The 66,736-nt window shown below is 37.8% G+C and overlaps 2 protein-coding genes and 2 long non-coding RNA genes across 9 annotated transcripts; all 4 read left to right on the top strand.

The window, feature by feature from the left end:
• Positions 1-18,042: 18,042 nt before the first annotated feature.
• LOC110891696 (protein LIKE COV 3) lies at positions 18,043-30,815 on the top strand. Its single transcript, XM_022139319.1, has 6 exons — positions 18,043-18,301; positions 19,465-19,517; positions 20,343-20,452; positions 20,584-20,751; positions 30,021-30,245; positions 30,549-30,815. The coding sequence occupies exons 1-6, from the start codon at positions 18,152-18,154 to the stop codon at positions 30,653-30,655; spliced, it is 813 nt and encodes a 270-aa protein (XP_021995011.1). The 5' UTR covers positions 18,043-18,151; the 3' UTR covers positions 30,656-30,815.
• Positions 30,816-35,324: 4,509 nt separating this feature from the next.
• Positions 35,325-36,757, top strand: LOC110891697. Its single transcript, XR_002565489.1, has 3 exons — positions 35,325-35,441; positions 35,919-35,972; positions 36,493-36,757. It is a non-coding gene; the product is annotated as an uncharacterized LOC110891697 (long non-coding RNA).
• Positions 36,758-41,336: 4,579 nt separating this feature from the next.
• Positions 41,337-42,769, top strand: LOC110891698. The gene is made up of 3 exons (XR_002565490.1): positions 41,337-41,453; positions 41,931-41,984; positions 42,505-42,769. It is a non-coding gene; the product is annotated as an uncharacterized LOC110891698 (long non-coding RNA).
• Positions 42,770-43,839: 1,070 nt separating this feature from the next.
• LOC110889405 (splicing factor U2af large subunit B) lies at positions 43,840-53,176 on the top strand. Of its 6 annotated transcripts, XM_035979545.1 has the most exons (14): positions 45,752-45,975; positions 46,465-46,587; positions 47,589-47,665; positions 47,733-47,770; positions 47,936-48,027; positions 48,230-48,300; positions 48,848-48,892; positions 49,001-49,060; positions 50,022-50,082; positions 50,565-50,677; positions 50,767-51,213; positions 51,815-51,959; positions 52,175-52,242; positions 52,887-53,172. In XM_035979545.1, exons 6-14 carry the CDS (start codon positions 48,265-48,267, stop codon positions 53,022-53,024), a joined length of 1,113 nt encoding a protein of 370 aa, XP_035835438.1. In that variant the 5' UTR covers positions 45,752-45,975; positions 46,465-46,587; positions 47,589-47,665; positions 47,733-47,770; positions 47,936-48,027; positions 48,230-48,264; the 3' UTR covers positions 53,025-53,172. The 6 variants fall into 6 exon arrangements, 4 of the variants coding, with proteins under 4 accessions (XP_021992610.1, XP_021992611.1, XP_035835438.1 ...); XM_022136918.2 differs by lacking the exons at positions 47,733-47,770; positions 47,936-48,027 and adding an exon at positions 43,840-44,102 and having other exon boundaries at positions 45,692-45,975; positions 52,887-53,176; XR_004871961.1 differs by lacking the exons at positions 47,733-47,770; positions 47,936-48,027 and adding an exon at positions 43,844-44,102 and having other exon boundaries at positions 45,692-45,975; positions 47,592-47,665; positions 52,058-52,242; positions 52,887-53,143.
• Positions 53,177-66,736: the final 13,560 nt, after the last annotated feature.

Raw genomic sequence — 66,736 nt, 5'->3', positions numbered from 1 at the left:
GTCTTGGTACATTTTATCACCCAGGATGGACTGAGTATTTGGAACTATGGGCTTTTCCTGGAGAACAACATCTCGTAGTCCCCCATTAAATCGGAACCCATATTCGTCCATTCAGCCTAAGGAATCCATCCTTGCTAAGAGTCAACTGCTCCTCAGTTACTCCCAGCTTTTTCATTAGGCATAATTAGCTTCCAATACAGCCTCACGCTGCGCAGCTAATATCCTTTCCATTAAATTATTTTTAACTTCAATGCTCTTGGCATTGATGTTCGAATGGGTTTTACCCTTTCTTCCTGCTCAATGCATCGACAGTCATAATCATTCAGGGTTTCCATCCAACGGCGCTGTCTCATGTTCAACTCTTTCTGGTTGAACAGGTGCCGAAGGCTTTTGTGATCTGAATAAATCACAAATTTAATACCGTAAAGGTAGTGCCTCCACAACTTAAGTGCAAATACAACGGCACCCAACTCCAAGTCATGGGTGGTGTAATTCTTTTCATGCACCTTTAATTGCCTTGAAGCATAGGCAATCACCTTGCCCTTCTGCATAAGCACACACCCCATGCCTGTATGTGATGCATCGCAGTAAACTACGAATTCATCTGTACCCTCGGGTAAGGTCAACACAGGTGCGTTGCTTAGCTTCTGCTTCAGTATTTCAAAGGACTCTTGCTGCTTCGGGCCCCAAATGTACTTTTCTTTCTTCTTGGTCAAGGAAGTCAAGGGCGCAGCAATCCTTGAAAAATTCTCAATAAATCTCCGGTAATATCCTGCTAATCCCAGGAAACTACGGATTTCGGTAGGCGTCTTTGGCTCTTGCCAGTTCATGACTGCCTCCACCTTAGCGGGATCTACTTGGATACCACGCTCACTCACAACGTGTCCTAAAAACTGAACTTCTCGTAGCCAGAATTCACATTTCGAGAATTTGGCGTAGAGTTTCTCACGCTGTAGTAATTCGAGAATGCAACGGAGATGCTTCTCGTGGTCAGCTTGATTCTTGGAATAGATAAGGATATCGTCGATGAAGACTATGACGAATTTATCTAAATACGGCTTGCACACGCGATTCATGAGGTCCATGAACGCAGCCGGTGCATTTGTGAGCCCAAAAGGCATCACTAGGAACTCGTAATGACCATAGCGAGTCCTAAATGCAGTCTTGTGTACATCTTCATCTCTGACCCTTAGTTGATGATAACCCGACCTTAAGTCGATCTTGGAAAAGTAGCTTGCTCCTTGCAGCTGATCGAATAGATCATCGATCCTTGGTAAAGGATATCTATTCTTTATGGTGACTTTGTTCAGCTCACGGTAATCAATGCACAACCGCATTGATCCGTCCTTCTTCTTTACAAATAGGACAGGAGCTCCCCAGGGAGATGAACTAGGTCTGATAAAACCTTTCGCCAGCAGTTCATCCAACTGGGTCCTCAGTTCTTTCATTTCCGTTGGCGCTAATCTGTAAGGTGCTCTTGCTATCGGAGCTGCTCCAGGAATGATGTCAATTCTGAACTCCACTTGTCTATCTGGTGGCAAACCAGGTAGTTCTTCTGGAAAAACCTCGGGGTGTTCAGAAATGACAGGAAGATCTTCGATCTTCGGCTTTGGTTCTTCTATTATTACCTGAGCCATGTAAATTACACAGCCTCTGTTCAAACACCTTGAAGCTTTCAGCATAGATACGTCTTCGGGCAATCCGTAATGCGTATCTCCTCGAATGGTAAGAGATTCACCACTCGAAGTCTTTAAAACTATTTGCCTCTTGCCGCAAATGATTTGGGCCTGGTTATGGGATAACCAGTCCATGCCTAGCACGATGTCAAAACCCGCAAGTTTGAAAGGAAGTAGAGATAAAGGAAAAGAATGGTTCCTAATGGATATTTCACATCCTTCTAGAACGGTAGAGACGGTTTCTATCGTGCCGTCTGCCAACTCTACTTCGTATTTTACGTCAAGGGTTTTGATTGGCATATTTAGTAGTTGGCAAAATTTCTGGTCTACAAAGGATTTGTCAGCGCCAGAATCGAACAGTACTCTTGCAAATATATTATTTACGAGAAAAGTACCTGTAAGCACATTGTCGTCCTTGACCGCTTCCTTTGCATCCAAGCGAAAGACTCTCGCGTTTGTCTTCTTAGTCTCTTCTGCCTTCTTGGCGTACTTCGGGCAATTACTCTTTATGTGCCCCTTTTCATTGCAATTAAAGCAGGTTGCGTCCTTTATCTTTTTGCACTCCACTGTCTTATGCTCCTTGGACTTGCATAGCCCACAGGGTGGAGTCCTTTGTTGCGACTGCGAACCAGACGCAAACCTACACTTCCCAGAGTGAGGTTTCTTGCAGACCTTGCAGTAGGGTCTTCCATCAGCTTGCCCCTCCTTCCTTGCCTCCGACCCTTTCTTGCCCTCACCGTTTCCACGGTGCTTTTTACCGGACTTTCGTGAGGTATCATCCTCACGCTTTCGCTTCTCAGCCTCCTTGCTCCTTTGTGCCCTCAGACGGACAGCATCAAGTGTAAGAGACAAGGAGAGGTCAGTAACTGACCTGAAGGTCGTCGGCCTAGAGGCCTTCACACTGGCCTTGATTGCCGGCTCTAAGCCCCCAATGAATCGGGCAATCCTTCTAGGTTCTGGTGTCACAAGATATGGCACCAGTCGTGACATAGTGTTAAAGCTTGTCAGGTAAGCTTGACAATCCAGGTTTGTCATCACTAGTGAGACAAAATCAGCCTCAATCTTCTCAACCTCGTGCTGAGGGCAGTAGTTCTCTTTTATGAGGGTAATAAACTCCCCCCATGTCATTTTGTACAAGGCAGACTTACCTGAAGCCTGCACCAGAGCTCTCCACCATGCCAGGGCCTCGCCCTTGAATGACTGGGACACAAACTTAACCACGTCCCTCTCAGCGCACCCGCTGATGTCCACAATCGTGTCCATCTCGTCCAGCCAGGTTATACAGTCAACCGCACCTTTCTCCCCTGTAAATTCACGGGGCTTGCATGATACAAAGTATTTATAGGTGCAACCCTTAGCACTGGACGCATCAGTATATTCTCTATCGCGGTGAACGCTGTGCTCAGTAGACGAATGCTTGTCGTCATCTTTCTTGGGTTCAGAGGGTGGTTTGGAGTGTGTCTTTGGTTTAGAGGGTGGTTTTGACACAGATCTGCCTTGAGACCCAGTATTTTGACGATCAATCGCTGCCTGGACAGCATTGTTGATCAGAGCCTTTAGCTGTGCGCCTGTCAAATGTACTGACGCATTGTCATAGTCATCTTCATTCGTGTGGCTGTTCTCTCCATTGGGATCCGCCATTGTAACTTGAATCTGTTATAGAAGATAACAAAATTTTAATTTAGGAGATTATTATAAAATTGTCTTTTATGACAATTTGTCAACCATGGTACAGAGACCATATCTGGTTAACTTATTATTTCATTATATATTAGGATCTGAATATCTCCTATTTCAACTATATGAATAGTATTGGCGGCATAAAGCCTAATCATGATGATGTTTTATAATGTTAGCCGAGATTTCAGAGAATCAAAGGCATAGAGAGTTGAACCGTAGTCCTTTTATCTCTTTCTGACAGAGAGTCATAGACTACCCCTGCCTTTTGTCTTATAAGACAATTATTATGGCCCATAGGCACTACACCTCTAATGGATGTCTTAATATGGTTGGCCCGTAGGCACTACATCACTAATGGATGTTTTAATAATTCTGGCCCGTAGGCACTGCATCACGAATGGATGTTTTAATAATACTGGCCCGTAGGCACTGCATCACTAATGGATGTTTTTATAATACTGGCCCGTAGGCATTGCATCGCTAAATGGATGTCTTTATAATACTGGCCCGTAGGCACTGCATCGCTAAATGGATGTCTTTATAATACTGGCCCGTAGGCATTGCATCGCTAAATGGATGTCTTTATAATACTGGCCCGTAGGCATTGCATCACTAAATGGATGTCTTTATAGTACTGGCCCGTAGGCATTGCATCACTAAATGGATGTCTTTATAATATCGATCACCTTCATTGGTGATTTAACCCACGATTTATATATCATTTAGTTGGGTTTGAAATCCTTTAAAGGATTGTTGTATAAGAATGACGTGCGTGATTATAACGAATCACATCTGCCATGAATGTTAACATGAGTACAGAGGTTAACAGGGAATCAGAATCTTTTCAGCTAGGTCGTACCATCTTGACTGATCTTAAAAGATCCCAAGCTAGGTTTCACCCCCTTAGGATTCTTTATTTAGGCAGATTAATGTAAAAGGAATGGTTTTGATTTATTTTTATATATATTAAAACAAAACTCATAACATACATTCCAAAATCTCAAATACAATTACATATTGCCCTAAACGGGTCTTTCAAATAATACATACCTCCATAGAGGTTTTTAAAATAAGTGACAAGTCCACGCAGGGACTAATATAAGATAGGTGTCCATGCAAGGACTAAAGATAAGTCCACGTAGGGACTGAAATACGATAAGTTGTCCACACAGGGACTTATTTTAAAGTAGAAATTACATTCGTACTACTATTAAGGGCTAGTGGTCACGTTTCTTCTTTTTGCCCTTTAGTAGGTTCGCCAAGCCCTTGAGAAATCCTCGGTGGCTTTTCTTTTCTTCCTCGAACTCTCTCTCCACACGATCTAGTCGATGGAGTATTTCTTCCTGTTCAGGAGGAAAAAATCGTGGTTGTGGCGCTTGATGCGGAACTGGAGGTCTGGGAGGTATTGGATACCCATGAGCTGAGTAATCCGGTGGTCCCATGTTTCCATGTGCTCCGTCAGGGTAGCGCGCATTATATCTTGCCGACACCACATATGGGTCGCGCTCATAGCCGTAGTTGTATTGGGCTTGTGATGGTTCAAACGGGTTGTAAGCCGTTGGACCTGTGTAAGCTGGTATGGGTTGGTCATACCCAAATGGTGGCGAATTTCGTGCAGTAGGTGCGGAGTTCGCCTCCTGTATAGGACTTGAAGGTCCTTCTTCTTGTAGCGGCGGATAGTGGCTGCTACTAGAATGTCGAGGAGTGCTGAAGTGGTTACCCCCTCCTCCTCGTGTAGACATACGAGCATTGGTCCTCCTACGCCTCGGCGGATCAGGTATTACTGGTTGTGCCGGTGGCGGAGGTGGTGGCGTAACTGCCTCAAAGCGTGAATCCTCAGATGGATCCTGTGGATGTCTCGGTTGCGATGTCTGATGAGATGGTGTGTTGTACCACTCATGTCGGTCAAACAAGGCCATAAAGCTGTCTGGGCCTTGGTACTGCGGACCATGATATGAAGATCCATCAGATACTTCTATCGGATGCGTGGGCGTACCACGAGCTGGTTCAGTTGGATCCTCATCTTCCTCCATGGGATCTTCAGAAAAATGGTCTTGTGGCCCTAGCGGAACAAAACCTGAAGGTTCCTGTATGTAGTCAGCCGGATTAAACTGAGCTACGTAGTATGGACTAGGGTCGTCGTAGTTTCGGTGCGATACCGAACGTTGTAGAGGTATGAAGGAAGGTTGTGGGTTGTTGGGATTATTTTCCGAATCTGGCCCAAAGGAGTGCCGGTAGGATGGCGTCGAGCTGTGCGACGTGGAATGCCTCGCTGGTTCGTAAAGATCTCTTCGTCGTTGTGGCTCTTCGCTTCGTGTCATCGAAGGATGTCTTGTACCAGATGGTCCAGCTTCTTGATCGTGATGTGTCACGATTTCTCCTCGGCCTCTTCGTCCCCTTCCTCTTCCTCGGAATATAACAGGTGGCATTTTCCTGCTCCACAACTTATTTAAATATTAAATCAAAAAAATAAAGACAAAAAGGGAGTAGTAATCCGAATTTGTCCTAAGTTCTTGTCTAGACTCAAGTATGTGCAATTGTGTCACTGAGATTAAACACAATAGGATAGTGTTTAATTCACTCAATGTTGGCTCTGATACCAACCTGTCACACCCCGATTTCCACGTGTCTCACCGGTGGGCCCGGTGGGGGATTACCGTGACGATGTTGGCAACAATATAGTCAAACCACACAATTATATAATGCACAGCGGAAGCATAATTTAAATATATAATTTCAACCTCTGATTGTAATATCAAAATGTATTACAGAAGTTGAATATCCACAGTGGATCGTAAATACAAATAAAGTATTGTTCCATTAGATACTGCAATCAAGCTTGCGAGGCTTATCCCGACGCTAGAGAGCTAATACCAGCCAATTACGTTTAGGTACCTGCACTTAATCTTTTTGGGGAAAATACGTCAGTTTACACTGGTAAATACATTCAACTGACACATTTGAAAATGTTTATTAAAATTGATTTGAATGCACAAGGCACAAACTCTTTTATAACTTGGGAAAATTCATAATGATCTTGTGAACGTTTTACATGTTCTTTTATGCGTTCAGTAGCCCGGGTCGTGCCGGGTTAAAGATTTATAGACACACCACGTTTGCGTAAAACCGTAGTACAGAAACCAACGGCTACGTCTTTTAGTTTTAGTGTCGACACTTTATACCGGGTGTACGCCTACACCGGGATGTCGATGGTCGTGGCCATTTCGTAAAATGATGCCGAGGATATCCGGGACAACGGTCATTAAACCCCCCAAAGGCTTATAAGCAACAAAACTGTTTAAATGAGCCAATCATATTTAATCAATTAACCACCTAAGCGATGGAAGTATATAATGCTCAATCAAGCGGTATTAGTATACCGTAACCCAAGCCCATATAGGGGAAATAAGTCAAAAGTATTTACCTTTGCAAGTATTAATCCTTAATTTAGATCAAGTCACCGATAGCTTTTACTGGGGCTCCTAATCTGGAACGAAGGTTTTAATTAACCTCTTAGAATCCTAACGGTCCTTGTATTAGCCGTAGCTTAAACCGGTTGATTCCGATATATAGATATGGTTAATTCGCACGAAAAGGCGAAAACCGAGAATGGAGTATGATTTGGACCCAACAAGTTCAGAGACTTGTTTTTATATGGGTCAATGGTTCATACTCTGGATTTTGGGGTTCAAATAGTATAATTTGACCCGTATCGGCTATTGCACGAAAACTAGTTCCATGAGCCGTACCGTGTGCGCAATTAGGCGAAACGGTTAACCATAAGAGTCGTACGCTTATTTCCTAAGTCAATATGCCTTAAAAGTATTTTGGTATCAGTAGGATACCTTTCGTAATGCCCGTAACGAGTTTAAGTCAATATTATGCCCCGTATGGGCTTTTCGGTCATTTTAAAGACTTTATAAGGGATTTTCGAGTTCTACAGGAAATCTGAGTTTCCCGAACAGCTTATAAAGCTTAAAATACTTTATTTATTAATTAAAACCAGTGGCAACTGGAATCGGGTCAAAAGACCTTGTAGAACTCCCGTTTTGGCCAAAAAGGGCATATTCGGTATTTACCGAACCGTAGCCATAACCACAGGTTATGAGCAAGGTAAAAATTATTAAAAATCTTTAAAATTCCCAAAATATTATTTTACCACAGTGGGTAAAAGTTTTGGTGACGAAAACTTGGGCTAAATGGGCGTTATGCTAATTGCGCCGTTAATTTACAAAACTTTCTTAAAAGTGCGCCTTTTAGCATAACTCTCATTCTAGACCTCGGATTGACGTGAAACTTTAGGGACATGCTTATAATTTATCAAGCAAGGTTTTGGTCCGTTCACGTGTCCGAAATACTCGTTTTAATTTTAGAAGGCCGTTACGGTCAACTTTTAGGCGAATGACGGAAATACGTAAAAGACTCGGATAACTCATGAACCGACCACAGAGGCGTATACCAACATGTGACCTGGTCCTAAGAGAGTCCTAAGGTATATTTATACCTCACTAAAACGGGTCAGAACTGAAGTCAAAGCAAAAGTCAAACTTATGCGACTTTCGGCTCCGAACCGGTTCTATATAGTAAATGATCGATTCAAACGAGCGCAAACAGGTTTATATACTTATTATCATGTTTTATGATTGTCAAAACAGGTTCCATAACATATATATCACAGATTATGCTTAAATTGCCAAAATAGCTTTCTGTTGACTTTTTAACCGCACGTTTGACTCGATAATTGACATAGTTAGAGTGGTGATCAGGGGGAACCCTTTTAGAGGTTTAATACCCACATAAATACCAACTCAAAACTACTTTTGGCTCGTCATAAGACTGAACCATTTGCAAGATATTGCAATGACAACCGTTAGTTACGACGGTTGTGTTTATAGGCTATAACTATGGAAATGTGAAACCAAAATGGTTATGAACACTTACAGAGGTTGTGTTCTTGCTTATGGAACTTCAGAGAAGTCTTGAGAGCTTGAGAGATGATCAGTAGAAGTGTTTTTGAGTGTGTGAATGTTATGAGCCAAAGAGGCCTATTTATAGTCACACAAGACCCTCAAGATCATCACACAACATGCTATAACTGATCATGGATCATGGGCAGGTGTCCCTAAGGGGTATGGGTTGTGTAGGGGTCACCCATGCTGCCATAATTGATCAAATGATCGTTCAAGAGCTCAAAAGTCAAGAAGTTACAACCATTCTGCATCTGGGCGTCGTACGCGACCCGTATGGACAATCCATGCAACTTGTACGCGGGTCGCCTGGGATCAGAAGATCAGACGCGTAATAGAGGTAGCTCGCGGCCCGCCTCAACTTATGTTAAAACCTAACGCGGGTCGCGTGGGGTTATATTTTCTGAATTTTCCAAATCTTTTATAATCATTACAGAATCGGGCCATTAATAACGAAATCTTTCGTAATGATTCACCTGGCCTTTCGGTTCTGAAGGGGTAACTTTGCGGTTTGGCCCTCGGTTATTTACCGATAGGGGCCTCATGTTAATTACCCGCATTATTAAGTCCCCGGTTTATTTATTAATTATTTTGGAAAGTCTTAACTTTCACTGTTGACGCTTTTAACCCTTCTTCTACGAATTCGATCGTAACTTTCTTGTTTCATATCGAAACTTCGCGAAATTCATATATATTATTTTAGTGAGGGTATAATACCGTTACAAAGTCTTGGGAACGTTAAAGGGTCACTCAGAGGTATTATTAAACATGTTGACGCAGTTAACCCCTGTAGTTTGTAATCTCTCACTTTCTTCCGCGTTTTATATTTGTACGATGTATAATTTATTCGTTTGAAGGTTTAAGCATTATTTAGGGATACTATACAGTATATTTACCCTTGTTGACATTTATAATCCTCGAATTTATATACTTTCAAGGTTTGTCAAAATTAGTCCTTTATTTATTATAGATGCCACGTGTAAACAAATGACACGTGTTAACACATCATTGGACACAAAATTTCGAGGTGTTACATTTTCCTACCATCATCTCCAAGTTCATGACTTGCAATTTAAACCTCGAATTTTACTTTAATTAGTAAACCTTGCACACATCTTAGTATCAATATCACAGGAATTACCTCCTATAATGAAATTTATACTAGGATTAACATTCAAAATCCTAGTGTTCATCATCAACATATAAAACCCATAACCTAGCTTCCATGAATTTGAGCATAATTTCACATATAGTTGTCTAGGTTTTACTCCTAGACACTATATCATCATTAATCTAACTAAATTACTGTCATGCATCAACAAATTTCAGATTGCTTAAATTCATGAGGATTTCAAGTAGAGAATTCTCATCAAATTTTACATACATCTTAATCCTCTTGCGATGAGGATCACAATTCTAAGCTCGGATTTCGTTTTGGTTAGGATTTGCACCTCCAATTGAAGGAAATTGTGGATTTTAGGGTTTTGGAGGATGGGGGTCGCCCCTTTCTTGCTCCTGGTCGACCAGACACACCAAAATGGTGTGTTTGGTGAGTTAGTCACAATTCAGCATTTAACTTTCGTTCTTTGGCAAGTTTAGTCCCCCAACTTGATTTATTCCTAAAGTTTATGTGTTTTATTCCTTTTGTGATTTATTTCAAGACCTGAATTTAACTAGGTTAAGTTCCTAGTTTGTAAATTCTTGTTTATTAACTCTTTGAACTTTCTAATATAAGAATTTATATTTTCGGGGTGTTACAAGTCCACCCCCTTAAAAAGGGTTTCGTCCCCGAAACCGAATTACGTACCAAATAATGTAGGGTGGAGACGTCGCATCTCCTCTTCGGATTCCCACGTAGTGTCTGACCCTTTTTTGTGCTCCCATTTGACCTTGACTTGATTTATCACCTTGTTCCTCAAACTTTTCTCTTTACGATCTAAAATCGCAATTGGTTTTACTGCATAGTTGAGGCTGTTATCCACCTCGATATCGTTCTAGTGGATATGAGCGGTTTCATCGGCCAAACATTTTCGGAGATGTGACACGTGGAATGTGTTATGTATCCCACTCAACTCTTCGGGTAGTTCAAGACGATATGCTACTTTACCAACCCGTTCAGTGACTCTAAATAGCCCAATAAATCTTGGGCTTAGTTTTCCCCTTTTTCTGAATCTAATAATACCCTTCCATGGGGAAACTTTTAGCATGACCATATCGCCAACCTGAAATTCAATTGGCCTATTTCTTTTATCCGCATATGCCTTTTGCCGGTCTTGAGCCGTTTTCAAGTGTGCCCGAACTATGTCGATTTTCGCATTTGTAGTTCGGATTATATCGGTAGGTGCTAGCCCCCGTGGACCCACTTCTCCCCAACATACCGGAGTCCGACATTTTCTGCCATATAATAGCTCATACGGGGCCATTTTAATACTCGTGTGATAGCTATTGTTATATGCAAATTCGACCAAAGGTAAATGGACGTCCCAACTACCTCCAAAGTCAATAATGCAAGCCCGCAGCATATCTCCCAACGTTTGTATTGTTCTTTCGCTCTGCCCATCCGTTTGTGGATGGTAAGCAGTGCTAAGGAACAATTTGGTTCCCATTTGTTCTTGGAATTCACGCCAGAATTTCGAAGTAAACCGAGTATCCCTGTCTGACACAATGGATATCGGTACCCCATGTCTTGCTATGATTTCATTGGTGTAAACTTCCGACATTTTCTCAGACGTATAAGTCTCATGAATCGGGATGAAGTGAGCACTTTTAGTTAACCTATCCACGACTACCCATATAGCATCAAAACCACGGCTTGTTTTAGGCAGTTTGGTCAATAGGTCCATCGTGATTTGCTCCCATTTCCAAACCGGGATTTCTAACGGTTGGAGTTTACCATATGGCTTTTGTTGTTCCGCCTTAACTTGTAGGCAAGTCAAACACTTTTCCACGTATTTCACGGTGTCCCGTTTCATTCCGGGCCACCAATAGTTTTGCTTCAAGTCATTATACATCTTGGTCGCTCCCGGATGAATGGAATAACGGGATTTATGAGCTTCATCAAGTAGAAGCTTCTTAATCTCACATGTGTTAGGGACCCAGATTCTATTAAAACGAGTCTTTAGACCGTGACTGCCTATCTCAAGGTCTTTAACTTGGCCGACAATTCTTTCCTTTTTCCAGTTTTCCGCCTTTACAGCTTCATCCTGCGCTTCTTGAATTCGTTCTAGTAAGCTTGAAGTCACAACAAGTTGCATTGATCTTACCCGTATCGGGGTATAATCTGCTTTGCGACTCAGCGCATCGGCCACTACATTGGCCTTCCCAGGGTGGTAATGTATTTCACAATCGAAATCTTTGACTGTTTCCAACCACCGCCTTTGTCTCATGTTTAATTCCTTCTGATCGAAGAAATATTTCAAGCTTTTATGGTCGGTAAAAATTGTAAATTTTACCCCGTACAAATAATGCCTCCATATCTTTAAAGCAAACACCACCGCCGCCAATTCCAAGTCGTGAACCGGGTACTTCTTTTCATGAACCTTCAATTGCCTCGAGGCGTAGGCGATGACCTTACCTCGTTGCATCAAAACACACCCGAGCCCTAAATAGGAAGCATCCGAGTAAACTTCCATGTCGTCAGTCCCTTCCGGTAATGTCAATACCGGAGCGTGGGTCAACCTTTCTTTGAGCGTTTGGAAAGCTTCCTCTTGCTTAACGCCCCATACAAACTTTTCCTCCTTGCAAGTCAATTTGGTCAATGGCAAGGCAATTTTGGAGAAATCCTGTATGAATTTCCGATAATACCCCGCAAGACCTAAAAAGCTTCGGATTTCTGAGGGGTTTCTTGAAGGGTTCCATTTTGACACCGCTTCCACCTTGGACGGATCCACTAGTACTCCATCGGTACTAATGATATGTCCAAGAAATTGCACCTCTCTTACAAAAAGCGCACTTAGAAAATTTTGCATATAGCTTTTCTCGTCTGAGGGTGTCTAATACTTCCCGCAGATGGCACACATGCTCAGCTTCATTCTTCGAATATACCAAAATGTCATCGATAAATACGATTACCGACTTATCTAGCATGGGTTTGCAAACCCGGTTCATGAGGTCCATGAAAGCCGCGGGTGCATTTGTCAATCCAAAGGGCATTACAAGGAACTCATAATGCCCGTACCGTGTACGAAAAGCCGTCTCCGGAACGTCTTCCTCCTTGACCTTCAATTGGTGATAACCAGATCGGAGATCAATTTTGGAGAACCAACTTGCTCCTTGTAATTGGTCAAATAAATCATCAATTCTTGGAAGTGGGTATCGATTCTTCACCGTGAGTTTGTTTAACTCTCGGTAATCGATACACATGCGCATACTGCCATCCTTCTTTTTCACGAATAAGACTGGTGCGCCCCACGGAGACACACTCGGTCGGATAAACCCCTTGTCAAGAAATTCCTGAATTTGAGACATCAATTCTTGTAACTCCGACGGTGCAGGTCGGTATGGCGCCTTGGCCACGGGTTTCGCGCCCGGAATCAACTCGATTCCGAACTCTACCTCCCGTTCTGGTGGTATCCCCGGTAGTTCTTCCGGAAACACATCTTCATAATCACGCACCACCGGTACATTCTCAATTTTGAGGGGTTCTTTTTCCGTTTCACTTGCATATACCATATAGGCCTTGCATCCATGTTTCATGAGTTTATGGGCTTCTAGCATTGTGCATATCACCGGGTTACCTCCTTTTTCACCATATATCGTAACTTGTTTTCCACTAGGAGACGTTAGTTTTATTTCCTTTCGGAAACAAACCACTTTCGCGTGGTAACGGGATAGCCAATCCATTCCCACTATCACTTGGAATTCTCCCATCGACATCGGAATCAAATCTATTGCGTATTCCTCGTCATCAATGTTCATCGTACAGTTTTCACATACATCGCAAACAATAAAGCTTTTGTTATTACCTATCTCTACTTCTAAAGGCATAGGTAATTTTGTTAGAACAAATGAAGGGTGCCGAATAAACCCATATGAAACAAAGGATTTATTCGCACCAGTATCAAATAACACACGTGCGGGAATTGAATTTACAGTGAATATACCTGAGACCACGTCAGGTTCGACCTTTGTTTCAGCAGCGGTCAATTGGAAAGATCTTGCTTTGGCTTTTGAGGCTTCACCTTTCGAGTCTTGCCCTTCTTTCTTTCCCACCAGTTCCGGGCACTCCGATCTTTTGTGACCCGTTCGGTAACAGTTGTAACAAACGGTCACTTTCTCCGGGCATGATATAGCCATATGTCCCGTTTTTCGACATATGGGACAGGGCTTATCTTTGAAGCGACATTCACCCTTATGATTCTTGCCACAGATTTTGCAACTGGGTGTACCGCCCTTTGTATCTGATTTCTTCGCTGTTTCATTCGTTCTTGCTTTCTTGGTAGGGCTTGGATTTACGTCTTGTGCCCTTCGTTCACCCCGCTCTATACTCTTTTTCAGCTCGATCTCCCTTTCCCGAGCGGCATTGACAATCTCGGTAAGGGTCTCGTACTTTGAAGGGGTTATGAACTCCCTATATTCTGCGCTTAGCATGTTATGGTAGTAATAAACCTTTTGCTCTTCATTCGTTATCAGATCGTCACAGAACTTCATCTTGTCCATAAACATCCCCGTGATCTTGTCTATGGATTCACCTTTGTGTCTGAGTTGCATGAACTCTTCCTTGATCTTGTTTATAACCGCTTTGGGACTATGGTGTTTAAGAAACGGCGTCTTAAACTCCTCCCATGTCATGGCCTTAGCCGCTTCGCTTCCAATCTCCTTCTTTTTATTATCCCACCAGTCTTTCGCTTGACCTCTTAATTGACCCGTACCATAAGCTACGTAGTCATTCTCATCGCAATGAGTTCTCTCGAATACTCCCTCGATATCGCCTATCCATCGTTGACACACAATGGGATCAACCTCCCCATTATATATGGGTGGTTTACAAGCCATGAATTCCTTGTATGAACAAGGCTTTCGTCCTCCTGATTTTTCCTTTGCTAAATTCGAATTATCTTCTAGCTTCTTGATTCTCTCTTCTACCACTGATAAAACCGTGTTTTGAATTTTATCAATGAAGTTTGTCAAACTGTTTTCGATCGCCTTTCCAACCTCTTCGGCAATCACTATCCTCATTTGTTCGGTGACTCTTGGCACCGTATCATCATCTCCATCCGCCATCTTTAATACTGAAATGTTTACACACATTGTTAAACATTTCATTTGTAACACATGTTTTACTTGTTTTCATTTAATCAAGTTCGTGACTTGACTCAATCATTCTTGTTTCACGCCTTTCTTGTGTTTGAGTGTGTTTACACACTCTTAATTCTATCGTTCTTGTTTCATGCTTTTCTTGTGTTTGAGTGTGTTTACACACTCTTTTCTATCGTTCTTGTTTCATGCTTTTCTTGTGTTTGAGTGTGTTTACACACTCTTTTCCATGCATACTTGTTCGTGATTTATTTCTATTTTATCAAAATTTACTTACACAATAATTCTTACCGGGTACTTGATCAAGCTTGAACCGAACACTTATAGACAACCTTGAGCTCTAATTACCAATTTGTAACACCTATTTTATAATACTAGAATTATGTCATATAGACATAATTTGATACTTAATATTTAGTATTTACAAAAAACTTTTAATATTTTAAACCATAACTAGACACAACAACATGTATATTTCTTACGAAACCGTAATCAAAAGGATAACTACAATTGTTTACATAGTTTTTAAAACTAAAGATCATGTGCGGAAGCGTTTGTTAGAGTGTTCGGTTCAGATGCTTGTGCTTGATCATCACCCTTCTGCTAGTTTACCTGAAAACCGAGCATTTTAATCCAATGTTAGTATTATGGTCCTTGACCAATAATATAAGAGAAAAGGAGTGTTAAAACCCATTAGAGAAATCACAACTATGAAATTCAGCATTTGGAACTGGGGGCCACCGTAATTTACGGTAGTCACTGTAAATTACGGTGGCACCTGGAAGTTTATTGTCTGCCGTAAAGCAGGAGATTCCCACCGTAGCATTTTATTGGCCACCGTAAGTTACGGTGTCACCGTAACTTACGGTAGACCCTGCACTTGCTTTCTTGCTTTGTGATCTCGGGCATCCTAGTTCCGTTTTGCAGGGAAATGACCTTGAACAGGTTTATCACCCACCCAAGGCTAATTACCCATGTTTGGAACTATTACTCGTTATCATGACTCGCTTTCCCATAAGGGATCGCTTACGTATTAATCTACATAATTAAATCCAAGACTTCGTGTTTGTCATCTATACTACTAGTCATGTTTACCAAATCAAGATCATAACTCCTATACTAGGAGTTTAAACTTCGCAACTAACATAGCATGTCAAATTTACAACTTACGCAATGATTATAACCATGCTTTAGGTAGTGATGTCTAACTTTACATTATTCACAATCTTGTTTCGACCCGTTTGGGTGCTGAAATTAAGCACCTTACGGACGTTCAAATTCATGTTTATTACTTGTTTAAGGCAATAGTCGAATTCGTGACATAATGGTAATTCTCGATCATCATGTTTTTAAATAATGGCATAAAGCTAACAATATATATAATGTAATGAAACGATAAATTTCATACCTTTAGAGCACGCCTTTTCCTCGTGAATTCCCTCCGGCTTGTCCGCTTGATGAACCGGACTCTTTGCCTAGAAAATTCAGTTTTTAACTTGTTTAGAATCCTTTTCATGACCATATTCACATCTATTATGAGACATGATCAAAATCTGCGTTTCTATCAAATTTAACATAAAAATCCTCACTTAGGCATTTCAACAAACACCTAACGGGTCAGATTTTCCTACCATCATCTCCAAGTTCATGACTTGCAATTTAAACCTCGAATTTCACTTTAATTAGTAAACCTTGCACACATCTTAGTATCAATATCACAGGAATTACCTCCTATAATGAAATTTATACTAGGATTAACATTCAAAATCCTAGTGTTCATCATCAATATATAAAACCCATAACCTAGCTTCCATGAATTTGAGCATAATTTCACATATATACTCCTAGACACTATATCATCATTAATCTAACTAAATTACTGTCATGCATCAACAAATTTCAGATTGCTTAAATTCATGAGGATTTCAAGTAGAGAATTCTCATCAAATTTTACATACCTCTTAATCCTCTTGCGATGAGGATCACAATTCTAAGCTCGGATTTCGTTTTGGTTAGGATTTGCACCTCCAATTGAAGGAAATTGTGGATTTTAGGGTTTTGGAGGATGGGGGTCGCCCCTTTCTTGCTCCTGGTCGACCAGACACACCAAAATGGTGTGTTTGGTGAGTTAGTCACAATTCAGCATTTAACTTTCGTTCTTTGGCAAGTTTAGTCCCCCCAACTTGATTTATTCCTAAAGTTTATGTGTTTTATTCCTTTTTGTGATTTATTTCAAGACCTGAATTTAACTAGGTTAAGTTCCTAGTTTGTAAATTCTTGTTTATTAACTCTTTGAACTTTCTAATATAAGAATTTATATTTTCGGGGTGTTACAATAGCATACATCCTCATTCTACAATACGTATCATGCTACTTGGTCAACAAGGATCATGTAAACATTTATTCTAAACATTATGACACATTTTGACCTATAATATCAACATAAATCGGATGATCATAAACACCCTACACTAACAATCATTCATCATTCAAATATCTTAGCACTTCATTATCATGCAAGAGTTCACATATTTCATCCATCATTTCAATCATTCAAAGCAAATAGCACCATTATGCACATAAACACCTAGTGAATATCTAAATCACTAACCGGTTGTGAAAAGCACCGAGTCAAGGAAGAAAGTGAGAAATGAAGTGTCCAAGTGATAATGATGAGCTTGACCGAGGCTCCTTGTTGTCGCCGATTGAATCCGAGAGAGAGAGAGAGAGAGAGAGAGAGATGAGCTTGCTTGTTGGGGTTTAAGTGAGAGAAAGTGAAGGAGTGTGTGTGTGGGAGTGAGTGTGGGAGAATGATGGAAGTGAGGAATGGTTGGCTTGGGCATGGATTTTATACTCGGTTTGGGTGGTGCACCCTACAATGGTTCCGAGTGGGCTCAAAGGGGTTTGCAGCCCCAACCGGCCCAACTATTTACTGTTCACTCGAGACCGGGTGGTCTCGAGTCGGGTCCTTGTGTTGTTGGGCTGGGTAGGTAGGTTGGCGGCCCGTAGTGTGCAAGGGAGGGGTCTCGGCTCACTAGTATACACACATACATATATTATACATACATACAACACATAACATAACGAGATAATCACAACTTTCATTTAATAATTCGTACGTGCACATTGCTAATACAAGAGGGTTACTCGGGAAAACCTAGAGTGTCACAGTGACGGAGGTGGTGATTGGTGGAAGAGACCAAATTTGAATTGACAAAAATGCCTTCATGTGTTTTCACATGACCAAATTTAACTGAAAAAACTAACTAGGTTAGGCCTAAAAGACAAAACGTGTATGATTTGAAAACATAAAGTATAAAACTCGTCAATTTTGAACATAAAGGACAACGTCTGAAAATAGGTATAAACATAAAGGACAATCCTTGAAATAAAGGGCCAGAACTGTTAACCCTAAAAGTTCAGGTATCATTTTTTACAAATAATCAATACTTGAGGGATGATTTCCGTAACTTACTTTCACACGTACCAAACATCCAAACAGAATGCAACAAGTTCGTTATTACTTGCAGTCTGCCATACTTTCGCGGGAAAAAAATAACTGAAACAGAAGAAATGGGATCGAGAGAGAAGAATGGTGATCTACAGCATTTGATTCCGTTACAAGGTTTACGCTTACCGGAACCTAACGGTGACTCCAGATCGTCGTCACCAGCCGATTCTCCTCCTGGAGCTCCCTCCACCGCACGACAGTCCGGCAAAGAGGTTCTTTCGATTCTCGATTAATTATTTCTCGTTTCCGCTAGAGATTTATTTATTTCATCGATTTTTTTACACAATTGTACCGGACTTTATATGTGTGTGTGTATATATATACAAATCAATTTGGTGTATCCATTCATGATTTGATGGAAGATGATAGGTTTGTGTTTTCAAATGTGTTGCGATCGGTATGTAGTAATGTCGCTGATGCAGCAATTCGTGCTGGCTTGTTGATCGTAATCGGAATTAAAACATTTAATTGATTGTAGATATGAAATTCCTATTGCAATTTTGATGAACAAGTGAACAATTATTGTGTCCTTACCTATATTTAGCTTCTATATAAGTGTGGCCCATCATAGGACAAAAGTGAAATTGTGATATGCACACATAATGTATATATGCGTGGGTCGTCAGGGGCAAAAGTGAAATTGCACTAATTTTAACGTTATTTTACTAATTTCGTGAAAATAACGTTAAAAGCGGCGGACGGCTAATCATGCATCATGTGGTGGCGTTGATAGCCGAAAGACAAGGGGGTACATGCACAAATCGGCCTTTGTCCTGATTGCCGAGTGTTATGTGCCTCTTGTCCAAGGTTTGATGCAAAACTGTTATCGAGTCGGGGGTCTCACTGTAAGCAGCTTCTCTATTCCTACGGAGTAGAAGTAAGATTGTCTACATCTTACGCTCCTTAAACCCTACCTTAGCTTTGTTATTGGTGGGATTTACTGAGTATAATGATGATGATGAGGTAAGATTGTCTTTTCTTTTGGTGAAACTAAATTTCATTTTTACCTTAATAAACTTGCATTGTTGTGTGAAGTATTGTTCCTTATGTTGTTAAAATTTTTGATAAATTAATTAAAAAAATAAGTGATCATATCGAGTGCTATGAGTAGAACTCCGAATTGGTGAATCGATAACAAAATCGTTTAAGTTTCGATTTAGAAGTACTAGATGTTTCGAGATTAGGGAGATTCACATGTAAGAGCTTTTGATTCAATGATATTATCTTCAAAACTAACAGGGATAACATATTAACATATGTTGTTTTGAAACTTTGGTTACATAGATTATCTTCTCAGAAATCAGTGGATCTTAATGTTGATTAAGGTTTCACAATGCACAAAGGTTAAGATATTTGTTCTTGTTGCTTGGTGCAGGCATTAGTCAAAGTTCTTCACAGCTGGGCATCAAAAAAGTTCATGAGTGGATGGTTAGTTCTTCTCATATTCTGTTGGTGAACATTGCAAGATTGTCATAGAAGTTGAAAGAGTTAAATTATGGTCCTTTCTCACCCTTTGCAATTGCAAGTATATATGTACGTGTGTGTGTGTTTAAATAGGGCTGCAAATGAACCGAATGGACACGAACAAGACCTTGTTTGTGTTTGTTTGTTAAGAAATATATGTGTTCACGAACACTTACTAGACGAGATTTTATGTTCGTGTTCGTTTGTTAAGGAAATGAATGTGTTCGTGTTCGTTCGTTTGTGTTTGCTTGTTAATTTTAGGCAACGAACGAAAACAAACGTGATGAACACAAATGGAAACAAACGAACATAAACAAGCGTTTATGAACAAAATATATAATACACTGGCACTTACTAAATATCTTATTTGTCGAAATTTTGAAGTTTCTAAAAAAATATAAAAAAACTAAAAACATTGATGAACTATCGAACACAAACGAACACGTTACCGAACATTCACAAACATAAATGAACAAACGCAGCCTCTGTCCATGTTTGTTCATTTAACAAGTTCATGTAACTAAACGAACAAAATTTCTTGTTCGTGTTCATTTGTTTAATAAACGAACGAACACAAACGAACTTCCCGTTGAATGGTTCACGAACTGTTCACAAAACGTTTGGTTCGTTTGCAGCCCTATGTCTAAAGCATTTGTAGTTCGTTTGCAGCCATATGTCTAAAGCATTTGTATCTGGAAATACTCCAACCTTTGACATTTACATAAAAGATGATAATATCTTCTTGGATTAGTACAATTCGTTTATCGCTAATACATAATTTTTTTGCAGTGTAATCTTATTTCCCATAGCTATCACATTTTATATAACTTGGTGGTTCATTCATTTTGTCGACGGATTCTTCTCCCCGTTCTATACTCTTCTCGGAATCAATATTTTTGGTTAGTGTCACTTAATGCATTTGAGGACAACATGGTTACATCGTCATGCATATTATTTAACAAAAACATATGATTATGATTCTGTTTATACAGATTATTACCCGCTCATCACTTGAATTGCTTCTTCGCAGGTCTGGGATTCGTGACCTCCATTACTTTCATATTTTTGGTTGGTGTGTTCATGTCTTCATGGTTAGGAACCAATCTTCTCAGTTTAGGAGAGCTTATTATACAAAAAATGCCGTTCATGAGTTATATCTACGCGGCTTCTAAACAAATTAGTGTTGCTATATCTCCAGGTTAGTCCTAGACCAAATCTTAGTATGTTCTAGTCGTCGTTTTTTTTCTTGCAAACCTTCTTGTGAAGTGAGTAAAGCACCGGTGGATTCGAAGATTTTTTTCCTATTAGTTGTTCCTATATTTGTAGATAGAATATGTCAAATGGGTCGGGTTGAAAGTTGCTGAAAAGGGAATGTGTCAAATGGGTCGGGTTGTTTTAAAGTTAATCCATTCCCCTAATTCTAAGATTTTTATACTCGTACTCTAATAATATGGTTTTGTAATCATATACAGGGGCGAAGGATAGTTGGTGCCCGTGGGTGCCCCCCCCCTCCCCCCCCAATGTTTCGGTTAGAAATGTATAAGTTCCGATTTTTCGTCCGAAAATTTTAAAATTATATAGGATCGCCCCCCGATTATTTTTCCTAAATTGTATATCTGGTGTGGAAAAAGTAGTTCAATAAAATAAACTAAATTACCCTAAATTAAGACTCAAGTAATAAAAATCTAGACTCTTTAACCTGACTAAACTACTCACCGGCAAGTGTACCGGTCGACTCTAGCACAGAAAAGTAAGTCCGGATGTCGAACCCACAAGGACTCTAATGAATTACGTTAACGACTAAACTTAGACTAGACACTGACACGACTAAACAAATATTGTGTTTGGGGGGGTTTTACTAAAATCCTAAAATTATGATTAAATTAAAATTAACTAAAGCACGCACGAAGAACTAAGGTTTTGATTCAGATGAGATTAAAGACTACCTAGACATGAATCCGGTGTGACAATGAATGGACTTCTAACGGTTTATTTGTTGTATGGAGCCGGGATCGTTGAATACTAAACCTTAAGGTATTTCAATGCTAAGACTTCCCGACCCTTCTCAGGAAGAAACCTAGGAAACCCTACAAGGCTGTTATGATTACCGACTGTTAGATTTCCTCTCAGTCCTCTAACGATTCTAAAAGTGCCCTAATATGACTATCTACCTCTCAGCGCGATAATCTAAGGCAGTTCTAGGTTCTGACTTGACTTACTAGACACAACTGCAATTAGGGAACTAACCTCGACTTCTCTCAAAATCTAATTTAGCTATATGTTGTACTGCGACCTAATAACTAACTCGAGCCTCTCAGCGACAAGTTAAGCAGAACACTTGATTTTGTTAAATTACCAAATATTACTTCTAAGGTTACTTACGCGTTTTCACCCTAAAGGATTAATGATCTATAACGTGATATAGACACTCACCTAAATCAAGAACCCTAATATAACCCTATTACGTGATAAAGACCGTCACCAAGGATCATATGAAGTAACAAGCAGTTATAAAACAATTGTCAAGTATGCATAAGCACCAAGTCAGAATATCTAAAACACTTTACTTTTAGAAATCAATCCATAGTCTAACAAATAAAAACCTTTAAAAGATCCAAAACATTAATCAACCATCATCTAGTCTAGGTAGTTACGAAGATCTAGCCAAGAACCATCATGTCTAATGAAAACAAATCAGTTTCAAAACAAGAATTCATGATTAAAGTAACAAAACGTGAAAATAGTGAAAAACGGGAGGTAAGACCCGAGTTATCTTCTTTCCTACGCTCCGTGCTTCGATCCTATGATTCTTGCAAGCTCGAACGCCTCGAAAACCTCCAAAATCTGCTCTCAAAATCGCCCTAGGGTTCTTGGTTCGTGTGTTGTTGTTTAATTATGATAAATAAGCTTTTTATACGTAACCCTAATAATCCAGCAATTCAGGTTCGTCAGTTACACCAGTCGCGTAGCGCGACTGGTTGGGTCTTCATGCTCGCGCTACGCGAAGCCTCCAAAGTCAGCGAAAGTCAAACACAACTCACTAGCGTAGCGCGACTGGTTGCTCTGTCATCCTAGCGCTACGCGACTGGGACTTTTTCACAGAATGTTGTTCCAAAAGCTAGTTCAACTTTCCAAAATCCTTGAAAATTATTCTAACACTTTTGTGTATTGATCCAGAACTTGACATTCGACATTTCAGCTCGGTTTTGCTCCAATTCCAGCATTTTTATGCATCAAGACCTGGAAAACGCAATAAAGATCAAAAGCACGCAATTCTAACCTAAACTAAACTAAAATTAACGATAAAATATACAAACTATACACGATAAAAGTATGTATTTTGCAATACATCAAATATCCCCACACTTACTCTTTTTTCGTCCCCGAAAAAGAATTATGCAACGGAATCATAAACAAACAAACACTCGGGCTGAAAATCATAGGTATACTTAAATTAAAACCAAGACTTGCGTTAGCTGCGATTGCGGATATATTGGTCCACTTTAAACCCGAATCCAATCCTAAACCCTTATCATGTGAATTTAATTTAAGTGCGGTCAATCCACCTAGGGTCTCACACTAGAATCAACAGTCCACCTACTCCCAACTCAAGCTTATAGGGCTAAAAGAACGATCATTTGACCAATTCCTAACCGTTTTATACCAAGATAAAGAGAGTTTGACATCAAATCTAATTTTTTTCTTTTTCTCTTTTTTTTTCTAGCTTGCTTCAATTTTTTTTCAGTTCATTTTCGTGAGACTAGACGATGCTTTCCCTAACCCAGCGGTATTCCGACTGTAGAGTCGCTATCCCCAATCACAGATTACATAGGTTTCGGTACTTTTATTCGGCAAGTCGATTTCACACATCCCAGAGGCATTCCGGCTGTAGAGTCGCTATCCCCAACCACAGATTACATAGGCCTGTGTTACTTTCATTTAGTTTCTAGCTCACTTTTATTTATTTTTTCAGCGAGATATGACAAAAAACTCTAACCATCTTAGCTTATAACGGCACCCCTTATACTATTTTTGCCAGTTTTAGTTTCCCATATTTCCCAGGCGAGAACCCACTAGCAGACCGACAATTAAGGTATATTAACTCAAAGGGATTTAAAACCAAAACCCGGGCCTATCCACATATCCCAAACTAGACGCAAGCTTGATTTATTATGATCTCATATTATTATTATTCAAACCCGAGCAATCATTTGTTTTTTTTTCTATCATTTTCCGTTAAAAATGCAAACTTCTTTTTATTTCGAAAGACATTTTCTGATTTTTCAATTTTTTTGTATTTTTTCAATTTTTTAATTTTTTTGGATTTTTTTTTAAATTAAGACTCGATTATTTACATGTATTCCCATCCCCACACTTAGAGATTGCATTGTCCCTAATGCAAGAACGAAAACACGACTCGACACTACCTAACAACTACTAAAACGAAAGACGAAATAAATAAATAAATACCAAAAATACACGGGAAACGACTTAGCTGATTAATAACAACGCGTATGCTCCAAATCTCTCGTCCCATCCTGCACGATCGTATAGCATTTTGGTCGCGATCGGCTTTGACTCTGACACTGGTACGCTTGATAAATGCCTTATATTCGAATAGCAGCTCCAAACTCACCCGGATGAAGATTGCGTACGGGTGGTACATATTCTAATCTGCATAACCAAAAACAAGCACAAACCAAAGCAATACCGACTCTAAAAAAAAACGACTCAAGAACCACTAATTTAGACTCATGGTACAAAATAAACGACTCAATAAACAAGTAAACATAAAGACTCAAAATCTACAAACTCTACAAGTGTGCTATCAACTTTTCTAGCACTCACGGAGGATCATGTAGACGCAGCTCACCTCCATACCATATCTCACGGACTGTAGCACCATCATACCTATTATTATCCAAATCTATCCGAACACCCGCATACCTGTCACAACCTCTCAAACCATCATCGGGCGGTTTAAACTTATACATTTCAACTCGAAAACTATCCCCACATTGAGCCTTGCTCAACGCTTCTCTCTTAGATTCTACACACTTCACCCTTTTTCCAAGATCATCTACTCTCCTATCGGGTGGATCCCCACACTTGGGTCCTATCGCTTCCTCCAAACTAGGACCGCTTACCACCTCTTTCTCACTTCTCTCATATTCCTCCAACAACCTACCCTTCTCTCCCTCCTCTAACTTAGACGAAATAATGACGGGAAAATCAGAACCCTCACCTATGAAAGCGTACTCTAAGTGGGATGGAAGAACCTTGAGTTCTAATGGGGCGGGTTTCTCTAATGGTGTACTCTCAACCGCACTTTTCACTTCACTCAACTCTAGCACTTCGGGGACCCACTCGTTCTCTTCTACTTCCTCACTCTCATTTGCAACCTCCTTTACCTTATCAACTACCTCATCTAACTTACTCTTAACTAAATTGGCTCCACTAATATAGTCAAAGCAATGGTCAACACAAGATAAGGAAGACTCTATGAAATAGACCGAATGACAAGGACTACAAAGATCATCAGAACCACTAGGATGTTCCATGGAGCGTGCTATCTCGAAACTAACTCTCTCCTCGCCGACTTGGAGTGTGATTTTTCCTTCGAAGACATCGATGATAGCCTTGGCGGTACACAAGAATGGGCGTCCTAGAATGATGGGAACCTTTTCGTCGGCTTCCATATCAAGAACGACAAAGTCTACGGGGAAGACGAACTTATCCACTTTGACTAAAAGGTTTTCGATAATGCCACGTGGATACTTTACGGATCTATCGGCTAGCGACAAAGACATGCGTGTAGGTGACAACTCTCCTAGACCTAACCTCTCATACAAAGAATATGGCATTAGGTTTATACTCGCTCCTAGATCGGCTAGGGCCCTACACTCGGTATCACTCCCAAACAAGCACGGGATGGTAAAAAGGCCCGGATCCGTCAATTTTTCCGGAACCTTGTTCAACACTACGGCGGAACATCCTCCACTAAGGGGGATGTTAGAAACCTCTCCTAACCTATCCTTGCGTTTTAGAAGGTCTTTTAAGAATTTTGCATATTTCGGCATTGATTGAAGAGCTTCTATAAAAGGAAGGTTGATCCTAAGCTGCTTAAAGATCTCTAAAAATTTCCCGTACTCTTTGGAATAAGTTTGATTTTTAAGGCGGGAAGGAAACGGAGCACGGGAAATATTAACAGTGGGTGATGGAACGACTTGAACGGGTTTCTTTCCTACACTCTTCTCACTCGAAGGACCCCCGGTGTGTGCGGTACTTGCTGGGATTAACCTAGGTTGCACTTTACCGGGCGTCTCCATTTCAATCTCCTCATCTACGGGGTCCTCATCTTCTTCCTCGACACTCTCGGGTCTCACTACCTCTCCTAGAGTCCTACCACTACGGGTCGAAATTGCCTTCACACTACCAGATGGGTTTGGCTTTGTGTTGCCCGAAAATTGGCCAGGAGGTCGTTCTTGCAACTGGCGTGCAATATCCCCAACTTGCCTTTGAAGGTCTAAGAAATTCGAATGATTATTCTTTAAGAGCGTAGCATGGTCCTCTAAGGTACGTTGGGTAGCCTGATCTCTAACCAATAATTGGGAAAGAAGGTCCTCTATCCTAGACAAACTACCATTTGACCCCTCATTCCTAGGTTGAACCTCTTGGTTTGACCCCTCACCTCTAAACTGCCCCCCTGAACCTGAACTAGCAAATTGACCTGTTTGACCCGACCCCCCACTAGAATAAAAACCTGGCCCCCTACTTTGGTATTGACCTGACGGAAAACCAGGGGGGTTACCTGAGGAGCGATAATTATTAGCACGCCAATTAGAGTTACTATTGTTGAACGGGTTAGTTGGACCCCTATTTTGACCTGCTAAATACTCGACCTGCTCTAGTGTGATGGTTGGGCAATCTATGGTGTCATGTCCCCCTCTACAAACCTCGCATCTATCTACCTTCTTCTTAATTTCTAGCAACTCTTTGGTGATATAGTCAAGCTGAGATATTACCTTTGAGTCTGAAACGACTTGATTCACTCCTCGAGAGGATGAGGAGGTAACCACAGGATTGGAATTCCTGCCGGTAGCACTATGATCTATATCAGCATGAGCGAAGCTCTCAAAGAGGTCGTTGCAGTCAGCCACAGTTTTCTTTCCCATTAGGTGGCCTCCTGCGGATGTGTCGAATCGGGCCTTGTACTCAGGGGTAAGACCATTATAAAACTTTTCTACTAAGGCCCAATCCGACAATCCATGTTGGGAACAGCGCGAGAGCAATGTTTGAAACCTCTCCCATGCTAAGTGATAAGGTTCGTCAGGCTCCATTCTGAAGGAATGGATCTGATCTCGAAGGCGGGATGCCTTCGCAGGTGGGAAATACTTAGCAAGGAAGGCATCTCTAAGTCCAGCCCAAGTGGTGTAAGTACCTGCCGGCTGCGAATCAAGCCAGGTGGCTGCGCGGCCAGCAAGCGAAAAGGGGAAGACTTGGAGATAGCGGGCATCAAGATTCACACCTTCGATACCGAAGGTGCTACACAGACGGGTGAGACGGTTGATATGTGCTGGCGCGTCTTCATCATCACGACCGTGAAACTGACAAGAGTTGTTAATGGCAGTCATGATGTATGAAGGAATTTGCCAAGACTTATCATTGGTGATTTCAGGGAGGGTGATGGGTGAGTTTGCGGTAAAACCCGCGGTGGAACGCTGGTGGACAGTTTGGTTTTCGGCCATTTGGTGAACTGGTGGTGGACTAGGGTGACGGGAGGGTGGTGGGGAATTGTGGGGTGATGACTTAGGGGTAAAGTCGAAGTTCGGTGGTTTAGATGGAAGTGTAGAGTCAGAAAGGGCTGAAGATGAAGTTGGGGGTTTTCGAACCTGAGGGATTGGTGTGGAGACGGAAGACTTGTCAATTGGTGGCTTCACTGGTCCCTGCGAACGCGTGTGGGGCATGAACTGCAAAACCAAGAACAAACAAGTAAAACGACTCCAATAAAAGACTCAAAGAAATACGAAAAAGATACTAAAAGTACTTGGACTCCTACGACTCACAAACACACAAAAAGCACGTAACGATATCAGTTGAAATCCAAACAAAGCAGTTAACGCAATTGCCAAGAATCCCCGGCAACGGCGCCAAAAACTTGATGTGGAAAAAGTAGTTCAATAAAATAAACTAAATTACCCTAAATTAAGACTCAAGTAATAAAAATCTAGACTCTTTAACCTGACTAAACTACTCACCGGCAAGTGTACCGGTCGACTCTAGCACAGAAAAGTAAGTCCGGATGTCGAACCCACAAGGACTCTAATGAATTACGTTAACGACTAAACTTAGACTAGACACTGACACGACTAAACAAATATTGTGTTTGGGGGGGTTTTACTAAAATCCTAAAATTATGATTAAATTAAAATTAACTAAAGCACGCACGAAGAACTAAGGTTTTGATTCAGATGAGATTAAAGACTACCTAGACATGAATCCGGTGTGACAATGAATGGACTTCTAACGGTTTATTTGTTGTATGGAGCCGGGATCGTTGAATACTAAACCTTAAGGTATTTCAATGCTAAGACTTCCCGACCCTTCTCAGGAAGAAACCTAGGAAACCCTACAAGGCTGTTATGATTACCGACTGTTAGATTTCCTCTCAGTCCTCTAACGATTCTAAAAGTGCCCTAATATGACTATCTACCTCTCAGCGCGATAATCTAAGGCAGTTCTAGGTTCTGACTTGACTTACTAGACACAACTGCAATTAGGGAACTAACCTCGACTTCTCTCAAAATCTAATTTAGCTATATGTTGTACTGCGACCTAATAACTAACTCGAGCCTCTCAGCGACAAGTTAAGCAGAACACTTGATTTTGTTAAATTACCAAATATTACTTCTAAGGTTACTTACGCGTTTTCACCCTAAAGGATTAATGATCTATAACGTGATATAGACACTCACCTAAATCAAGAACCCTAATATAACCCTATTACGTGATAAAGACCGTCACCAAGGATCATATGAAGTAACAAGCAGTTATAAAACAATTGTCAAGTATGCATAAGCACCAAGTCAGAATATCTAAAACACTTTACTTTTAGAAATCAATCCATAGTCTAACAAATAAAAACCTTTAAAAGATCCAAAACATTAATCAACCATCATCTAGTCTAGGTAGTTACGAAGATCTAGCCAAGAACCATCATGTCTAATGAAAACAAATCAGTTTCAAAACAAGAATTCATGATTAAAGTAACAAAACGTGAAAATAGTGAAAAACGGGAGGTAAGACCCGAGTTATCTTCTTTCCTACGCTCCGTGCTTCGATCCTATGATTCTTGCAAGCTCGAACGCCTCGAAAACCTCCAAAATCTGCTCTCAAAATCGCCCTAGGGTTCTTGGTTCGTGTGTTGTTGTTTAATTATGATAAATAAGCTTTTTATACGTAACCCTAATAATCCAGCAATTCAGGTTCGTCAGTTACACCAGTCGCGTAGCGCGACTGGTTGGGTCTTCATGCTCGCGCTACGCGAAGCCTCCAAAGTCAGCGAAAGTCAAACACAACTCACTAGCGTAGCGCGACTGGTTGCTCTGTCATCCTAGCGCTACGCGACTGGGACTTTTTCACAGAATGTTGTTCCAAAAGCTAGTTCAACTTTCCAAAATCCTTGAAAATTATTCTAACACTTTTGTGTATTGATCCAGAACTTGACATTCGACATTTCAGCTCGGTTTTGCTCCAATTCCAGCATTTTTATGCATCAAGACCTGGAAAACGCAATAAAGATCAAAAGCACGCAATTCTAACCTAAACTAAACTAAAATTAACGATAAAATATACAAACTATACACGATAAAAGTATGTATTTTGCAATACATCAATATCCTAAATATTTAGTTTGTTATACAATATTTAGTTTTTCTATGTGCAAGAACGGGTCCTTTGAATGAATGAAATTTTTTAGTTTTATTTAGAACTTTTATTATTTGACCCGACCTGAATCGAATAGCCGACCCGACCCGAAACATAACGATAGGAAAAAAAATTTGGGTCCCATCACTTTACGTCCCCTCGAAACTATTGGTCAAGCTCCGTCACTGGTTTTGTAATCATATATAATCAACTCATACATATTACTTGAATTAAAAAATAGAAGTTTACATAAAGGTGTTTGCAGTTAACCCCAACCATCTTGACCCATGCCAGAAAACATGTTTCAACTCAACCATTTACTATACCCAAAAATTTCTATACGAAAACTACATATATAACACTACTGAGCAAAAAGTTCGGGGGTTCGAGCGCCCCTTCTGTACTTCGCCCCTGCTTATCAGGCCGGTATTCTTTTGTTTTGGAACAAATCTCATATTTTGAGTCCAAACCTAGTTGATCATAATTCATAAATGTATCATATGGAACCATTTAACATAGCTTAAATTCTAACTTCATTAGGTCAAGGTTCAAATGCATTTAAGGAAGTTGCCATCATAAAGCATCCGAGTGCTGGAGAATACGCATTCGGATTCATAACGTCGACTCTTGTCCTTCGGAAGAATTTGGGTGGTGAGGAGCTTTGTTGCGTGTATGTGCCAACCAACCACCTTTATATGGGTGATATAGTTCTCGTCAATTCCAAAGATGTTATGAGGCCCGATATCTCTGTTCGAGAAGGTATAGGTAAGAGATTGATATGCTCATCTTAAAACTACAATGTAGACACTCTGAGGTGACCATTTAGGTTCATTTAGTCCATTTGCTTTAAGCGTCATACATAAAAATTTAGCTAAACGAAGAAGTGATCAAACGGGTCTACATTTTAAAGTTGGCAGAGAGAGTCTATTTTTAATGCATACAACCGTTTTGAACCATTTCCACGCTCCTTGTTTTGACGCATCATGCAACTTGCATGATGTATCCGCTTCTTATTGAAGCAATTTTGATGAAGAAAATACTGATTTAATAGTGATGTCGTTTTTACAGAGATTGTTATCTCAGGAGGCATGTCGATACCTAAGATATTAACGATGACCAACTCGCAAAACTCTCTTTCGTCAAGAGCTGGGAAGTATGTTATTCCACAAGTATGATGTCAATGCAAACTCTAGGAACATGCCTAACAACATATACCATTAAGTTGACAAGTTTTGATACTTTAAACCACTACTTGCTTTTAAAACTAGATTCTTAGGGATTCTTTTATGTGGATAACTTGTGTGATGAATTAATTTTAATTTTTGTATTGCTTTAGCTTAAAGAATACTGATCAAGTATTGTTTTGTGATATTATCTTCATTTATATAAAGATACATACTAATAATATATTCTTATTTAGTTAGTAAGTTGTATTGTAAATCAGTAAATACACTAGGAGTAAATTCTCATTGTTCTATTTTTACAAAATACTTTTATAAAATATATACAAATTATTCATACATAAGTATTGTTTTCATTCTTGTATTCGCCATTTAGCAATTTGTAGTTTTAAACTTTGGGTTGTATAAGTTTTATGTTCATTTTGTTGAGGTACACTTTTATGATTTTACATATCTTACTAAAGCAAGAAAATAAACCAAGCTTGCATTTACATGAATCCAAAACATTTTTACCCAACTTTTTTATGGATGATATTAGCAGTTGAAAATAGAGGGGCTATTATAGAAAATGTTTATAGTAGAAGGACTAATATGAATGTCAAAATGTAACTACCATAATCATTGTGCTTAAACGTAGTTAGGCTATAGGGTATGGTCATGATCCTTATGGACTCCATGATCCTCCACATTAGCGCCATGTCACTTGTTTTTAATTCATCATTCAAAACCACTACCCTATGGGTATGGTCATGACTCAAACCACTATTCTTTTATTTTAATTTATTTGTAAAAAAGGAAAAAGAAATATTAAAAAATGAAAGAAGGCTCATGGTTGTCATGGTTTAATCCATGCCAACCATGGTAGATGAAGCAAGGGGATGGTGTAGCAATTTATTAATGGTCCTACATGGCAATTAATGACCCAATCATGCTCCCCACACCCTTTAGCCTTATCAATGAGTAGGGGCATGAGTTGACAATCAGATTCTTCTTCTAATTTATCTCTTTGTTCTTTTTTCTTATTATATCCTTAACGTTGGTATCAAATATTGGTGCCTAATGTGTCAACAGTAGCGGATCTAGAAAAAACGTCAAGGGACAACGTTTCAAAAATTTCTTTTCTATAGATGCAGCGAAATCGAAAAAACGTCATTTTTTTTTTCAATTCTAGTCAAGCTATGTCGTCGCAACCTGAAATTTTGAAAATAAAACAAATGCAAAACCATCCCACTCAATTTGAAAAGTTGATTTTCCTCGACTTAATTGTGAAGATTTGGATGGTTAGATATACTACTTGGATCATTTTAGACTCCAATGATAATGAAACAACATGAGTTTTTAATCCGTACATTTGTGAAGGCCAAACTTTAATCACTAAAACCCTATCTTAGTGTGATGAGTTTACTTGGTATATATTTATAGGTTCACTCAATATTTATATATATATATATATATATATTCTATATTAAAGAAAAATTAAAATTTATTAGGTTCATGTGCACCTATCCCTTAGTATGTAGGTTCGTCCTTGATCGTACCAAACCATTATCCTACATATACATTATCCTACATATACTTATCCTACATAGGGAATAGTGCTTCCCTACCATTGGTTGAAATGGACGTCGCCCCTCTTCTATTGAACCAACCATTTTATTATTTTATATCCACTTTAAAATTATGATTTTGCCCTCAGTTTAAAATTACGTTTTTCTCCCAACTAAAAAACATAATAACCCTTTTGCCAGCATTTCAAAATTACGATTTTGCCATCGGTTCAAAAATTACGCTTTTACCCTTGGCTTTTTATTTTATACCCGCCTTAAAATTACGGTTTTTCCCCCAGTTTAAAATTACGTCCCCCCCCCCCCCCCCCCGTTCAAAATAAAATTATACTTTTGCCCCCAGCTCAAAATTACGATTTTCCCCTCGGTGCAAAATTACAATTTCACAATCAGTTTAAATTTACTTTTGCCCCTAACTAAAAATAAAATTATGATTTTCCCCTACCTCAAAATTACGATTTTACCCTCAGCTCAAATAATGATTTTCCCCCGGTTCAAAATAAAAATATAACTTTACACCCAGCTAAACCAAAAATACGATTTCACCCTCGGTAAAAAAAATTACGCTTTTACCCTCAGCCAAAATTACGTTTTCGCCCCAGTTCAAAATAAAATTTTGTTTTTCCCCTGGCTCAAATTTACGATTTTACACCAGTTTAGAATTACGTCTTTGCCCCCAGTTCAAAATAAAATTATGATTTTGCCCCCAGCTAAAATTTATGATTTTCCCCTCGGTTCAAAATTACGATATCACCCTCAATTCAAACTTGCGTTTTTTGCCCCCGGTGCAAAATAAAAATATGGTTTTCCCCTAGCTAAAAATTAGGATTTTACTCTCGGGAAAAAAAATTGATTTTGCCCCAAGTAAAAATAAAAATATGACTTTGCCACAGCTAAAAATCGTGTCAAGAAGCTGCTTAACACTCTTTTTACTTTTTCTTTCTAGCAAAACTATGGTACTGTTTTTTTAATTGATTGAGAATTATTCGGCAATCGCCTCGCAACGCGGACGGGGTAATACCTAGTTAAATCACAAAGCCCAATTTACCCCATCTCTAAAATTTGAGGGGTCTTCATATAGTTTTCCCCTCTTTCCTATTCTCTAAAATAAAATTTTCGTTATATTTTGAGATCCGGTATTCATTCATTTCCATTCAAATCATATATTTTGTGAGTGAACAAAAAGATAAAATAATAAAATATAAATAAATTTAATTAAATAAAGAAATATACAGAGAATGAGATGTCAAATAGTTTTATAAATTTGAAAATTAAAAGATAAATGTAAATTTGATTAAATTACCAGGGGAATGAAGATAAAATATGCAGTAAAGTGCAATTTGTGTCTCTGTGGTTTAGAGGTGGAGTTATGTTGAGTCCTTGCATGAAATTTTTGGAAGTCTTAGTCCCCACATTACGAAGAGTGCTTCATTTTGAGTCACTGGTGCTAACGAGATTAGTGTTTTTCGTTAAATACGAAATAACCAGGGGGTAAAATGGCCATTTCACCAAACTTTTCCCTCTTTCTTCATCAAAACAACTTATCCATTCCTCTTCATCTTGATTTATGTCCTCACCTAATCGGGTCCACATCCTCCTTCTCTGATCACCACCAAGTCTCGCGACTACCACCACACTCCTTCTCCGATCACCACCCCCAAAACATCCTTACACCCTTATATAAAAACCAAACCCCCATGCAAACCCAAATCCAACCTGTCCCCCGTCCCCTCCGTCAACACCACCACCACAACTTCTAACCACCATTGATCGTCTGCAAATACCCAGAACCCCAAAACATGACCGCACCACCCAAACAAACCCAACCCATTGCACCACCATGCACCCCCAAACTCGTTCCACCTCCACCGTCGTACGAACCCACCACCGATCCACCTCCACCGTCGTACAACAACAACCAACAACCACCCGATCCACCTCCACCACGGTACAACACCACATCCACTGTACATCCACATCCACCGTCGAGCACCCACAACACCACCACAGCCCGTCACAACCATGCCATTCCAAGCTCAGACAACAATGGATAACAACTGTTTTGGACGGTAATTAACTTAAACATTGTTATGTTGGTGAATACCCGTTGATTAGTGTTATATTTGATGAGTAGTGTAACTATTTTGGTTATTAGAGTTATTTTGGTTAATACCCATTGTTTACTTTACCTATTTTGGTTAATACCGTTGATTTGTTTAATTATTTGGTTATTGGAGCTATTTTATTTGATGAGTAGTGTAATTATTTTGGTTATTTGTAGCTGAAGTCAAAGTGGCGGATACCCTGACCCACCTGCTTGTACAATTTCGGGTGGTTTTGAGGTTTTGGAACAACATGACGTTGGATTGGACGTACGTGTACTATCTCATCTCCGTTTCCAATTAGATAATATAATTTTTGCTTAATGTTAATGTTACGACTTATGGTATATGTTAATATTAATGTTATGACTTTTGGTAGGTGTTTTTGTTGATTAACGTTAATGTTACGAAATGTTTCTGTAATACAATTATAGAAATGTTAATTTATATTTCATATTCGCAGACACTGCATTTTAAATACGATTTATATACTTTATAAAACCACAGGGTTGTATTTTGCTACATATTAAATACCATAAGGACACAAAATGAAAGTATTATATTAAATTTGACAAGTAAAGCTTGTTACGCCCAGGGACTCAAATAATATTAGGGTTTTAAACCATAGGGACGCTGGTTGATAAACGTAATATGGTCAATTGAGTTAATTTAACTAATAGAGTTAGATTGAGGGACTAAGAATGTAACAATTTTAATAACATGAATACTTGGCTTCCAAAAAATTCCTGCGAGGACTCATTGTGACTTTGCTGTAACACCCCAAAAATGTTCACATAAAAATAAGTAAAGATAAATAAGGAACTTAACATAGTTAATGAAATATGGCAAGATGGTAGTTAAATATGGGGAAAAGCTTAAAGTTAAAAACATCAACTAATTGAAGGGGGTAAAAGTGTAAGATTGTGAAACTTGATTATTAAAAATAATTAAGACCCAAAAACACACAGGAGTGTGTCTTGGGGGATCGATCAAGAGCAGGGCAAAAAGGGTGAAAACCCTAGCTTCATGAATCAAGCAATTGAAGGCTTAAATCAAAAGAAAATCTGATGCATGAGCTCAAATTTCGAATAGGAAGTTCCAATTTGTGAAGTAGTAAGCTTAATTTTCTGAAATTATGATTTGTAGTATGAGGGGTTCAACCCAATCTCGAATTCTTGTAACAATCATGAGGAATCTGAGTTAGAATTTCTTTTTAGAATGAGACTCATGTTGGATTCTAGGTAAATTGAAAGATATTTTTGTATGATACTAATTTATGAAGATGTGCTAGGAATATGATGATTTGATTAGATATAACTATATGAAATGTTGAAATTTGATGAAGTTGTAATACTTGAATCATAGGCAAGGCGATGTAGGATTAAAGAATGATATGAATTTGTTGATTGTTGATGGGTTATGAGGTGAACTAGTAGGAAATTATGCTTTAAAAACTTTCATATAGTGTCCTATTAATGCGAAACCCGCCAAGTGTTTGATAAAATGCTTAAAAGAATAATATGCTTAATTTGGAGGATGAATGAATGAAATTTAGTTGTACTAAATAAATGAATGAATGTGTTGTTATAGACGTGAAAGAAGAAGGTTCCAACACTAGGAAATCGGAAGGCTCTCAAGATCGAGGTACGTTAGTGTACACCCTATTTCTATTATGATATTATATGCATTATAATCTCAATCAAATTGTGTTGTTATGCTTCAATTGTGGGAATTGAATTCTATGATTTTTCGAAAGTAAAAGTAAAGTCCGTCATAACGGATTGTAAGGAATGAAGAAGTTATGAAAGATAATGCATCATATCCGGTTCTTTTAGTTGAATCGGGTATGGGAAGTTATGTATGCAATGGGCGAAAGCCTACCCGATCCGTCTTTCTCGAAATCGGGGTATGATGTGAGAATGAAATGACTATGATTGTTCATTATGAACAAATCGAATGAAGGTGATGTAATGATGCTAGTATCCGTTTCTAACGGGTATGTTAAGTAAAGTATGCTTAGCCTCTATTTGAGACAAGCTTGTAAGGAACCGTTTAACGGTTAGTAAAGTAATTGAATGGTGCTTATCCGAAAAAGTAATAAATGGGTTTATTATCGAAAATTGTTAGTGGCGAAATACTAACCTATTTGTTATGTCAAATATAGGTAAATCCTCAATGTAGGCGACTTGGCAAATTGGAGCGAGCATATGCACACTTTATGAACATCAAGCGCTTCCGCTATTATGTATTAATGTTTTGGGTCAAATGTCCGTTTTTGGTATGACATTGTTAGTAGTTACATTTGTTAATACTTGGTGTATGGTCTTAGTCGTGTCTAGTCGAACGGGTCGTAAACTTGTTTGTTTGTTGATGGTTAATACAGGGATACACTCGTCTTACGGACGGGTCATGCCCAAATTTCGTTAAAATCACGTGTTAATGATATTAGCGTTTTTACCTTTTAAGTTGTGAAAGATTTGTACATTTTAAAAGTTTATGTTTTTAGCGTCTTTTGGATGTCATTACTTCTAGACGCAAATAAGGGTGTTTCAAGTTGGTATCAGAGTCGAGGTTTGAGGGATTCGAGCATATAATGTGATGCTTGAACTCAAACTGACGGCTCATTCGAAAGTGTGCTCGCTCCAAGATCGCCAATGAGGTAAAAATTTAAATTTTTGTTTAATATAAGTGCGTACAGTGTGTTACGGTATAAGTTTTAAAGTTCATGCTAAGAAGTAATAAGGCGGGTAAAATGAGAAGTCCCTGGACCCGTGTGGTTGAAAACGGACCCGGGAAATGGTCGGAACAACTAAATCAAGTGTGCAGCGAAATCAGCAAACGGGAGGCCGTCGCCGACGCCCCCCATGTTGCCGACACCCTAATTGCCTGCCGACGGGCAAAAGTGGCCGACGCCATATTCTGGAGCCCGTCGCCGACGGGAGGCAAGGCCGTCGAAGATGGCTTGCGCAAACCAGTCCGATGAAATTTTTGTTTTTCCTAATTTTAACTAATGGTACCTTCCGAAAGCTCGATTCACGGTCCCGTTAAGTCTTTTATGAGGCAAAACAAGTATGTAAGGGTAGAATGAATGATAGTATTGGGATAAAATTTATAAAGATGAATGTGATGTGTACAAAGGTATGAAATGAATGATGAGAACTTAGAAAGTTAAAAATTGATATGTATGATTACGAATATAGTAATCAGGGACGAAAATGTGAACTGTGTTGAAAGCTTGTGAACTATAATTTAAGTTCCCATACTTCTCAGAAATGCCCGTTTTATGCTCTTGTCAAGTTATTAGAAAATATAAAAAGTTATGTAAAGTTATGTAGATCATTGGCGATAAAGTAAAAAATTTATGAAAGTCGAATGTAACGTATGGAATGGCATGAAATGAATGACGAATTATAAAGTGGAGTTGGAAATATATGATAATGAATGAAGTAAATATAGACTAAAGTACTTGGATATGTAAAGGAGCCTGAATTTTAAATAAATGAATATAAAAAAAATGATGAGATTAGTGGTGAAAATAATTTGAAGAATGTGAGTTAGATGGAATTTGTATGAAAATTCAGATGAATGTATGCTTTGATCAGAATTATGCATTAGAGGCTTGTACCTTGTACTTGAATGGTGTGAATGTTTATGTGTATTTAATGATTTGCCTTGTTACGATTAAGAGGCGAATATGTGCTAAATGCGAATCATACGAGCTTATTAGCAAAGGATACGTTGGAATTATGTTATATAGTTAACTTGAATGATATTTACTATTTGTAGAATCATGAAGCATTAGCACGTGAAAGTACGTGAAAGTGAATGCATATATGTGTATTGTTTGGAGGATTACGTAAATTGTATGTATGAAATACGAAGAATATTAATATTATGGTCTATCATATTTAGATGATTACATGTTCAAAAGTTTGAAATGTGTAAGCAAGACAGTTAACTATCTAAAAGTCAACATAATAGGGATATCATGAAATGGTCATTAGACACAAATGCTAAAGTAAAGAGTTAATGTATTATGTATTAAGTGATTTACGTGTTATGCTTGATGATAGATTAGTTGTATGGATTTGAAATGAGATAACTATTAATAAATGTCTCGTTTATACGAAATTTGACTAACGAAAGTCAATTAACGTATGAATAGAAAGAAAATGAATAGTTGTATGTATGCTCACATAAGCTAACAATGTTACGAACGTAATAATATGTAAGGATGGAAATCTCGTCAGTTGATTCAAGTATGGATGGCAAACGAGGTAAGAGGAAGCAATGAGGCAAGCATGAACGTGAACACTAAAGGTAAGTGATTTTGCAATCACTTCGCATTTATCTACATGAAGGTGTATACATGTTTGCATATTCGAAATCAAGGTGAAATGCATAAATAAATTAGAAATGTTATGGTATGTTTTGTTGAAATTGTTGGCATAATGTTAAACCGATAAGACCTCATTATAAGGGTAAATCGGTCATAAATTTTAGTTGAGAAGTTCTAAGGCGGGAATGAAAACTTGGCAATGTTGATGAAAGGTATGGAAAGAATATTAGTTGGGATGTTATCTAAAGACATTTTGTAAAGATGTTCTAATTGAAAGTAAGTACAACATGTACTGCAATACTTATATACAAAAAGTACTGGGTGGTGGTTGACCTTATAAGGTTATATTGTAGAAGACAGTAAATAACAATTATTTATAAATGCTAGAAGTATTACGTAAGAAATACAATGTGTAATGTAGGATGCTCATTAGTAGAGACACGTTAGAGAACGTAGGTGAATTAACACCAAATACGGTGAACGAACAAATAGAAATGGTATATTAAGGGATGGTCATGTATTGACCGAAGCTCGAGAAAAACACGAGAATCATCTCACTTATGTCCAGACAAGCAAGTAAAAAGGGGGTCTAACGTTTCTTAAGGGACCGGGTCAATATAAGAGAGAAAAATAAGAATGAAAAGTAATAAATTAAAAGTTCGAATATGTAAGTGAAGACGGATTAAGCAAGTGAGAATAAAAACTAAGTACCAAACTCAAATAAGTTATACGGGTCAAATGGCGATTGCCATTTGAACCCGGTATTTAATGTTCGGTTTGTCAAGTTTATTACTTATAGGTGAGCATAATGTTTGGGCATGTTTTGTCGCAGTTTGGAAAGCATTAACCGTCGCAAAGTATAAATAACGAGTCAAGGGTTTTGACCCACGCCAGGTACGTATAAAAAGATTATATTTTTAAAAGGAGCTTAGGGCTCGACTAGAGAATGATGTGTCAGAATAGGACAACTGATACCCATATGTAAGAATGCATTCACAGTTAGACTTCCGAAAAGTCAAACGAAATAAATGAAGTCCTTGCAATTATGCAAGTATAAGACACGAACGTGTACCTCGATACAACCACAATAGGTGAGGGGGTGTTAGTCAGACCTTGAAAGGTCAAACTGCGAAAGTTGGAGAAATAACCAATAAAAAGAAAGGACTGTATATAAGAAATGGAATGTATGATATGTTTTAGCATGTACGTAAGAAAATTGTGAAAGAGGCAATGGGCGAACTAACGCCCCGTAGGACGCAGTTATGAAGGGTTAGGTGCTAACTGTTTATTATAGACAAACATGATAGGATTCTTAGTGAGATGATAGTAATGAAGCTAGTAGAAAGAGTCCCACGAGTGGGAGCATATTTCATGAATGGATGAGACCAATTCTGGTACATATAAAGAAGCGGATCGATCCGGCGCACGGATAACCGACTTATGCATTGAAGGCGAGGTTAGTAAAATGTTTAATTCTTAATTGATGATTAAGAATCCGTAGATTTATTTGTAAGTGTGAACTAAATGAATGGTAGAATAATTATGATATGGTATACAATGATCGACCTGTAACGGTCAGCGTGAGAAGGTATGAATGTCAATAAGAGGAAGATTTAAAGGCCTTAAATGAAAGTTGAGCTGAATTGGTTAAACGCTAGTATGGTGCTCATACGTAACATACCTAGTTGTTATCATAAGTAGTTCATGCAAGGAGCTAATAATAAAGTGTGCTAAGGATTAAATTTGAGGCTAAACTCAAATTTGTAATTAGTTTAAGTGACGATAGTAACCGTAGAATGAGGCCTTATACTCGTTGTAAGCATGTAAAGGTAATTAGGAAGAGGGTAGCTTTGTTTTAATACTACTAAGTCATTAAATGTTTATAGTATGCTTATAATGATATGCTAAGCCCTCATATGAATAAGAAAGTAATTAGAAGAACGTTAGTAATGGGATGATAGGGTTTCCTCTTGGTTACAATAATGAATTATATCGTGCATTATTCGTGAGTGGAATGAAATAAATCGATTTATTTGTATTAGTAAATGTAGGAATATGTTACGCTTAATTAGGAAGATAGAAACAAGCCGTAAACATAAGCTAGTACGACCAATAGTGTACATTGGAATAAATTTCAATGAACGAAGTGCTGGTGATGATGTATGCTAGGAACTAGCATTATAAAATGAAAACGACACTAATAACAGCTCTGGATCAGATTCTCATTTATATGTGATTATGAAAGTAATTTATTTAATTTAAGAACGTAGGGACAATGCACACAAATATGTTTATGCATGAATGAAACTTTTGCCAAGATTCCAAATGCATTTATGTTGTAGTAAGCGTTTTGAATGAATAAATGAAGAATTAAGAGTAGATTTGATCTAGTTTGTTATGTGTCCAGGTTTCGGGGACGAAACCTCTTTTAAGGGAGGTAGACTTGTAACACCCCAAAAATGTTCACATAAAAATAAGTAAAGATAAATAAGGAACTTAACATAGTTAATGAAATATGGCAAGATGGTAGTTAAATATGGGGAAAAGCTTAAAGTTAAAAACATTAACTAATTGAAGGGGGTAAAAGTGTAAGATTGTGAAACTTAATTATTAAAAATAATTAAGACCCAAAAACACACAGGAGTGTGTCTTGGGGGATCGATCAAGAGCAGGGCAAAAAGGGTGAAAACCCTAGCTTCATGAATCAAGCAATTGAAGGCTTAAATCAAAAGAAAATCTGATGCATGAGCTCAAATTTCGAATAGGAAGTTCCAATTTGTGAAGTAGTAAGCTTAATTTTCTGAAATTATGATTTGTAGTATGAGGGGTTCAACCCAATCTCGAATTCTTGTAACAATCATGAGGAATCTGAGTTAGAATTTCTTTTTAGAATGAGACTCATGTTGGATTCTAGGTAAATTGAAAGATATTTTTGTATGATACTAATTTATGAAGATGTGCTAGGAATATGATGATTTGATTAGATATAACTATATGAAATGTTGAAATTTGATGAAGTTGTAATACTTGAATCATAGGCAAGGCGATGTAGGATTAAAGAATGATATGAATTTGTTGATTGTTGATGGGTTATGAGGTGAACTAGTAGGAAATTATGCTTTAAAAACTTTCATATAGTGTCCTATTAATGCGAAACCCGCCAAGTGTTTGATAAAATGCTTAAAAGAATAATATGCTTAATTTGGAGGATGAATGAATGAAATTTAGTTGTACTAAATAAATGAATGAATGTGTTGTTATAGACGTGAAAGAAGAAGGTTCCAACACTAGGAAATCGGAAGGCTCTCAAGATCGAGGTACGTTAGTGTACACCCTATTTCTATTATGATATTATATGCATTATAATCTCAATCAAATTGTGTTGTTATGCTTCAATTGTGGGAATTGAATTCTATGATTTTTCGAAAGTAAAAGTAAAGTCCGTCATAACGGATTGTAAGGAATGAAGAAGTTATGAAAGATAATGCATCATATCCGGTTCTTTTAGTTGAATCGGGTATGGGAAGTTATGTATGCAATGGGCGAAAGCCTACCCGATCCGTCTTTCTCGGAATCGGGGTATGATGTGAGAATGAAATGACTATGATTGTTCATTATGAACAAATCGAATGAAGGTGATGTAATGATGCTAGTATCCGTTTCTAACGGGTATGTTAAGTAAAGTATGCTTAGCCTCTATTTGAGACAAGCTTGTAAGGAACCGTTTAACGGTTAGTAAAGTAATTGAATGGTGCTTATCCGAAAAAGTAATAAATGGGTTTATTATCGAAAATTGTTAGTGGCGAAATACTAACCTATTTGTTATGTCAAATATAGGTAAATCCTCAATGTAGGCGACTTGGCAAATTGGAGCGAGCATATGCACACTTTATGAACATCAAGCGCTTCCGCTATTATGTATTAATGTTTTGGGTCAAATGTCCGTTTTTGGTATGACATTGTTAGTAGTTACATTTGTTAATACTTGGTGTATGGTCTTAGTCGTGTCTAGTCGAACGGGTCGTAAACTTGTTTGTTTGTTGATGGTTAATACAGGGATACACTCGTCTTACGGACGGGTCATGCCCAAATTTCGTTAAAATCACGTGTTAATGATATTAGCGTTTTTACCTTTTAAGTTGTGAAAGATTTGTACATTTTAAAAGTTTATGTTTTTAGCGTCTTTTGGATGTCATTACTTCTAGACGCAAATAAGGGTGTTTCAAGTTGGTATCAGAGTCGAGGTTTGAGGGATTCGAGCATATAATGTGATGCTTGAACTCAAACTGACGGCTCATTCGAAAGTGTGCTCGCTCCAAGATCGCCAATGAGGTAAAAATTTAAATTTTTGTTTAATATAAGTGCGTACAGTGTGTTACGGTATAAGTTTTAAAGTTCATGCTAAGAAGTAATAAGGCGGGTAAAATGAGAAGTCCCTGGACCCGTGTGGTTGAAAACGGACCCGGGAAATGGTCGGAACAACTAAATCAAGTGTGCATGGAAATCAGCAAACGGGAGGCCGTCGCCGACGCCCCCCATGTTGCCGACACCCTAATTGCCTGCCGACGGGCAAAAGTGGCCGACGCCATATTCTGGAGCCCGTCGCCGACGGGAGGCAAGGCCGTCGAAGATGGCTTGCGCAAACCAGTCCGATGAAATTTTTGTTTTTCCTAATTTTAACTAATGGTACCTTCCGAAAGCTCGATTCACGGTCCCGTTAAGTCTTTTATGAGGCAAAACAAGTATGTAAGGGTAGAATGAATGATAGTATTGGGATAAAATTTATAAAGATGAATGTGATGTGTACAAAGGTATGAAATGAATGATGAGAACTTAGAAAGTTAAAAATTGATATGTATGATTACGAATATAGTAATCAGGGACGAAAATGTGAACTGTGTTAACAGAATTACATATAAAATGGGCGAATTGCCTTTCTAGTTAACAGAATTACATATAAAATGACCGAATTGGCATTCTTGTTAACAAAAAAATAGATAAAATTAATGTAGTAGACTAAAATGGCAATAATGAAACCTTTTTAGACCCACACATGAAAAATTTAGACTAAATTGTCAAAATAATCCAAACAACATGGACTAAAATAACATTTATTTATTTTTTTGGAAAGGCAAACAAAAATACAATGTGATTGGTCTTAATTCTCAAACCAAACAAACCAAAAGGGATATAAATATTAGGTATCCCATCGTACGCCGAAAATCTCAATTTCCAGCCCTAAATTTTCAAACACAACACATCTTTTCACAGACAATCCTACAGATCTGAAAATCAACAAGAAGATGACGGATTACGAAGAAAGGTACGAAGGGAACGGTGAAGATGTTGAAACCTTTCACGGCGGAGGCTCTTCTCCTCCGCCTGGAGCCAACGGCGACGGCGGCACCGAAGAGTTTAGCGATTCCAAGTCACAGGTAATTGATTTCATTATTATTACAATTTACTGAGAGTTTTGTTAGCAGACCGTGTTCTAGGGTTCTAGGTTAAATTAGGGCATTTTACATAGGTTTGTTTGTGATGATTATAAGATTGAAATTAGGAAGTATGCATTAGTTAGTTTTACACTTTTACGTTGAGGCGTTAACTGTGGTGATGTATATATAGGGGTGTAAACAAGGCCAGAGGCTCGAGAGCTACTCGTTATCGGCTCGGTTAAAAGCTCGAACGAGCCCAGCTTTAATGAGCCCGAGCTCAAGCTTAAATAGAGCTTGTTTAGTTATCGAGCCCGAGCTCGAGCCTGAAATACAAGCTTGTTTAGGCTCGTGAGCCTAAACGAGCCCAAACAAAAATTTATTTATTTTATATAATATAAGAATAATGATGATACCATTGGTGAACCGAGCTCGAGCCAAGCTTTGGCTCGTTTAAGCGACATTGAAGCGAGCTCGAGCTGAGTTTTTAATTCGGCTGAGGTTGTTCTTTAAATAGCTCGAGCCGAGTCGAGCCAAGCTCGAGCTTTGGGTTTTGCTCGTGAGCCGATCTCGAGCTCAAATAAGTAGGCTCGAACCGAGCCGAGCTCGAGCTCGGGCTCGGCCCGGCTCGTTTACACCCCTATGTATATAGCAGCTTTTTAATGAATTTATGTCGAATTTTAATTTATGGTTTTGAAAGTTGACTTGCTAACTAAGTTGTAAATGCGGTAAAATATCGGATATCAGTCAAGGACTGATAATTTAATATCATGCTAAATTTATAAATATAGGAATTTAACACCAACAATTCAGTATACTTTTCCACCATTAACAAATTAACCGTTTGCAACTTGAAAAACACTAACAACTGTACCAAGTAGGAACTGACTAAGACTTAAAACATAAAATTTAATAGTAAAAACTAACAGTTAAGACTTAAAACACTAATAGAAGCAATAAGAAGAAAGACGAATGGTAGAACTAGGAAGAAAGGTACTGATATCGGGAAAATCGGTGATATATCCGTCAAATATTGGTCCAATATCGGTCAATATCGCTGATATTATCGGTACCGATATTTTGCTCTGATATCTTGGCAGGGGATCGAGGATATATCGGGATATTAACTGCATAGCTTGCTAAACTTCAAAGGGCGTTTTGGAGAACAGAAGGAACTACTGAATGGTAGATTCTTTGAGTATTTTTTTTAAAAGGTGAATGATCTAATGAAGATTTGTATTACCAAAAACATGGTAGTTTTATTTGTTTAACTAAATTGAAACAGTGATTGCCAAGAGTACCGAGAAATCGCACGAGACAGTTATCTTTATTATGTAGATAAAAGCTATCGTTACATAGAAGAGTTTCTTGAAATTTGTGTACCACTTCTTGATAAAGTCATATACATGTTTTAAGTGTACTGTGGGTGAAAGTGTATTCAGGAATTGCTTCAAAGCACTCTGTTTTAGTGCAACTACCTAATAGGATTGATTAGCAGTTTAGAGTTTAGGGTGTGCTTTATCATATCTTTTATTCTTTTTCATGATCTAAAATGGGAATGCTTATATGTGTATGTATACTGTTGTATGCAGCGTGGTTCTCGTGACTATGAAAGAGAGTCCTCGAAAAGCAGGTCAAAGGACAGGGAGAGAGGGCGGGATAAGGATCGCGATAGGGAGAAGGACCGTGATAGGGATAAAGAGCGGGACAGAGAAAAAAGCAGAGACAAGGACAGGGAAAAAAGTAGAGACCGGGACAGAGAAAGGGATCGAGACAAAGATCGTGATCGGCATAGGGACCGTTACAGGGAACGGAGTGAAAGAAGGGACAGAGATAGAGACGACGATGACTATCGCAGAAGTCGAGATTATGATAGGTAATATAGTTTAAGTTTCTGTTCTCTTTTTTACACCCTTTTTTGTGGTCGAGTATTTTTAAAAACTTCATCCTAATGTTTTTAGTATTATTAGTTATTTTCATGGTTGATGGCTTGATTTACTTTATCCTTTTCATTTGTAGCTGCACAAATTTATTTCTGTTAGATTTTATCAGGATACTCTCTTCAGTACTCATTTATCATGAGAAACCACTAAAAATTGAAAACTGAGAAAACTACTACAAACCAATAAAGGTTTCTTATCTCTATTTTTGAAGTATGAAGCTAGTATTGTAATAAATAAAAAAAAAATATTTTTGGTTTTGGCAAAGATAAGTGACATAAGAGCAATGGAAAAAAGAAATAAAAAGTTGTTTTGTTTAAAAGTGGTTTTCTCAAAGGTTTTTGTATTTTTTAAGTTTTTTTTTATGATCCTTTCCATATATGTATACCTGCTTAAATTTGTTCCAACTTTGTGATTGCTTACAGGCGGAGAGATTATGACAGAGATAGAGAGGATAGGCGTAGTAGACGTCGGTCTCGTTCTCGCTCTCGTTCAAGAGCCAAATCCGAACGTAGATCACGGTCTCGTTCTCGTTCACGCTCCAAAAGGTAAGGGTTATCTATCTTTTTAATCATGCTGTTGCCAGGAACATCACTTTTGTTATATATAAAATCCTTGTGGATTTGAGGTTCTTTATTTATATGTTTGGTGTTCATCTTACTAAATATTTGAATCTCATGTTACTTCATGATCTAGTAATTTTACTCTTTAGTTAAAAATGTGCAATATTGAGATTTTATATGAATTCATGTCTTTTATATATATTTTTTAACTCCCTGTTGGAATAATAACATCATTTTACAATTCGAAATTGTTATCTTTATTCTTTTGGCATTATATTTACCTTTAGCAAAGCTTTTATCCAAGGTTTAAAAGAACGGAAACGAGTTTCGAGGCGTTTTCCCTTCGCCTCACGAGGCGTAAGCCTTGAGGCGAAACAAGGCGTAAGGCCGAGGCGGTATTAATAAATAAATATAAAAATTATATATATTATAAAAATAATAATACTAACTAATTTCATCATCAGATTCATTAAAATCATCAAAAACATGCATAAAAAGACATGAAATGCTTGAAATTGACACAAAAAAGTCAAAAACAGTAAAAACAACTCTGAAAATCCCATGAGGCGCACCCTTTCTTAGCGCCTCAGCCTCTCTGAGGCGCATATGCAGTAAAAACCCCATGAGGCGCGCTTCAGACTCGTTTTTTCGCCGTTTCGCCTCGAGGCGCGCCTTGAGGCGCACGCCTCAAGCGTTTTTTAAAACCATGCTTTTATCAACTTAACGTGATTCTTGAGTTTTGTCTTTATAAACTTCTAAAATGATTTTTAAAATAAATGTTTCTTATCACACGGGTCATGGAGGAACATGTTAAATGGTTCCTTGTCCAATGTCTTGTTAATTACCAGATATTGAACTTGTGAGCTACTTCCTCTAATTGCTGAAATTAGCTGGACATTTGTGGTGTGTTATTGTGTTTACTGGAACATGTAGTATGCACATATCTATGCTTAAAAAGTTTACACTTAGTTTGTGTTTTTCTGTAGCAGCAAAAGAGTTAGTGGATTCGATATGGCGCCTCCAGCTTCCGCAATCTTGGCTGGTGCTGCTGCTGTTACTGCAGGTACACATCCCGCCACTTGTAACCGAGTTAAATATCCTGATAACTTTCATTTCTCTCTTTGATATAGTGTGGAAAAGTCGTACCAAAATGCATGGTGTTATTTTGGTAAGCAAATCTAGTTTTTTTAAGAGTCCCTGTGTCATCATCCCAAACCGGATGTTTCAAAATTTTTATTGTTTACTTAGTGACATAATCCTGATCTGAGAGAGCTTTTGTTTTTGTCTTGTGTTTGGTGTTTTTGTTTGTTCTTTGTTTTGTTGTATGTCTAAGAAGGCAATGTCGGGCTACTAGCCCCACTGTGCTGAGAATGCGTGTGAGCCGACTTCTGTAGCTTGTTTATACAAGGACGAATCAGTGCAATGGTATGATAGGTTTTGTTCGTCTTCAATGGCATGAATGTGGAGTAAAAAATTTTCATTTTTTGACACATGCAAGGTTCTAGAAATTTCTTTAAAGTTAAACTACTGGATTTTCAACTGGTCGTTGTTACTCATTATTGTTGTGGTTTGAGTGTTTTAAAAATTTTATACGTCTTCGGGAGAGGTGATATTTAATTGTTTACAGGTCAGGTCCCTGGGGCCGCACCAGCCATTCCTGGAATGTTTCAGAACATGTTTCCTTTGGCACCGGGCCAGGTAAGTATTATTATATTAACATATAGAGTAAAATGCCATTTGCGTCCCTCTGAGGTTTGGCCAGTTTTGCGACTTTCGTCCAAAGGTTTGTTTGTTTTTTTTTTGCATCTGCATCCAAAAGGTTTGAAATCTTGCCATTTTCATCCGGCTCGTTAACTTCATCCATTTTTCTCTGTTAATTCAGGGGTATTTTCGTACATAAAGTGAAAAGATCGAATTGCCCATTAAGTGAATGCTTGTACATTATGCTAAATGCTTGCACATAAACTCATAAAATGAAAAAGACCAAATTGCCCTTTAAGTTAACAAAAAAGACGGAAATACCTCTTGACTTAACGGAGAAAACTGGATGGAGTTAACGAGCCGGACGAAAATGGCAGGATTTCAAACTATTTGGATCCAGATGTGGAAAAACAAATTTTTGAATGAAAGTCGCAATACTGACCAAACCTCAGGGACGAAAATGGCATTTTAACGTATACATAAGATGATCTATGTTGGTAGCTTAGTTTTGTATTACATTTTTCTATCCTCGGTTCTTTTGCAGTTTGGAGGTCTTCCTGTCATGCCAGTTCAAGCAATGACTCAACAGGTTGTATAATATAGTCATTTTCATGTTTTTATTCTCTTTTGTGTACGTCTTTGATTTTGTTTCTTCTTTTCTTCGAAGGATTGAATTCTTACGTTTGCTGTAATTCAGGCTACTAGACATGCAAGGCGGGTTTATGTTGGTGGTCTTTCTCCAAGTGCTAATGAACAGGTCTCTTTTAATCCTTTATTTCTTTAATATTATTATTATAATAACATTTATTTGTGCTCAACAATAGTGCCATTTATGTCTTTAAGTGGACAATTTTCATTTACGCTCTTCATCTTTAATAAGTTTAACATGTGGCCCCTCAACTTTAATATAGTTATAAGAGTGAATTTCAAGGATTGTCCTTTATCTTTATACCCATTTTCAGGCTCTGTCCTTTATGTTTAAAATTGACGAGTTTTGTCCTTTATGTTTTCATATCATACACGTTTTGTCCTTTAGGCCTAACCCAGTTAGTTTTTTCAGTTAAATTTGGTCATGTGCTTTGCACATGAGGACATTTTTGTCAATTCAAAGGTAAGTTCAACGGCAGATTTCCAGCTCAAGGCTTCTGCAACCTTTGATTTGACAAAAATGCCCTCATGTGCAAAGCATATGACCAAATTTAACTGAAAAAACTAACTGGGTTAGGCCTAAAGGACAAAACGTGTATGCTATGAAAACATAAAGGACAAAAGTCGTCATTTTTGAACATAAAGGACAGTGCCTGAAAATGGATATAAAGATAAAGGACAATTCTTGAAATTCACTCTAGTTATAATTTACCTTTTTAACCATTTTACGATACAGCCCCTGAACTTTATTAAAGTTGTTTTTTTTCTTTTTTGTTTAACTGATTTACAATACAGCTCTTCAACTTTAATAAAGTTATCACTTTAAGTTTGAATTTTCTGTTACGTGATTTTGTAACGGTTACCTAACGCTCTATGTGAGTTATTTTTCGTAACATTGTTTTAAATGTTTTTTTTTAAACCGTTCGGTTTTTAAACCACTCGACACTCATCTCTAAATACACCATTGTGACGTGCATTTTTAATCTACCAAACATTTTATGTATTGTTTCCTTCTGTAACTGCATGATTAAATTGTACACGAATGTTTCTGATCGTTATCTTTTTTGCAGACTGTCGCGACGTTCTTTAGTCATGTTATGGCTGCCATCGGTGGAAATACTGCTGGTCCAGGTTAGTGCATTACATGTTGGTTTTAAATTTGAGTAAATTATAAAAATCATCTGTGTCCTTTATCTTCAATAATTACAGAAAATGTACTCGATGTTTGCAAACCCTGGCAAGTTATGTCCTTTAGCCCTGACTCAGTTAATTTTTTGTGGTTAAATCTAACCAAATGGACCCCACATGAGGGTATTTTGGTCATTTTACTCTCATGTGGGGTCCATTTGGTCAGATTTAACCACGAAAATACCCTCATGTGGGGTCCATTTGGTCTGATTTAACCGCAAAAATTAACTGAGTTAGGGTTAAAGGACATAACTTGCAAAGGTTTGCAAACATCAAGTACGTTTTCTGTAATTATTGAAGACAAAGGACACAGTTTGCAATAAGTGACATACATAAAGGACGATTTTTGTAATTTACTCTTTAAATTTTTTAAAAAGTTGCAGCTCTTTTAACTTAACATTCTAAAAAAATTTGCATATGGTCAGGTGATGCTGTTGTCAACGTTTACATTAATCATGAAAAGAAGTTCGCTTTTGTTGAGATGAGATCTGTCGAGGAGGCCAGTAATGCAATGTCTTTGGATGGTATTATATTCGAGGTATTCATAATTGTCGTTTTATAAAAATTAATGATCTTTTTTATATTGTGTTCATGATTTTGAACATACGATCTTTTTATTATATTTAGGGAGCGCCTGTGAAGGTCAGGAGACCTAGTGATTACAATCCATCATTGGCTGCTGCTCTCGGTCCAAGTCAACCTAATCCTAATCTAAACCTAGCTGCTGTTGGTCTAACACCCGGTTCCGCCGGTGGGCTCGAGGGTCCTGACCGCATATTTGTGGGCGGGCTTCCGTACTATTTTACTGAAGCTCAGGTTAGGGAGCTACTGGAGTCTTTCGGGGCTCTCCGGGGGTTCGATCTCGTGAAAGACAGAGAAACTGGCAACTCGAAAGGTTATGCGTTCTGTGTGTATCAAGATCTATCTGTCACAGATATTGCTTGTGCGGCTCTTAATGGTATTAAAATGGGTGACAAAACTCTTACGGTTAGACGCGCTAACCAAGGTCAAATCCAACCAAATCCCGAACAGGAAAGTGTACTCTTACATGCCCAACAACAAATTGCGTTGCAGGTGAGAAGCTTTACACATAGATGATTATTCTTTAGGGGTGCAAACGAGCCGAGCTGAGCCCGAGCTCAGCCAGGCTCGAGCTCGAGCTCGATTAACTTATGAGAGCTCGGGCTCGAGCTCGAGCTCGGCTCGATTTGAGCTTTGTTTTCAAAGCTCAAGCTCGGCTCGGGTTCGGCTCGTTTATTATCTATGAATTAGTATATTAAATAAAAATAATATAAATAATAGACTTTTTAGGCTTGCGAGCTCGATAAGTAAAGCTCGGGCTCGGGCTCGGGCTTGTTTACTAAATAAGCTTATTTTTAGGTTCGAGGTCGGCTTGTAAACAAGTTTAAATAAGCTCGGCTCGACTCGGCTCGTTTACACTAAGGCTCGATAAGGCTCGACGAGCCTAACGAGCTTCACATGTGAGGCTCGAGCTCGATAAACAAACGAGCTTTGTTTTGAGGCTCAAGCTCGGCTCGGGCTCGATAAGACTCGGCTCGTTTACACTAAGGCTCGATAAGGCTCGGCTCGATAAGGCTCGGCTCGTTTGCACCCCTATTATTCTTCTTTTTAATTCGTGTAAGTAGCTCTATAATTAATATTATTTCATTTGCAGAGAATGATGTTGCAACCTGGGGCGATTGGCACGCCTGCCACTAAGGTTTTATCTTTGACACAAGTGGTAACCGAAGAGGAGCTCGTAAACGATGAAGATTACGAGGACATAATGGAAGACATGAAAATAGAATGCGGAAAATTTGGTAAGATATTTGTAATTCGAATTAATTTTTTTTTTAACTCGGGAAATTGTTTTTCAATCTATTGATCGGTGTTGTTTTTATATCTTTCTGTTTTACAGCCTTTTGCTATAAAGAATCTTCCCCTAACATTCAGACAGAAGCTTCCCTTACCACCAGTTTATGCCCATATCTGATATGTATAGTTTATGAAATATAATTTTTATTTAATTTTGCAGGTAGTTTAGTCAACGTTGTTATCCCACGCCCGAATCCTAATGGTGAACCCGTAGCAGGGGTTGGAAAGGTTAGTTTATTTTTGTCTTTTCGATAGTTTAATTACCATTAAGACTAGCGGGTGTAAATGAGTTGAGCTCGATCTCGTCGGAGATTGATCTCGGCTAAACATTATTACTTACTTTTATCGAAATTATATGTATATTATGCAGTTTTATTATTATATTGAGTAAATTGCCATTTTAGTCCCTGAGGTTTGGTCCAAATTGCCATTTTAGTCCAAATAGTTTTTTTTTCTTCTCTGGGTCTCTGACTTTTCCATTTTCTTGTCATTTTGATCACATTACATACTCAGTCTAAAAATCTGGTTATAACCAGGGGTATTTTTGGCATAACTGTTGTGTAGTGATAACCAGGGGTGGTTTACAATATAATTTATAAACCTCATAATAATTTAATGCCAAAAATACCCCTGTTTATAACCTGGTTTTTAGACTAAGTTAGGCAATGTGATCAAAATGGCAAGAAAAAGAAAAAGTCAGGGACCCAAAGGAGAAAAAAAAAACTATTTGGACTAAAATGGCGATTTGAACAAAAACTCAGGGACTAAAATGGCAATTTACTCTATTATATTAGATAAAACATATTACATATATAAACTCATAGTTAGCGGTTTTTGCTTGATCATTTATTTTTGTCTTTCCTTTTGTGTAGGTTTTCTTAGAGTATGCGGATACAGAAAGTTCAACAAAGGCTCGTGCTGGATTAAACGGAAGGAAATTTGGTGGTAACCAAGTCGTGGCGAGCTTTTACCCGGAGGATAAGTTCAACGAGGGCGTGTATGATGGATAGTTATACAACTGTCTTTGCTTGTAGCTTCTACCTGGAGACTGTTTAACGCTTATGACTACTAGTTTGTCGTTTGTTTTTTCGGAATATTTTGTTCTATTCCCAAATTTTTGATAAATGCATTAGTGAACTTTAACCTAGTTAGTGTTTATGTTTCATTGTCACGAGCTGTGTGAAACAACCAAATTGTGAGCACACATGCAATATCATTTTCAATATTAGGGTTGCAAACGAGCCGAGCCCAAGCTCGACCAGGCTCGAGCTCGAGCTCGAGCTCGTTTAACATATGAAAGATAAACGATATGAAAGCTCGAGCTCGGCTTGATTCGAGCATTATTTCTAAAGCTCGGGCTCGGCTCGAAGGTAATTTTTCAAGCTCGAGCTCGGCTCGGGCTCGACTCGTTTAGTATTTATTAATTAATTTATATTAATTATAATAATTATTATACATATAATTAAGTCATTTTTTATATTTATATAAATGGTAATTATTATTATATAAATATATGTTTAATATATTAATAAAAAAATATATAAACAGAAAGCTCGTTTAGGCTCGCGAGCCGGCTCGAGCTCGATAAGCGAAGCTTAGACTCGGGCTTGTTTATTAAACGAGCTTGTTTTTTAGGCGCGAGCTCGAGCTCGTTTAAGCTCGGCTCGTTCGAGCTTTTTTTCCAGCCGAGCTCGAGTAGCTCGCGAGTAGCTCCGCTCGTTTGCACCCCTAATTTTCATCATGGTTACCAATGCTAATGTTATGAAGTTGAAGACTTGAAGTAGACATTTATAAATATAGATAAATTAGAAAAAGGGAAGCCATTGTAATGCAAGTTTTATTCTGTTTTTTGGAAATTGCAATTAAAGTCTTAAAATATCTATAGAAAGTAGCAGCACTTTAGCTTTATGGCTTTCTATCGTAGTGTTCAAAAAGACTAGAAAGAAAACAAAAAACCAAAAGCTAAAAAGTGACAAAAGTTTTATCAATTAGTTTAGTAATCTTTTATTTTAGTAAGGGTTTAAAATTTGTATATGATATGAATTTGATAAAAAAGTTACATGTTTTTGTTACATTGGGTTTGGATGAATTTGATAAAAAAGTTGCATGTTTTTGTTAAATTGGGTTTGGATTAGTCTTCAGTAAGACCGGTTGTGGGGTAGCGCCTCTATATATGGGCCAAACGCAATAGTTAAAGGGGTGCGTCAAGTGGGGAGACGCTACCCCCCTTAACTGGCGTGAGGAAATTATGAGATGGGGTTCACTCCAAATCAACCAATCATAGTTTTATTTTTTTTAATTTCTAGTTAAATCAAAATGTGATACTTAAATGATGGATTAGTTATCACCCATTGTTTACGCGACATGGCGTTATGCACTTTTTAGTTAAACTATATCGTCTAAACGAATTGGGTTTGGATTGACCTGGTGGGGTAACCTAATTTTTTTTTTTAATATTTACAAATATATTTTATCCCATATATTAAGCAAAGTTAAAAGAGAGAGAACTTCAGATTTTATCCCATAAAACTAATATGTTAAATTGAGACGATTATACTATATGATATAACTATTTATATACAAGGATAATTCATATATGATAAAAAAGAAACTCAATGAACAGTAATTTAATATTAAATTAAAATTAGAATTAGATTAGAATTATTTAAAATTAGATTGAAATTAAGATTAAGATATATGATAAAAAAGAAACTCAATGATCAGTAATTTAATATTAAATTAAAAATTAAAATTAGAATTAGATTAGAATTATTTAAAATTAGATTGAAATTAATAGTAACATGATTAAGAGATGAGCAAATGGTATTGGGTATAGGTACCGATCTCAAATTTACCAAAGCGGTGTATTTTTGGTACCGGTTCTGCACAAGTATTCACCGGTTTTTACCCTCAAATACCGGTGCCGTACCAGTACCGACCGATACCGAACCGTGCCATACTAGGTATATTCGGTACTGGTACCCACTTTTGGGGATTTCGGTAACGGTATACCCTCAAATACCGGTGCCGTACCAGTACCGACCGATACCGAACCGTGCCATACTAGGTATATTCGGTACCGGTACCCACTTTTGGGGATTTCGGTAACAGTAATTTCGGTACCGGTTGGTAACGAGCTCATCAAATCCTGTAGCAACGCAGCAATGCAAGTAATTGCACCGTTTAGATTACTTTTCATACACACAGTAAGTAAACTGTATTTCATTTGAATGAGGTTTTATATACACAACAACTTATTTTGCTTTCTTTTTTGTCTTTTTCTGTAATGAATGAATTGTAGCATGTAAAATTAACTTGGATATTTAGAATATTAATGAGCAAATCGTATCAAATCCTGTAAACAAACCGGTATCGTATCGGTACTAAATTTACTATACCAAATCATTTTCGGTACCAATTTGATACCCATCTTTTGGCGTTTTCAGAATCGTTACTTTCGGTTCGACACCGGTCTAGCACCATACCTGTATTTATTGATTTTTACCTTCAAATACCATACCGTATTGTACCGAGCATTTTCGGTGCCGGTACCTAATTTCGATGATTTTCCGGATCGGTACTTTCGCTGCCGCTGCCGTTGCCGGTACCGAGCTCATCCATATTTTAACGTCTTAGCACCGTAATAACTGAACTGAACTGAAAACAACCGAATTTCCAACGTGTAGGACGTGTGGGTCCTATTATTATATATTAGGTTATGTAAAATCGTTTTCTTATGACGGAGTGACTATCCTTACCACGTCATTTTATTTATGTTTTGATATTCGGTATCTGTTTGCCGTTGCTGACACGCCTTTTGTAGTCATTGGGTCCCGCCGCAACGCGCGGGTGTAAAATAACTAGTTTATATAATGTAAGTACTTGTAATGTAATGTGCAAATCATGGTGCATAAGTTTGTATATTATGGGTTTACGTTGTTTCACTTCATATCACTATCATATCATGCCATAAAGTAATCACCACCTCACTTTTCTTTACTTAACTTACCCTCTTTCACTAACTAATACCCATTAAAATAATATTTATAATAAATAAGGTTAAAAACATTAAAAGAAATAAAATTTTTTGATTGATCTAGAAAGGAGCCCACATCCAAACCCTCTCACGCCGTGGCCTTCTTCACGCAGCTCCCACACGCCACCATACTTGCCACCTAGATGGGGTGTGGCGCCATAGTATATAGCCTAAGTGATCTTCCTTCTGAATAATTCCTTGAGACCGTACACACAAAAATTGGAGTGTGTACAATTAAGATATAGAGACTCTTTAAGATGACCTTATAAAATATGAACGTTACACATAGTTTTGATATCCATTTATTATTACTTGCAATACAATACAATATTTAACACATCCTAAATTATTTTTTAATACAAGAAAAATTTAACATTTAAAATAATTATAATACATACATGTATATTTATTGACAGGGATTATTACTATAAACAAAACTAGGTTATAACCTCGTGTATTACACGGGTTAAGAAAATAAAATATCAAATAGTTAATACCGAAGATTTAACAATTATAAAATGATATTTTAAAACACTTTTCTGATATCGGATTTTTTTTTTGTTTTATGTATGATCAAAACTTGTGATGTTTGTCAAGTTTATAAATATAAAAACATTTGAACCATCGATTAGAAGACAAACTGTATCATCGACTTTCTCACGACGTGAACCTAAGTTTTATTTAAATAACAGTGGTCTTAATTTATTAGTTCTAAAAATATTGATGAAATGTTTAGATTAGGCATATAGCAATTAGCCAATTAGATAAACTTACAACTACAAAATAATATTTAAATTAATTAGATAAGTATAAATTATCGGTAATTATTAAGTTATATAACTTTAAAATTTAAACATATAGACTTGAGTTGCATCTAAAAAAGATGGTTGTTTTTGGATAAATTTATAACAACCCTCGGTAAAACCGACATCCTCATAATATTTCTGACACCCTAATATATTGTAAATATATTAATATGTCTTTATATGCACCCCGTATGTGAAAACCGAGCCCAAATTAGAATATAATATATAAAATAAATTAAAAACAATAAATAATAAGTTGAGGCGGGCCGCATGGGACCTCACCTCAACCTAACGCGGGCCGCGCGAGGATATAACCAGAATTCTTTGATTTTTAAGTTCAAGCGGGCCGCGTAAAGGTGTATCCAAGTTAATGCGGGCCGCGAGCGACCAAGATAGTGGCGCAGCCCGGTGATGACACGTGTCATCATCGTGGCGAGTCTAGGGGTGAGCCGGACAAGCTAGTCCGTTGACCAGGATTGACGCGGGCCGCGTAGGCCCAGCCCTAATGTCACGCGGGCCGCGAGGAAGTCCAATTACAGCCCTATATAAGAAGGCAACGGGCTTTCAGTTTCCGTCGTTCACATTCTCAATCTCAAATCACAATTTCTGTAGGGAGTTATTATAGCCGGGCATTATACCCCCTAAAATAGCGAGGTTCTGCTACGATGTAAGTATTATAACCCCTGGAGACGTATTAGATACGCTGCCCGATTGATCTAGGGTTCCGTAACGGCTGTCGTGGTTCTGCCCGACGTAGTCGTTGGAATGCCGTCTCGGGGAGGGTATTACTAATGTTAAAATGGGTTATTATGCTAACACACGTGCATTTGTGTAATTTATAGATTATCTCCAGGAAACCCTTACGAAAAACCTAAAACAGCAATGTGAGTAATCCTTCTTTTTATGTAAACCTTTTTGTGAGTAATCCTTCTTTTTATGTAAACCTTTTTGTGAGTAATCCTTCTTTTTATGTAAACCTTTTTGTGAGTAATCTCCTTTTTATAAACAGTTTTTACAAAGCCTCACTTAATTAAATATATACAAAGCAGTTATTGAGTATTTGTAAAGAATACAATTATAGTGGGTATGTTGGGGTTTTGTATACAAAATTGGTTACTGGCGTGGTAACATCCCATAAGTTGAGTATGACCGTACCACTGATGTTAATTGTGATGTCTTGGATACAAATGTAATTGCGGATGTGCCCTCAATACTGCAAATTGGTTTTTACTTAAACTTGATTAAACTGGGAATCACTCACCAGTATTTCCCACTGACAAAATGTTTTAAAACGCGTTTCAGGTAACAATATGTAAAAGCCAAATAGAAGCCAGCTGGACAGCACTGAAGGCTTGGAAAAGTGGCAATAAAGTTACCTAATAATAAAATGGATGTTTTATTCAAATAAATAGGATTTATTCCTATGAAACGTGTGTATTGAAAACTTGGGTTTTACCCATATGTTTAATGTTATAAAACATGGTGGTTTACTCTGATTAAAATATTTCCTAACTACGGCCCTGATGAAAATTTCCGCTGCCAAATTGGATAAATAAATGTGATACCACCGAAACTGGCTCACGGCCGCCCGTTCCCGGGAACTAGGGATTGGGGGCTGTGACAGGAGGTGGTATCAGAGCTATGCCACTGATTCAGCCACAGAAGTGTTCTGCTGACATCAAAATTCAAAGTGTTAGGAAATAAATTATGGAAATACGTGTATGATTGTATTTCTTGCTATGTGTTATCTGACTATTTGTTAGTTTACAGTATGAGTGACCAAGGACCTTCTGACGCCTATCGTCAACTGTCTTGTTCGCCTAGGAGCGAAGGCACCTCTTCTTCTCAGCCTGCCCTCTCAGGGTATTCTGCTGACACAGAAGAAGGGATCTTTGTGTTTAAGGCTCAGTCTGAAGAGCCATTTCCTCAGAAAAAGAGGGGATGGTTCAGTAGGGGAGCGCACGAGCGTAGGAAAAGAATGAAAAAGTTGCAGGAACAGCGAGTGTTAGCCGCAGCAAAAAGAGAAACTGATGCTTATAATCAGGATATGCTCAATAGGGGTATCGCTAATATCCATATTTTAGCAACCACTGCTGCTGACCCAAACCTAGAACAAATGCTAGCATCACAACCACAAAATCCTGACCAACCCATGGAAGTAGAAGACCAGATAGAAATGCCTGATTTCAACCCGGAGGAAATACCTAGGGTACCTGCACCTGATCCTCTAGACCCAAACAATTACGACCCCTGGTGGGACGATGTTAGGGACTACGTGCAACAAAACCCAATACAGGAAAATGTGCCAATGCCCAACTTAGGAGCTTATCCAGGGTTAGATCCTCAAGATCCCTACAACATTAGTGATGCATACGTTAGGGAAATTTTAGAGAATCCATACCCGTACCAGGCCCCTATGCCTCCGTATCAGGAACCCGTACCTCAGTTTCCAAACCCAGTCCTAGAACCTGCACCCCCAATGAGTGCAGAAAATGTCCAAGAACTTAGGACTTTTGGGGAGGAAATTTTAGAAAGCAGTGATCGTATGCGACAGGTGGGAGAACGCCTCGTATGGAAATACGATGAGCGTAATATGGATTTTTGGATGAATCCATATCAGTGAAGGTGATGGTAGAAACAGTAATAATATAATAATATAATAATTATTTGTGTATGTGTTAGAAAAAAAAAACTACGGATGCTTATTATTAGTATTGTAGCTTTACATTCCAGTCGGTATTGTAATTTAAATTTCAATACTAGTGTGTAATGATGCATACTATATAAATAGAGTAAAAGTCGCAATGCTCGACGTTTTTGGTTAAACGTGCGTGTCATGTGATTGGCTATATTCAAATATTAATTGTGATATTAATATTTGGTAAATGTTTAAAATTCAGATGGCCGACGAAGGAAATCAAGATAATCTGAATAACGATAACCAGAGTAACATTAACGTGGTTAATGAGAATCCGGACAACAATAACAATGGAAACCAAATGGATAATAGTGCCATTCAACATATAGTGGCACAAGGAATTATAGATGCAATGCCATTTATTATTCAAACGGTTCAAGAAGCGAATAATAAAAGTAAGCATAGCAGTAAACGACCCAGTGAACTGGAAAACAGCGTGAACAATGGACCCGTACTTCAAGCGCCCATTCCCAAAAGAAGAAGAACCATGCCATATGGTTGTTCTTACAAGGAATTCTGGTCCTGTAAACCAATAGAATTCTCGGGCAATGAAGGACCCATTGCAGCCCTACGCTGGATAGAGAAAACTGAGGCTGTTCTAAAAATAAGCAAATGTGCTGAAGAAGATAAGATAATGTTTGCTTCAAATCTGTTTAAAAATGCAGCCTTAGAATGGTGGAACACTATCCTCCAGTCAAAAGGAAGTGATAGGATTTATAACATGGAATGGGAGGAATTTAAGAATACGGTAGAAAGGAAATTCTGCCCTCCCAATGAAAAGGAACAAATAGCAAATAAGTTTCTGAATCTAAGAATGACCGGAGTAGACAGTAAGGGTTACACTACCACATTCTTTGAATATGCTAGGATAGTACCTACCCTTGCATCACCTGAACCGGTATTAATCTCCCGTTATATCTGGGGATTAATTGGAGAGATTAGACATGTAGTCAAGGCAGCTAGACCCCAAACCATAGAGGAAGCTGTAGAACTAGCCAATACCTTGACAGATGAGTTAATCCGTACTAGAGAAGAAGACCAGAGGAGAAACCTAACCCAAAGGCTTACCCAAGAATTCCGTTCTGGGAATTCCAATCGTAGGAATGTAGGTTCTACCTCTGCACCCTACTGCAAAGCCTGCAGAAAGAAGCATTCTGGAAGATGCTCTACTTACTGTAATTTTTGCAAGGCCCCAGGACACAAGGAAGAAAATTGCAAGAAGAAATCCAGTAATGGAATGTGTTTCAATTGTGGAGAAAAAGGTCACATTAGGACAAACTGTCCGAAATTGGCTCCAGCTGCAACCAACAAAAATCCTAAAAATGCTAGAGCATTCGTGCTAACTGCAGACGAAGCTAGACTAATTCCGGACGTCATTGCTGGTACGTTTTTAGTTAATGATATTTTTGCTAAAGTATTATTTGACTCTGGTGCCAACCAAAGTTTTATTAATACTTCATTTTGCAAACTCCTAAATCAATCATTAACTAAACTACCACAAGAATGTCTAGTAGAAACAGCAAATGGAGAAACCATTAAGATTTCTGAAATCTTGCAAGGAGCGAGAATAGAAATTTTTAATCAAAAATTTATTGCAAACCTTTACCCAATGAATCTGGTAGGATTTGATGTCGTATTAGGAATGGATTGGTTAATAGCCAATAAAGCCAATATCTTATGTGATCAAAAGTCAATACAGATAAAATCACCAAGAGGTGAAAAGATCACAATTAAAGGAGATAAACCATCTAGATCCCCTAAATTCATCTCTGTAATGAAAACTGCAAGTTGTATAAGGAAAGGATCTATAGTGTATTTGATTTCTATAATCACTAACACTAAAGGAAAAGAATTAAAAGACATTCCAGTAGTGTCCCAATTTTCAGATGTCTTCCCAGAAGAATTGCCAGGACTACCGCCAGACAGGGAAGTTGAATTCAGAATTTATCTGTTACCAGGAACAGCACCGATTGCCAAAGCACCTTACCGTTTGGCACCCGCTGAAATGCAAGAACTAAAGAAACAATTAGACGAATTGTTGGAGAAAGGATTTATACAGCCAAGTTCATCGCCATGGGGAGCGCCGATTTTATTTGTTAAAAAGAAGGACGGATCAATGCGTATGTGCATTGACTACCGTGAATTGAACAAAGTCACAATTAAGAATCGATATCCATTACCGAGGATCAATGATTTGTTTGATCAACTTCAAGGAGCTCGATTTTTCTCTAAAATCGATTTAAGATCAGGATATCATCAATTAAAAGTACAGGAAGAGGATATTCCTAAAACCGCTTTCAGAACAAGGTATGGTCATTATGAATTTACTGTCATGCCATTTGGTTTAACCAATGCCCCAGCCGCATTCATGGACATGATGAACCGAATATGTAAGCCATATTTGGATAAATTCATAATTGTCTTCATAGATGATATTCTAATTTACTCTAAAAGTAAAGATGAGCATGCAAAGCACTTGCACTTACTTTTAAGTTTATTAAGAAAAGAGAAGCTTTATGCTAAGTTTTCAAAGTGTGAGTTTTGGTTAGAACAAGTACAATTCCTCGGACATTTAGTTAACCATGAAGGAATTCATGTAGATCCAACAAAGATCGAGGCAATTACCAAATGGAAAACCCCAGAGTCACCAACCGAGGTTAGAAGTTTCTTAGGATTGGCCGGTTATTATAGAAGATTTATTCAAGATTTTTCTAGAATAGCCATTCCTTTAACTAAGTTAACCTGTAAATCTGTTAAGTTTGAATGGGGACCAAAACAAGAAGAAGCCTTTAGAATCCTTAAGCAAAGATTAACCCATACACCCATACTAGCGTTACCAGAAGGAACTGAAGACTTTGTAGTCTTTTGTGATGCTTCTAAGTTAGGTTATGGATGCGTATTAATGCAACATCAAAAGGTTATAGCTTATGCATCTAGACAGCTTAAGAGTCATGAAGGAAATTATTCGACCCATGATTTGGAATTAGGAGCCATAATTTTTGCCCTTAAGATTTGAAGACATTATCTTTATGGTAGTAAGTTTACCATATTTACGGATCATAAGAGTTTAAGATATGTCTTCGGGCAAAAAGAATTGAATATGAGACAGAGACGCTAGATGGAATTACTTAGTGATTATGATTGTGATATCCAGTATCATGCAGGAAAAGCCAATGTGGTGGCTGATGCTTTAAGTCGAAAATATCACGAAAAGCCAAAAAGGGTACGTTCTCTTAAATTAAATCTGTAAGTAGATTTAAATGAACAGATTAGGGAAGCACAAGAATCAGTAATCAAGGAAGATACTGAAAAATTAAAAGGAATGATTAAAGAATTAGAACAAGGAACAGATGGAATTTGGAGATTCCATAAAAAAAGAATGTGGATACCTAAATTAGGAAATTTACGTCACCGTATATTAGAAGAAGCTCATAAGTCTAAATATACGATGCACCCAGGAAGTGATAAAATGTACCAGGATTTAAGGAAAAATTTCTGGTGGATAGGAATGAAAAAGGATGTAGCAGCTTATGTTTCTAAATGTTTAACTTGCTCACAAGTTAAAGCTGAACATCAGAAACCCTCAGGATTGTTACAACAATTAGAAATACCAGCTTGGAAATGGGAATTGATAACAATGGATTTTGTTACCAAATTGCCTAAAACAAGAAAAGGTAATGATACAATCTGGGTGATTGTAGATAGATTAACCAAGTCAGCTCATTTCTTACCAATGAAGGAAACCTTTAGTATGGAACAATTAGCCAAATTGTATGTAAATGAAATTGTTTCTTTACATGGAATTCCTTTATCAATTGTTTCTGATAGGGATAGCCTTTTACCTCTCATTTTTGGTCAAGTTTCCAAAAAGCAATGGGAACCAGGTTAAATCTAAGCACAACTTATCATCCTCAAACGAACGGACAAAGTGAAAGGACAATTCAGACAATGGAGGACATGCTTAGAGCTTGTGTAATTGATTTTGGAGGTAATTGGGACGAACACTTACCTTTAATAGAATTTTCTTATAATAACAGTTATCACACAAGTATCAATGCTGCACCATTCGAAGCACTTTATGGACGAAAGTGCAGAACCCCAGTCTGTTGGGCAGAAATTGGGGAAAAACAATTATCTGGACTTGAAGTAGTACAAGAAACAACTGACAAAATCATTCAAGTCAAGGAACGACTGAAAGCAGCACGTGATCGACAAAAGAGTTATGCCGATAACAGACGCAAAACATTAGAATTTCAAGTAGGAGATAAAGTACTATTGAAAGTCTCTCCCTGGAAAGGAGTGGTAAGATTCATCAAGAGAGGAAAGCTAAGTCTCTCCCTGGAAAGGAGTGGTAAGATTAGGCATATAGCAATTAGCCAATTAGATAAACTTACAACTACAAAATAATATTTAAATTAATTAGATAAGTATAAATTATCGGTAATTATTAAGTTATATAACTTTAAAATTTAAACATATAGACTTGAGTTGCATCTAAAAAAGATGGTTGTTTTTGGATAAATTTATAACAACCCTCGGTAAAACCGACATCCTCATAATATTTCTGACACCCTAATATATTGTAAATATATTAATATGTCTTTATATGCACCCCGTATGTGAAAACCGAGCCCAAATTAGAATATAATATATAAAATAAATTAAAAACAATAAATAATAAGTTGAGGCGGGCCGCATGGGACCTCACCTCAACCTAACGCGGGCCGCGCGAGGATATAACCAGAATTCTTTGATTTTTAAGTTCAAGCGGGCCACGTAAAGGTGTATCCAAGTTAATGCGGGCCGCGAGCGACCAAGATAGTGGCGCAGCCCGGTGATGACACGTGTCATCATCGTGGCGAGTCTAGGGGTGAGCCGGACAAGCTAGTCCGTTGACCAGGATTGACGCGGGCCGCGTAGGCCCAGCCCTAATGTCACGCGGGCCGCGAGGAAGTCCAATTACAGCCCTATATAAGAAGGCAATGGGCTTTCAGTTTCCGTCGTTCACATTCTCAATCTCAAATCACAATTTCTGTAGGGAGTTATTATAGCCGGGCATTATACCCCCTAAAATAGCGAGGTTCTGCTACGATGTAAGTATTATAACCCCTGGAGACGTATTAGATACGCTGCCCGATTGATCTAGGGTTCCGTAACGGCTGTCGTGGTTCTGCCCGACGTAGTCGTTGGAATGCCGTCTCGGGGAGGGTATTACTAATGTTAAAATGGGTTATTATGCTAACACACGTGCATTTGTGTAATTTATAGATTATCTCCAGGAAACCCTTACGAAAAACCTAAAACAGCAATGTGAGTAATCCTTCTTTTTATGTAAACCTTTTTGTGAGTAATCCTTCTTTTTATGTAAACCTTTTTGTGAGTAATCCTTCTTTTTATGTAAACCTTTTTGTGAGTAATCTCCTTTTTATAAACAGTTTTTACAAAACCTCACTTAATTAAATATATACAAAGCAGTTATTGAGTATTTGTAAAGAATACAATTATAGTGGGTATGTTGGGGTTTTGTATACAAAATTGGTTACTGGCGTGGTAACATCCCATAAGTTGAGTATGACCGTACCACTGATGTTAATTGTGATGTCTTGGATACAAATGTAATTGCGGATGTGCCCTCAATACTGCAAATTGGTTTTTACTTAAACTTGATTAAACTGGGAATCACTCACCAGTATTTCCCACTGACAAAATGTTTTAAAACGCGTTTCAGGTAACAATATGTAAAAGCCAAATAGAAGCCAGCTGGACAGCACTGAAGGCTTGGAAAAGTGGCAATAAAGTTACCTAATAATAAAATGGATGTTTTATTCAAATAAATAGGATTTATTCCTATGAAACGTGTGTATTGAAAACTTGGGTTTTACCCATATGTTTAATGTTATAAAACATGGTGGTTTACTCTGATTAAAATATTTCCTAACTACGGCCCTGATGAAAATTTCCGCTGCCAAATTGGATAAATAAATGTGATACCACCGAAACTGGCTCACGGCCGCCCGTTCCCGGGAACTAGGGATTGGGGGCTGTGACAAAATTTATTAGTATGATAAATGTAGTTATTCTTCTTCTTGTATTTTAAATATATTAAATAAATAAATTATTTGTTAAGCAAGAAAATCGTTCCCTCCCCCCTCGTTATGAAAATGCTCGATATTTGTTTTAATTATTAAGATATAATTCTAATTTAGTAATTAATATAAAGAAGAAAATCGTTCCCTCCACCCTCGTTATGAAAATGCTCGATTTTGTTTTAATTATTAAGATCTAATTTCTAACCTAGTAATTAATATAAATAAATAATAAGATAATTTATGGAATTTTATTTGGAATTTCTTAACATCTGAATCCCCAACGTCTTTTTTTCTAACCCTTTTAGCCCTAACACTAACCCATCCATTAAATGTTAGGGGCTAAAAGGGTTAGAAAAAAAACGTTAGGGGCCAAAAAGATTAGAAAAAAAAAAGACGTTGGAGGCTCAGATGTTAAAAATTCTTTTTGGGCTAAAAGAGTAAAAGTGATATAACCACATGGGCCAAAATCATAATTTACTCTATTAGTTAAATATATAATATTATAAATGAGGAGGAGATTAAACTAAATAAGAATTATCCATAAAAAATTAAACTAAATAATATTTAGTAGGAAAATGATTTATAACTAATTAGAAAGATTAAACTAAAATAACACTTATCTATAAAATATGGTCTAATATAAGGACAAGTGTCCACAAAATGGTTTTGTAAATGATGCTAAATTAAAATATTAAATTGCAATTTAAATGATTATCCACCAAAATAAAATTTCTTAACAAATTTTATATGTAAGTTATGCTAAATTTAAATGATTATCCACCAAAAGCGATATTTTAAATGCGTATATTAATATTTTTTTTATTTTCTTTTGCAAAAAGTAAATTTGTGCAACTATGGACTAACTTTTGTAAAGGGACCGATCAACGAACCAAATCATTCCTAAGCTACTCGAAAGTGGCTTACTAAAAATCTAAATTGAGATGAGTTAAACGAGCACGAGTCTAAATTGGAGCTCGTTTAATAAGTAATCTCGAACTCAAACTTCACTTACCGATGTTGACTTGGATCACGAGCCTATTAGTTGTATAAAGATTTTTTATTTTATATATCGAAATCTATAAGCACCTAACAA

Source organism: Helianthus annuus, chromosome 11 (assembly GCF_002127325.2).
Source record: "Helianthus annuus cultivar XRQ/B chromosome 11, HanXRQr2.0-SUNRISE, whole genome shotgun sequence".
In the NCBI taxonomy this organism is placed as follows: domain Eukaryota; kingdom Viridiplantae; phylum Streptophyta; class Magnoliopsida; order Asterales; family Asteraceae; genus Helianthus; species Helianthus annuus.
The sequence above is the reverse complement of the archived record's forward strand: the minus strand, read 5'-3'. Positions and strand labels throughout refer to the sequence as shown.

Bases quoted from the DNA above. Each gene is read 5' to 3' on its own strand.
- LOC110891696 (XM_022139319.1), top strand. From the start codon at position 18,152: ATGGGATCGAGAGAGAAGAATGGTGATCTACAGCATTTGATTCCGTTA. The intron at 18,302-19,464 runs GTTCTTTCGATT...TGCTTGGTGCAG, and splicing joins CACGACAGTCCGGCAAAGAG to GCATTAGTCAAAGTTCTTCA. The intron at 30,246-30,548 runs GTAAGAGATTGA...TCGTTTTTACAG, and splicing joins CTCTGTTCGAGAAGGTATAG to AGATTGTTATCTCAGGAGGC.
- LOC110889405 (XM_022136918.2), top strand. From the start codon at position 43,971: ATGACGGATTACGAAGAAAGGTACGAAGGGAACGGTGAAGATGTTGAA. The intron at 47,666-48,229 runs GTACACATCCCG...AATTGTTTACAG, and splicing joins TGCTGCTGCTGTTACTGCAG to GTCAGGTCCCTGGGGCCGCA. The intron at 52,243-52,886 runs GTTAGTTTATTT...CCTTTTGTGTAG, and splicing joins CCGTAGCAGGGGTTGGAAAG to GTTTTCTTAGAGTATGCGGA.